This window comes from Siniperca chuatsi, linkage group LG14 (assembly GCF_020085105.1).
Source record: "Siniperca chuatsi isolate FFG_IHB_CAS linkage group LG14, ASM2008510v1, whole genome shotgun sequence".
NCBI lineage: Eukaryota > Metazoa > Chordata > Actinopteri > Centrarchiformes > Sinipercidae > Siniperca > Siniperca chuatsi.
The window spans coordinates 22,155,840-22,208,193 of NC_058055.1; the positions used below are offsets into that span (position 1 = coordinate 22,155,840).

At 39.3% G+C, this 52,354-nt stretch overlaps 1 protein-coding gene across 3 annotated transcripts; it reads left to right on the plus strand.

Moving 5' to 3' along the window:
- Positions 1 to 1,471: 1,471 nt before the first annotated feature.
- On the plus strand, positions 1,472 to 51,449 carry mcama (melanoma cell adhesion molecule a). Of its 3 annotated transcripts, none has more exons than XM_044221738.1 (16): positions 1,474 to 1,648; positions 31,411 to 31,544; positions 33,085 to 33,313; positions 33,465 to 33,535; positions 33,717 to 33,804; positions 34,055 to 34,234; positions 35,571 to 35,698; positions 37,343 to 37,487; positions 37,814 to 37,929; positions 39,119 to 39,260; positions 40,271 to 40,401; positions 41,373 to 41,514; positions 42,498 to 42,533; positions 45,800 to 45,929; positions 46,711 to 46,831; positions 48,319 to 51,449. In XM_044221738.1, the coding sequence occupies exons 1-16, from the start codon at positions 1,585 to 1,587 to the stop codon at positions 48,319 to 48,321; spliced, it is 1,860 nt and encodes a 619-aa protein (XP_044077673.1). In that variant the 5' UTR covers positions 1,474 to 1,584; the 3' UTR covers positions 48,322 to 51,449. The 3 variants fall into 3 exon arrangements, with proteins under 3 accessions (XP_044077675.1, XP_044077673.1, XP_044077674.1); XM_044221739.1 differs by having other exon boundaries at positions 1,476 to 1,648; positions 46,714 to 46,831; XM_044221740.1 differs by lacking the exon at positions 42,498 to 42,533 and having other exon boundaries at positions 1,472 to 1,648.
- The last annotated feature ends 905 nt before the right edge of the window (positions 51,450 to 52,354 follow it).

A 52,354-nucleotide genomic window follows, 5' to 3' on the forward strand; every position in this document is an offset into this window, starting at 1 on the left:
ATGGGTTCAGTTTTAACATGCATTTAAAACATGTAACTGTATTAGCTTGTAGTCTGGTTAGCAGTGATCTAATCTATATCAGTTTCTATCACAAAAGAATCAAGTGTGCAAACAAGGCATGCAAAGAAGCTTGAAAGGGCTGAGTGACATCACTGCAACTTGCTCCTGACTGGAGGCAATTGAGGCAATGCAAACTTACCTGTTTTACCACTGATGTGTTCTCCCATGCTACTGAATCTGGCAGGTGGAGGTGCCATTTGTAGTGATTCAAAGAAGTAATAACAGTGGTAGTAGTGGGATTTGTACCAGTAAGATTCATAGTGAAAATATGGTATTAATGGCAGCAGGAGGGGTGATCTTCTTTATTGTAGTAGTATTAGTTGTTGCATTAGTATCTGTAAATCTATGACAAAAGTGGTGTAGACTTCTTAAACTAGTTGCTATCTCAGCAATCAACCTAACAAGCAAAGAAACACTAGGTTGCCGTCTCTGCAACCACAGTCAAGTTTCAACACTTTAATCCACAAAAGTGAGAACATGGTAGCTCACAGCTTGTCAATGAGCTTTAGAGGTGCTGGTAGGCAGATTTTGTTACCTTTGGACAGAGCCAGGCTAGCTGTTTCCCCCTGTTTTCAGTCTTTATGCTAAGCTATGCTAACTGCCTGCTGGCTGTAGATATGACAGTGGTATCAGGCTTTTAACCAGGACCAAGAGGTGCGATCACATTACTTCCTGAGTCCAGGATGAAAACTAAGGGGGACAGAGCTTTTGCCATCAGGGCTCTGAGGCTCTGGAACAACTTGCCAAAAGAAATTAGGTTGTCTGAGTCAGTGTCTGCGTTTAAGTCTCTTCTCAAAACACATTTTTATCGGAAAGCACATCTTGATTTTATCTGAGCTGTCTGTTTATTTTATTGTTTTTATGTATTTTATATTTTATCATTCGCTGTGGAATTTTATTTCTCTTTGTGAAGCACTTCGTACTTTGTTTAGATAAGTGCTTTATAACTAAAGTTTTATTATTATTATTATTGTTATTATCAATCTCATCTAAAAAGCAAATAAGCATGTTTCCCAAGATATCAAACTACTCCTTTAAGTGCAGTACTTGAGTAAATACTTGAGTAGATACTTTTCTACCACTGCAAAATGGAAATTCTCAAGTTCCAGTACGAAATTTCAGTCCCATGTGTAAGTGGATTTATTACCTTCAACCACAATGGAAATGCAAATAAAGTGTCCCAGTTAAGCTGAATTCAGCCAACAGGCCATGAGATTTAGGCTAAAAAGTGTGCACTCGTGATAAGGTAGGCTTATTATTGTGACCTTGAGGACTTTCTACCGAGAAGGAAACGCTGTGTGAATTGGGAGAAGCAGTTTGTAGCAGGAAGAAAACACTGATAAGCTGCTTCTTCCAACCACGCACATAAAGCCCCACAATGGGAGGACCCCGCCAGACTTTAATTGAGCTCCCTCCCCTCTCCTCCTCCTCCACCTCCACCTCCTCCTCTTCAGTCTCCTCCTGGCTAACTTCTCGTCGACACACCACCACTTCAGATTATTTTGGGACTGGATACGAGAAGACATGGCTTTCCTACACAGAACATTTCTACCGCTTTGTCTCCATATCTGCCTCCTCAACTGGAGCGGTGAGTTAAACAAAATTAAATCAGCTCCTTTTTGTGCTCCCCCCCCCCAACAGTCAAGTTTAGTGAAGGAGGAATACGTTGATACGAGTTTGAATGACAACGTGTGTGTGTGTGCTTTTCTTGGATGCTCCAACCAAATGTTTCTGACATTTCCAATGGTTTTTTATTTTATTTTTTTGCTTAACTCGGAAATAAGTGTTGTTTTTGGTCGTGTGTGCTTATATTAGTTGCTCTTCGCTTCGGTAGTGAATTTGAAAGCTAATTAACATATAGGCTAGTGAAATAAGCGCATGGTGAATTGGTGTGGGCTTTCCACAAAGTGTGAAACACTTTTTTCATTATCTCAGCCCCTATTTTTGGTTGTTTTCAGTCGAGAGTCGTTAGTAAAATATTTAAAGGTGTAATTAATTACTGCGTAATTGACGCTGTTAACGCACCAATTAACCTACCAACACGTAGCTGTACAGTATGTTTGAGCTTCAGCATACATGTGGCATGTGAGTGGTGTTTTTGTGTCATAAACTGTTGTAGGACAGAGTCTGGATAAGTTATTAAAGGTTTAATAAGACTGCTGTAAACATCTAAAGAACTACCGCGGTTAGACCGCAGGACTAAACTCAGCAAAGAGTCCAAAAGCAGGACATGGTTAGTTTTGAGTCTCAGTCATGTTTTTAAACCAGACAATAACAGCAATGTGATGGAAGAGGCAGGTTTTTACACGCAGTACAGAGGAGTGGGATACGGGCAAATGTGTGTGTGCCTGTGTCTGCTCTGCTCCTGTGATGTTTACCTTTAGATTGTGGCTATGTTTTCCTCAAGGAGTTTTAAGGGTCAGGAGTTGTATATATATTCATTTAGTTAAGGATGCAACTAACAATTGTTTCCATTCTTGACTAATCTGAAGATTCATTTCTCTATTAATAGTGAAAACTGTCCATCATAGTTTCCCAGAGTCCAAGGTCACGTCCTCAAATGTCTTGTTTTGTCAGACCTAGAGTCCAAAATCCAAATATATTCAGTTTACAATAATGTAAAACAGAGAAAAGCAGTAAATGTTTGCAGTTGAGGAGCTGCTAATTGATTTTATGTCCTAAAGCTAATTGATTAATCGACTAATCGTGTCAACTCTAAATTTAGTTTATGACTAAGTAATGGCAGGTAAGGGAACATATGGTTAAAGATTAAGGCTACCCATGTAATACAGCTAATTAGAGCTGAAATAATGAGTCAAATAACAGATTAGTCGATTGATTGACAATTATTCAGCAACCATTTTGATATTAATAATGGTATTAATTGTTTAGGCCATTTTTCAAGCGTAAATGTGATGAATTGCTGATTTTCTCTGTTTTGTATCATTTTAAACTGAATATCTTTGGGTTTTGGACTGTTAATTGGACAAAAAAGACACTTGACTTGACTTGGACTTGTTAACCCTTTTTCCCTTACCTCATGTGTTACCAAGTCATAAACTAAATTAGAGTTGAAACGATTAGTCATTTAATCGATTAGTCGATCAGCAGAAAATTAATCGACAACTATTTTGATAATCACTTACTCATGTTGGTCATTTTTCAAGCAAAAATGGCAAACATTCACTGGTTCCAGCTAGTCAAATCTGATGATTTGCTGCTTTTCTCTGTTTCATATCAATGTCAACTGAATATCTTTTGGACTGTTGGTCGGACAACAAAAGACATTTGAGGACGTCACCTTAGACTTTGGGAACTTGTGATGGGATGATTTCAATATATTCTGACATTTTTTTGGAGAAAACAATTCATAGATTAATTGAGGAAATGTTAACAGTTTATTTAGCCCCACGGTTAATTGTTGATGGGGTGAGAAAGTGTGTAAGTGCTTCCTTTCATACAGTTTTGACCTTTTCTCAGCCTCCTTACAACAGTTTAAAGGAATTAATTAACCAAAATCAGAAGAAGAGTCCAACCGATACATGGTCATGGCCAATATTAACAGCCTATTTTAGCTATTTGCAGCTATATCGACTATACAGCTGTGTACAGTCTCTCTGCTGCAACGCTAAGTACCAAGGAAATACATTGTTATCCACAATTCTGTGCAGCCACACATCTTTTGAAATGAAACAAACTATGGACCAAATTATTTTCTTTGCCCAATCAGGATTAGCTGAGGTTTTGTCAAGTTGTGCAGTGTGTGGACGTACAAAAATTGATTTCTGAAATCTTTTAATCGATTAAGAATAGTAAAAGATAAGAATCGCAACCTACTCTTAAGAGTCCAGTGTGTAGGATTTAGTAGCATCTAGTGTTGAAATTGCAGTTCGCAACCATTTGAATACTGCTCGGATCATCCACCAAGCAGTGGCCGCGAAACTCGCGAAAAACGTGAATGGCCCTATCTATAACCAGTGTTTGGTTTGTCCGTTCTGGGCTACTGTAGAAACTTGGCGGTGCAATATGGGGGCCTCTGTAGAAGGGGATCCCTCCCTCTGTAGATAAAAACGGTTTATTCTAAGGTAATAGAAACACAATGATTCTTATTTTCAAGTGATTATACACTAATGAAAACATACTTATACATATTATATTCCATTTCTGCCAATAGCTCCTCCTAAATGTTACATACTGCTCCTTTAAAGGCAGACATCATGTTCGCTGATGGATTACCTAACTCAAGCAAGCTCTACTGTACAGAATTAAATGTAAACCTTCCTTCTTCTCCATGTAGCATCTAACAACCGGACAACACTCACTCTGTCCTGACCTTAAACCTCTTTTTCTCTTAAATCCCTGTTTTTTTACTCCATCAGCCTTGTCTTAATTGGGTTACCTCTATTTAATCCTCATCTCCCCTCTACCTCCTCTGGAGACAGAGTAAATCTGTCTGTTTTTGGATTAGGTCGTTGGTTAGTGGATGGTTAGAGACCCCGTCCCTCTAAAGAGCTTCTAAACAAGGTTCTGTCAAAACTGACCTCCTCCCTAATGGGCCTTGAAGGGCACTTACTCAGATACAATTTGTAGCTAAAAGCATTTCTCCTGCATGGAAATGTACCCATCCTGAGTATGAGAAGAAACCCAAACATGTAGCTCTGTTGATGCATTGTACACCAACCTCTATTGATTTCACAGACCAGTGTTCATCAGTATGATGGTCATGTTGTGTTACAGGAATGAGCAAGTGGTCCGAGCAGTGTGGTTGTTCAGTAAAGCAGTGGCAAAGCTTTTATGATGACATTTACAGAACAGAAAGTAGACGAAGAACATGGTTAGTTCATGCCGTTATGAAATATTTTTAACCAAACAAGGTTTTATCCTTCAGTGCATTTCAAGGCTCTGAGGGATCCTTAAAGTCAGTTTTTTAAAATATCTTTTGCAATTAAAATTGCAAGACAGGCACCCTTTATTAACTAGATGTAAGTCCCAAATGATAAAATGACAGTTGTGAAAATGAGGGATATGTATCTATCTCACCCAAACGATTCAATAAATATCTAAACACAAGATTCATAATCAGATACAAGAATGATACAGATACATTTGTAATGACATGAAACACTACAATTTAAACCTGCAATTCTGCTGCGATTTATGATTGATTCAGTAGGATTTTATTGGGTTTTCGGAACTAAATTAAGAAAAATAAACATTACCTCATTTCTTATTTCAATTACTCAATCAGAAACAACCCCAGAAAACTATGTCTACTGCCATGCCAACAATAGCTACCATGAGCTGTGATACTTTCATAACTTTTCAGCCCAAAACATTTTGTCCAAAAACTATTAAAAACACATCAATGAGCCACACTGCTGCACTGGTGGCATTTTCTTTCATTACCATGAAACACAGCCACTGAAGCTTATTTTGAGTCAATCCATCATACACCGTCCTGCTGCTGTAAATACTTGATAGAGCACCAAATGTGTATAAATCTGCAGCTGAAAATAGTCCCCAACAAATGCACTATTTACTCCTGTTTGAGTTAACGTTTGTTAAAAACTACAGTGCTCAGCGAGCCTGGCCAGACTAATTCTCAGTGTATTAGTCTGGAACCTCTCAGTTCATTTTCGATTTCCAAGCAGCGTTATCAACGGGCACAGACCAAAAGGCCTCTGGACGCAATTGGAAAGACCTACAACCAATCAGAGCAACGAAACGTGCTGAGTGACACATGCAAGTTGGGGTGGTGCTTGGTCAACTTTATCAAATTACAGCTAAACAGTACACTAAAATGTGTTTCTGAAAACATTTTAGGTGGGAAATAGGCAATGCTGTAACATAATCTTGATTCATATTTGATCAGCACTGCCTAGTCTGACAGTTTGAACTGAGTTTTGTGAGCCTGGTGGACGGACCTGCAGACTGGACGCAGGTCCAGACCTATAACCAATCAGAGAATGGGAGAGGGGCCAGACATATCTGCCAGAGCAAATAAAACAAGAGCTCGGCAGATTTGTCTGGTTCCCAGGCTAGTGCCATAACATAGCAAAGCCCTATAAACGCGAAAGTCTGTCCCTGACTGAGTGATGAAGTACACCATTGGTCGATCGAGTGTTAGAGTTTCCCCATTGGCCGTTGCTCTTTCAAAATGAATAGGCGCTAACAGTCCTCAGTCACGTCCTCAGAAGCACATTGACCATACACAGTCCAGCCTTATACTAGGTTTTGACCTAGTCTTGTTAAAAATGAAAGGTACTTACATAATACTTTTATGAGCCATGAGCCCAGTGGCTTGGGGCTGAGAGCCACAGACAGGTTAGTCTGTCAGAAAGTACTGAGAGAAGCTCTAAGACATGGTTGGTTTGGGTGTTTTCTTGGTATTTTTATTTTCTTACGATAAGAACTGGGAAGAGTTCGATGCCAGGGTGCTTCAGAAGTAGCGTTAAAAGTGGGGTATGCAATTCTGGAGAAATCCAATACCATGACAAATACCATGATATAGAACGAACAACGACACAGCAAGTAATGTAACTAACGTTAACTAGGTTGTGGGTTAGCAAACTGTCGCTACAGTTGCTGCTGCGATGCTAACAGCCGGAGAGGACAAGACGGTTTCCCAGAGCCAGCAAACCAGCTCCAGACAGCGATACTCACAACTCTCCTGCTACTATAGCTAACATCACAACAACAGCGCACACAGCTAGCGGACTTTGAGGAGATAGTCGCTGAAAACACGTATATTGGATTGGAATCGCATGCTATGACTGTTTAGTGCTCTTCAACATAAATGTTTTGGGAAGCAATTCAGTTTATTATTCATTGTGATTTGTATGGATTTATTGATATTCTACAATGAAATAAAGTAGCAAAAATGTGATTTAATTAAATTACTAAAACAGCCAATCTCATAATTGAGATATTTAAATTGTTTTTGACCACAAGGTCAGACTGCATACTGTAAATAAGAAACTACATTTATTTCAATACGAAAATAAATTTGTAGAGCTGTAACTGTGCTGTAAATAGTGCTGGGTATGGAACTGCAATACCTTTAGAGTTGCAACCAAATTGTTAACATAGACTGTCCAAGACTGTCAAGCCATCAATGTTTGATACGATTCTTATTCCCGTTTATCATTCTTTGACCAGATTATATTTATATTTGCATTATATTTAGGAAAAGTGCTTGTTTGCCTGTGAGTGTTAAGACATCATTAATCATTCGGTATTAGTCAGATAAGAAAATGTGTTTTTGTAGCAAGTAGAAGTAAAGTAGTGAAGTATCCAAAAATGAGTCATAAGGTATCCCAGTGAGTCAATCTTCTCATGTAAATAATGGCTGGTCTCCGTGACCTTTTCTTCATCCGTCTTTGTCGCTGAATGCTTGAGAATGCCTTCACTCTGCTGCTGGGTCTGTCTGGATGTAGCAGGAAGTGTGCAGCTGTTGGCTGCAGTTGTTCATGTGGGATTAGTGCATTTGCCTGAGTGATAGCCAGGCATGACAGCCATATAATCTAATGTATTGGCTCATTGTTTTCATTAAAGAGAGTGTGCTGTTTGATCCCTGTGGTATTATAATGGTGCCTCACTATATAGCATTAGGCATATGTAAGCTAATTCAACTAACATGTATGTCAGCATGGTGAACAATCAAATACCGTACATCCTATTGAATTAGCCCTTTTCATTACTTGAACAGAATATTCAAGCTTGTGAGCTTTTGTCAACATGCATTCAACAGTGTCTGCTGGACTTAAACAAGACAGGACAGCACTCGACTTAAAAACCAGAGACCAGAGTTTGCATCCTTTGTCCCATGTTTAGTTTAGACTATTAAGACACTTGGTTAAGGTTAAGGAAAGATGCTGTTTTTTGTTAAATACTGAAAAAGTCAATGCTTCAAGGTAGTGTGATATTGTTCAGTACCTAACCAAGACCACCACCTTCCTCTGACCTTAACCAAGTGCTTTTATTTACCTTAACATATATAAAAACGTTCCTCATGCTTTTGTTGCCAAGAGTGGATATTGAAAACAAATGAAGCATTTTGCAGATCTGTTCAGTATAAATGTTTCTCTGTGTTGTTGATAAAAATTGTAAATAGATCTGCATTGTATTTCCTCTGTACTGAAGCCAGTTAATTGTATATTGTTAAATGGGTAGATTGAAGGGTGCACCAACACAACAGGCTTATTACTTTTGTTATAAAACAGTGACAGGATTCAAAACAGACATTGATTTCTAAGAGAAAAGGTCTGCTGGAATCTATCTATCTAAAGGAACAGTGTTTTGGTGTTGTGTCTAACAGCCTGTGCATGCTCTGAAGATCCAAGACATGTTTTAGAAAATCAAAGCCGTAGCTGTTTAACTGGCAGGAGCAGAGCTGACATTTACCCTTAAGCGTAAACTGAAGGGTTTTCAAGAGCCTTGTCTTGCATGTCTGGTGAATCTCTGCAGTCAGTGGATGGTTGATGTTTGAGTGGGATTTTATATCCAACAGCTGCCTCTGTAGTTTGATCCCTGGCCTTCTGGGAGGGAATTTCTCTTGTATTGACTACCTTTCTGGTGCTGAAGAACTGTCCAAAACATCCTTGAGTTGTGTGTTATTCAAAGCCCATCATTCAACACAGTGAAAAATCTATACAGTGAAAAATCTGCCCAAGAGAAGATGGGACCTGTTTTAGAAGCTTGAGGTGGTTGTTTAAGCAAACTCAATCAAAAATGAGGAATGTAGGAATTATTCATGAGAGGGAGGAACATCCATGTGCATTCAAGGGGTGAAGAACTCTTCATGGAGTAGTGCCAGAGCGCTACACTTTTATCACACACTGTGTCAGAAACGTGAACAATGTCTCCAGAGTTTTTTTTGGTATCTATTTTTTTTCAAGTGTTGAAAGTACTGCAGGGTTCCACATCAGAGTTTATTCTCACCATGCTGGGAGAGTGCTGAGAGGGTTGTTTCTTAAAAGCCCCTTTGAATCCCAAATATTGGTTTTGGCTGCACTGCTTGCACTGGATTGATTATTTGTATACAGTATTGTAAGAGCAGTGTGATGAATGTAGAGGTATGTTTTTGCCCGGATGGATAGTAAATTTTTGCTACACATCCATGTCAACACAGTCATCTTGTTTAACTCAAGAGTTAATAATAATATCTGTCTATATTTAAAGGAACATCTGTAATGTGTACAACCAGTCTGTCCTGGTGGCCTAATCTGTCCCTTTTCCTACTCAGGATTACCCCGATGTTCAAAGGAGAACAGGCAGTGATGGAAGAAGTATTCAGATCTTTTACTTCAGTAAAAGTAGCAATGCCACAATTTGAAAATACTTCATTACAATTAAAAGTCTAACATTCTACATTTTACTTAAAGCTAGGGCAGGTAATGTATTTCAGAAGCATTTTTTTGTCATATTTGTTGAAATTCTTGTTACTTCCTGACAGCAATCAATGAATCAAATGCTCTGAAAAAATCTATATTCTATATTCAAATCTATATTATCTCTCATTATTTAGACTAAACATACTGCATTAACATGCACGCATATGTGAGACCATGCATATATTTAGTTATGTGTACGTGTATATGAAATAAGACAGTCCTGTTTTCTTTGTTTTAAAATAAGTCATTAGTCGTATTTCAGTCTTTGGCAGATTTGGCCATTTGTCCCTAAACTCTGCACAGGCAAAATTGGCCATCTGTACATGACATCCCTTCATATTTAGAAGGCCCATCTGTGGGACACATGGCACTCTCTCGGACCACAATCCAAGTCTTGGCAGCGGTCCCATCAGTGCCAGAGGGAGAGACAAAAAACCTCCAGTATCGCCTTCATTGAGAAACCTTTCCTTCCTCCTTTTCCCACTTCTCTCCCTCTTTGGTCTGCAAACAGAGCTTAACCAGCAGCTGCACACACCTGACGCCCAATCCATTGGCCAGGGCACATTCTGCTGGGGGGCAACAAGCAGGGGCTCACGTTACAGAGAAATTGTACACCACAATGGTCTTTGCCTCCTTCCCGCCTTTTCTGAGCCGTGTCTCCCATCCCGGGTCTCCTCACACACCTCTCTCATGCCCCCTCCTTTGCCTTTTTTGTATTTTTTTCTTTTTGAGTGCAGTGGATGGAGCCTGGGAATATTTACTTTGCTCTTGTTGTTGTCAACAGTTCTGACTGACACAGTAGGAGCACACAGGAAAGAGTTGTATGCAAATAAAGGGTGGGATTAACTTAATAAATGTGTGATATGGTGCTGGAGCAAAAGAGCTCACCATCCTTAGTTTAATATTCAACCTCTATGATCTTTGTGTAAAATTTAAGTTAATGTCTTGTCAGCTTTCTTAGTTGATCAAGCTTTGAAGCTTTGGACATTTTGCTGGCACTACATAACATACCGCCCACGTGGAATACAGCTTATTCTAAGGTAATTAAAACACAACAATTCTTATTTTCAAGTGATTATACACTAATGAAAACATAATTATTATATTCCATTTCTGCCAATAGCTCCTCCTAAATGTTACACACTGGACCTTTAAGATACTGGAATTTGGAGGCTCATATTGATATTAAGATTTCTCTTATGACAAGCACAGGGGCAGGTCCAAATGGAGCTGGATTATACAGAAATTGAAATAATTGTCAAACTCTCTGGAAATATATTTATATTGTTTGTCAAACAAACAATATAAATCAAAAATTTTAATTTCCTGTAATATCATGACCCCAAGGCTGAATAATTCAGCCTGGAGTACAGTGTCGTCAGAACAAAGTTACCCATTAATCAGAGAGGCTGTCCATAATAAAAAGGGTCCATAATGAACTCTTATTACTCCTGGTGGGTGGAAAGAGTCCCCTTTAAATCCCAAGGGGTTTAGGTGTGTATGAAATGTGACCACTGCACTACGTCATTGGTTAGAGGTTTCACTTGTATCTTTAAGTCTGTTCTCTTGTAATAGATATGAGATATGTTTCCTCTTGGAACAATGCAGTTGCCACCAACTTGTCTTCAGTATTTGCTCAAAGCGTCCCCCTAAGACCATGTCATTGTCCTGAGGAATGCCAAGTCCTCTGATTTCTTTTGCTCTTAAGGTTTATGTCAAACTGCCAAACCAATGTGTCAGTGTCAGCTGGAGCCTGCAACAATATATTTAGTGTAGCATTCAGCTCATCACCAGGATTAGGTTGCAAAGTGATATCATGAGTACATATGACGAAAGTGACACAATAGTAAATACAACAGGTAAAGTCTGTATTTTTCCGGACATTTATGGGTCAAAGAGCACAGAAGCTACGTTAATGCCTGGCGGTGAAAGTGATTTATTATGACAGCCACAAAAAGAACTTCTTTATGTTTCAGAGGCCATATTTTTTTCTACCAAAGACACTTGAGGCAGGATTCCAATGTTTCAGTTCAGAGCCAAAGAAATGTGTGGATAGGTCATTTTTTAAATCTTTTGACTAATTCAGAAGGCTTTGAATATGATCAGTTTGCAGTTTAATTTAGCATTATTTTATTGTGGATGGACATTTACACAAACATACAGATGCAGTGATGCATTTGTCTGACATGACCAACCAACATACATGTAAAGATATATTAATCAATAAATTATTAGCCACCATTAAAAGCTGGCAATATTCTGTACTTTCCTTATTGTCCACAAAATCCCGTGAAAGACCAAAAAACAACAATGACCTGATCCTACTAACAGGTATTGTCTGTGTATCCAAAGCCTGATATATCTTATTCCTTTGTGCCATAGAGCTCCATGGTTTTGGTCTTTTTATGGGATTTCTGGACAATAATGAAATATAGATATATAGAATAACACCAGCCTTATCATTTAACAATTTGAAGAATAAAGAATATTTTAACTGACAGTGTACGCATAGCAAGATTCTGTAGCCATGCTAGCAGCTCTGTGAGGCTGTACTTAGGCACAGCCATGCTTTGAGCTAAATGCTAACGTCAGCATGTTAACATGCACACAATGACAATGCTAACTTGTTGATGTTTACCATATTAGTTTAGCATTTTAGCATGCTAACATTTGCTAATTAGCACGAAACACAAAGTACAGCTTAGGCTGATGGGAATGATATTTGTTTTGCTGGTAGCAAGAAAGCCAGTGAAACAGAGAAATGAAATGTTATTCTCTGATTGTTTCACAGCGGTTACATTCTAAAGCACAAATAAACACGCCCACACACCGCCGCACAACCCTGCCGCTAATCTGGTCTGGCCTGATTTGGTCTGAATACAGCCGTAGAGCCACACTGCTAGCATGGCTACGAAAAATAAACTTTGTTAAATGTTTTGGAATACATTTACCATCCAATCACATTATTAGACAATATATCTTTTTTCTTCTTCTTTTAAATATGTCCATCCAGTTTAAATTATAAAGCTCATGGTGTCTGGCACTGTGCCAGTCAGTTGCCTGTCACTTGAACTTGCATTTACATCTGTTTTCAAATTAAAATGAAGTTGGTTTAAATCCAGGCTGACTTTGATGGTGAAAAGACATCTCTGTGTTCAGCGTATACATGTGCATATGAATATTCATGACGACCTCAGGGCTAACCAGACCGTCTTTCATGGTGTTTGCCTCTTGTGCTAATGGGCTGTGCCATGCCATGGATATGGCATACATCTGGCATTGTTTTTGTCTGAACAATCTGTTCATTACTATAAACTAAGCAAACAGCTATAGATTTAGAAGTTAGCTGTCCTTAATCTCAAATAGGCTGGTTATGACTGCTTTTTGAAACTTTTCGTATTTTCAGGTTTTCTTAATGACTTCAGCATGAAATCTGCACACCACAAGTCCTCAATACCCAGTTCCTTTAGTTAACATAACATCCTCAACATTATGTGCTTTTTAAAAATAACTTTGTATGAAGGAGTGGAGGGGATGATGATATTATGCATAGAGCAGGATTACAGAGTCTTGTGTCAGTGCTGTCTGTAAATGTTATCCCAACCCCTGAGGCCCAACAATCAGTGCAATGGTAGAGGGCCAGATTTAACTCACATTTCATGCTTTGTGTGGGACTCTCCCCCTCAGCTGATTCATAGTGCAGGCCTAATTATTTTTGTCTTTTTATGTTGTTCAGTTAACAGTTGCAGGGCATTTGTTTGGCAGATTCCCCAGAGGACTCATCTCTTTGTTTAAGTGTCCCTCAGGAAAACCAAGAGAGGCAGAAAATGAGCTGGTGGAGGAAAACCAGTAGCAACTGTTGATCGGACAGTGGAATTTGTCTATTTGTCTGTTTCTCTGCATCATTGTAACACAGACAGGACTAAAAAATATTGAAATTTTCACTATCAATTAATTTGTAGGTTTTTTTCTGGATTGATTGAATAAACTTTTGGTCTATAAAATGTCAGAAAACAGCGGGAAATACCCATCATAATTTTATAGAGCCAAAATTGACAGTTCAAAACCCAAAGATGTTGAGTTTAATATCATAGAAGACTAAGAAAACCAGCAAATATTCACATTTCAGAAGTTAAAACCTAGTGATTGTTTTTGCATTTTTGCTTAAAAATGACTTAGAAGATTAATCAATTATCTAATTTGTTGCTGATTAAGTTTCTGTCACTCAACTAATAATTAATTGACTTATCGTTTCAGCACTAAACACATACACAACACGTATACATCGGTTTAAATCTGTAGTGTGTGATGTGCTTATTACTAGGGCTGGGTATCATTTACATTTTTTCTAAACGAATATCAATATGATATCCAAAATTTGACAAAAATTCTTAAGACCACTTACTAGCTTTATCCAAAGTTTCCACCTCATCGCAGGCCATTTGATCTCAAAATGTTTCGAACGTCAAGAATGAATTTGCACTGTCATTCTTTTTTTCATTTAAGATGCCAAAGTTCTCAAATGTTTAAACACAAGCAGCATACAAGAACTTTTACTAAATAAAACAGTGTATAACTGGCAAGATTTTGACTTGAATATGAATCTATCAAATCAAAGAATAAGTAAACAAGATCACAGATCTGACCAGCTTTTTCAGTACTTCACAGTTTTTTATACTCAGTGCTATTGACACTGTACCAAAAAAGGCCCGATTCCCAGCCCTAAGTATTACTGTGTTTGGTATCAAAATTGTGACAGATCGACCGGGGTTTGGGCAAATTAAACATTTATTGAGTTTGATTTTCTAAAGAAGAATGAGAACCTTGTATTTTAAGAATCTGTAGGCATTTTCTCACTCTCCATCCAGCTACCAGAAGTCATAGAGTAGATGTGTGGGAGGAATTTTAGACAGATGCCAGGCAGTTTGAAGTAAGATGAGCTGAATTTGAATTAGAAAAGATCAAACAAATGTGTCCTTTTCTAACTGTGAAAGTCTTTAATATGGATTCCACAGTATGCAGATGGAGTAACATGAGCTTTTTTAGAGTAGATTATTTGGTTATAACAGAGTTTGCATGGTGACTTGTTGTGGGCTTTGTTGAGAAATGTCACAGATCTTGACATGGGACGTGATAACAGGCTTTGTTCACAGATAAGAATCAGACACTGAGGGGCGATGTCCAAAACACAGACAGGATTTACTAACGAGCCTCAGTGCAGAGTTGACTTTTGAGGCAATTTAGTGGCTACCAGACACTGCCAGCGCCTTTTGAAGACGTGTCTGATGAAAGCTGTAATGTGATCTACCTCTGCAGCTCAAATTTAGGGTCTGGAATCTGCCCTGTGGGGCTTCTTCTACAACTGCAATTTTAGAATAAAGACGTGCCAAGGCTCCAGACTAACACTATCCCATGCACTGTAAAAACTGGTTTGAAGACTATCTGAATTACTAATAATACCCTAAAGGCTGTGGTTAGCTGTTGGCAAGCACCTTCCTGGTTGAAGTGAGATGCAGAGTTAAGTATCAAAGTCATCAGTCATTTAAATAGATGATTTGATGACACACTCAGTGTTTGAGTGTTTTCCTTTACTATATTTCCTGCATGTAATTAGATTTTTTTTAGCTGAACTTCTTTTCTGTAATTATTTACAATACAAAAAATAGTGTCAAACCTTCCTGGGAGTTCTCTGCTAACAATATAAAAACGAGAGTGTGATAAAGCTGAACCATGAATTATTTTGTAGCTGGAAAACACTCAACATAATAAAAAACTTGAACCAAAACCAAATGAAGGCATCATGCTTACCGTGATGGATTATCTAGCTTTGTGGCAGCCAGAATTATGCGCCAAACAAATGAAATTTGGTGTGTGTTATTACAGGCAAAATGGTATATGCGACCAAAATAAACCCTCAACTCATTTGGGTTTTATTGGTGCAGTCTGTGCAGGTTGGCTGGAAGATTTTGTTGAAATTTCTGCAGTGACTAAGAAGTATCACCTGTCATGCTTTTAGTCTGTCCATTTGTCTGTCCATGCATGCAACAGTTTTCCCCAGTGCAAAATATGTGATCATTTCTAATGATTTTGATATTCCTCAATGACTTTCACTCTCTGACTCCATAATAGTCTTCGTGTTCTGGGAAGTGATTTTTGGCAGACCTGAATGCACTTCTCAGCTGTGACAGCAGAACAGCAGAAAAACCTGTTAGCGTCCCTCGAGGTGGAGACGAGAACATGAATCTTATCTTAGCTAAAGTCTCCCTGTAGTTTTTCTGACATCATCAGAAGGTGACAGAAGCAGACCCCGGTGCCAGACGGCAGCCTCTCCACATTGAGAGGAGTCATTTGAGGTGGTTTGAGCATCTGACAGGGAAACCCCCCGTGGAGACCGGAGGAGCTGGATGAGGTTGCCGGGGAAACAGACGTCTGGGCTGTTCTGCTGGCCCTGTTGTGAAAGTGACCCTGACCTGGATAAGTGACTGAAAATGGATGGAATAGACAGAATTAACTATTGTAAGGCTAAGAAACCACACCATGTTTTCATGAATCTGACTTTTGAATGTCAGCTTTCATTTGGTGTGTAATTGTTAGTTTTCTGGTCTGAAAATGTGAGTGTGGTTTAACCAAATTACTTTTTTTTAATACTAAGCCTACATTTAAGGTTTATTATACCGTGCTGTAGCAGAAAATATCAGACTATTTTAGGACCATATTTTGTTGCCTTTTTATGTTATAAGTTTTAGGGGCAGCAAAAAGTACCTATTAAAGTTAGATTGGCCATATTATGATTTAGCAGTCATTGCCATATTCATTTACTCTTCCTGGAAGTACGTACAAGCTGTGCCAAAGATGCCAGTAACTGCTACATAAAGTGTGTTTGTACAGCTTTAAGAGGAGGTATTAGCCCCATGTTTAAGTTGCAGCATATGTCATACCTATCTAATATGCAGTCATATCGATGTAACAGACCCCATCCAGAGTCCCATTTAATAAGTTATGGCTCCTGAAGTGCTGCACAATCTTCAGATACTTGATTTAGTTTCTTAATATCCCTTACTGTATACAATATGTCAGCTGGCTACATATGTTAAGTCGAAAAAGCAAAGTAAATGAAACTAGCTTTTTGGAAACCGCGTCCAAAAATACCCAAGTAAGGTTGACGAGCAGCAAACCTGCTGAAGAAATCTGTGACTCTGCAAAGCCCCTTGCAGGGCTGGAGGAGTCATGACGCCATGGGCTTCCTCCACCTCCAGCCAGCTTGGCATCTGCTGCCCAGCAGAGACCAGGAACACTGATATCGACAGGCCTGAAAAAACACACTTGTGCTTGTTAAAGGGTAAATAACACATAGCAAATAATAGTGGTGGAGTAAGAAATGCTTCAGACATGTAATACTGGAAGATGGCTGTAAATGATTCATTTAGATTGTGATCTTCTTGTCACATTCTTGAGTGGAGTTTAAAGCCAACTCTGACCATCAGTTCTTTATATCTCACCACCTACTGGGATTGTCATTTAGATCAGTGATTCTTAACCACTGGGCCACAACCATGCAGTTCTTGTTACCCAGCGGCAAAGATATTATGTGATAACAACATATATCTCCTACCTCACCTCCCCACCCTCTTTTGCTAGCAGTCTGCGCATTGCCAGATGATGTATGGCGTAAGTGAATTTTGACAGAGTTTGAGTGCTACATCGGATAGGTTTCCATCACTAATTCTAACCTGGAGAAGAGTGAGTGACAAAGGGTGAGAGAGATTAGCCGTCAGCTAAAAGAATTTGCCAAGAGAGATACATTAATCCTACAGATTAGTTGCTAAGACACTGGCTCAAATTTCTCAGGACCTGTGAACTCAAAGGTTAAGGCTGGCAATGCTCTGTATTTTTGTTATTGTCTGTAAATCTCATGAAAAGACTTCCCTCCCCTAACACGTAATTATTAAGAAATGTAGAAATGTATAGTTTCATTTTTAAATAAAGGTTCAGCAATTTCTTAAAACAGCTGGGCACTGTAGTTTTAGCAAATATCACTCAAACAGGAGTAAATAGTGCATTTTTGCCATGAATTTAAATTGTGAAATAAACCGCAGTGATGAAGGAACTTTCATCGGTGTGGCTCACTGATGTGTTTTTAGACAACAATTGAGGTCTATGGGACAGCGGAGAAGCTATATCAGGCTTTGGCTTTGAAAAATATTGAATATCACCAGACTCTCTTATATTTGGTCTTGAATGGTTATGGCAGGTGCTGAACTTCCATAAAGTTTGGGAACTTGCAAGAAACAGATTTAAAAAAAAAAAGTATGGTCAAAACCAAAGCAGCAGACACCCCCAACCCAGGATGGTCTTTTAGTCTCCAAGCTCAAGCTTAGATAACCCCAGTGACATTGTCTGGGTTTTCTCAGCTCCTCCAGAGCCACAGAAGACATTTAAAAAATCTGTTTCCACTGACTCAGTAGTGCTTTCCACCATGAGAAAATTGACCCAAATGTGTAAAATCAGTGGAGAGTCCCTTTAATAAGAGGCAGTCATGCTGTCAAAGGTGCTGACGTGGTTGTAGTGATAGATGTAGCCTCACCTCAGAAAACTCTGAGGTGACCAAAAAATGAGCCGATACTTTGGAACTTGATTTAACTAAACTTTGGCCTACTTTATAACTTTTCAAACTTCACTGAATAAACTTAATTTTTCAACTTTATTCTGCTCTGATTCAGCATTTTCAGAGTTATATTGCCTCCATGTTCTCTTGTTCATCCCCTTGTGTTTTCCTAAGTAGGCAACTACCATCATTCAGTGGACTCAATCTGCCATAATCATTTGCTGTAAGCATTTGATCACCTTATCCAAATGTCAGCTGATTGGTCCTGTACGTGTCTAACTGAGCTGAATTGATTCCCAAGTGATTTACAGACTGAAATCTGTATCTGACTGAAAATGTTTTGAATCAACTCGGGAAAAAAGAGTGAACACGACTATTGTGACTGTTAAACCATTCCCTTCTTTATTCTGTTAAGTATAACAGATCACATACAAAATAAATGACATAACAACTTCAGTAACACTTTACTAAACACTATATAAACATTTATAACATATCATAAATGGTGTATAACACACTACAATGTAGTTGTAAGCAGATTTTTAAGTGTTTATTAATGTACAGTAAATGTCAACAATTACAACTTATCCTGTGAAGACATATTTTATATTATTACAACTTAGTTTTACTATATTGTCATTCATTATCTGTTTATCCAATCTCCACTTGTGATGGGTTTCTAAGGTGAAAAATATAATATTGGCTCTGCTCTATCTTTGGCACATTAGTGTTATTTTCAGTGCATTGCCTGGCTTGGCTCCCGTTCAGCAGGACATCAGGCTCTGTTTGGCTCTAAATGAACTGGCAGTACTTCATTCACTGACACTGGCAGTCTACTCAAAATTGTGAAGCAGCATATTCATCACTTCTCTTCATTATAGACTTCAAAACCTTTTCATATTTGTCTTTAAAAAGTACACAAACTGATAGGATTTAACGCACTGTAACATCAGAGAGAGTACTTGGGAAAGTGTACTAATTGAAAAGGTTCTATTCAGTTAGAAAAGTCCTAAACGCACAATGAGCATTTCAATACTGCTTTGATTTGATTAAGCAGGTCTGATTGGAGCACGAGGAACAAACATCAAAAGCCTGTTTACAGACTATAATACAATCAGAGTTAATAACACTCCATGTGTACCGTCTTGCGTCTTGTGGATAATTCTCTAGGTCGTCTTAGCTCACAGATCAAGGCCGCTGGTCTGGATCTTTGAACTTGACATTTCAAAAGGGAGAGGATAAAGAGATGCTTAAATATCAAATCCTCCCCCACTCCCTCAGCCCTGATATTGGACACTGTTAAAAGATCAACCGCCTAATCAAAGAGGAGTGTTCTGAGTAGAGGATTTTCCCAGTGTGCCTGTCTGTGGAAGTTAATTTATACATGTTTTAGCATAAAATTGGGTTATCTAACTTTTGTCTCATGAGCGCTTGTGTGTATGGATTCTTGTTATATATAAAGCTGCGCTCGTTGCCACGTGTTGACTAATATTGTGCCTTTTGTTCTGTTTGGTAGATGTGATGATGAAGTGTAGTATTGTTAAAAGGACTCCACCAGGGACATCAAGTCCCTCTAAACAGTAGTTTCCAACTCCATGATGGTCACATTGTGTTCTTAGTTTTGTAGTGTTGTATCATTCCTCTCAGTAGTGGTATTGCACTCAACAAGTTCATTTCTAAGATCTGACTTTGGTGAGTACAGTGTTATCATCAGAGATAAAAACCATGAAAATTAGAGTAGCATTAATTTAATTTATTTTTTGCCTATTTACACATCCAACAGACACCGAGCAACATTAGCATTCATTTGGAGTCGTGTTTCAATGACCTAATGAATGTAAGTCCAGTATTCACTCTCTTATTAGCTTTACTTTTGGTCTCCACCAATTCTTGAGAGACATATGTGGCTCTTCAGCTGCTAAATGCTGCACTGTGTTCACCAACTAGTTGCTAACTTTGTCTGTCTGCTGTATGCTGCTGGGCAGGTAGCATACAGTGAATTTTTAGGGCTTTTTGACTGAAAACAGCTGTCCCCTGCTGCTGCAAATTAGGTTGGTGAGAAGGATGACAGCGAACCAAAACAGTAAATTTGCAGGCCGTAAAAACCAAACAAATGAGCTGAAAGATGCTAAAATGCTCTGTAGAGCAAAGGAGAAAGGCAGAGTCAGGTGATAAATCTCTGTGGGTTCATCTCTATGACTGACCCCTTTTACATTACACATAGTCATTTGGTCCACTGTTAATAAAAAAATATTGATTAGTGCAGCTTTAAGACCCAAGTTGTGATTACCAGAATTTTCCATTAAACTCAGGTTGAACTATGAGAACCATTTACTCTGACTGAGTGGTGAAACAGATCTCAGAATTGAACTTTGAGCACATTGAATAACAGTTGAATGCTATACATTATTGTGTATGTATTTGTGTATTTACGTACAGGAACATATAGTGTAGGTAGAATAATTCATTTGATTTACAGCCTCTGTAGTGGTCTCTGCTTGGAAGCACAAATTGTTGGCAGAAGTTTCCTTTGGGTGGCTTTTAAGCATGATGGATCAGTTTTGAGCGTGAAAGATCATTTTGTTGACCAATACACCGAAAAAATACAGGAATGTCTTACTTTTTGACAGTACTTGAACATAGCATGAGTTGGGAGAGGGTTAAAGGAAGTGCAAGGTTTTTTATAGATGCACAGGTGTGTGTGTGAGAGGGAAATCAACAGGCATTTCATTGTGTGTGGTCCTGTGATAATACTCTTCTAAGTTACCCCCCACCCCCATCCCTCCACACACACACACACACACACACACCCCTATTTGCCCTCCTTCCTCTCTTCTCACTGCTCCTACACTCCTTCCCACAAATCACTTGACAAATGGGCTGCCCACAGGTGTTGCTGGGGCACTCCCCTCCCCAGCTGCCCCTGTCCTCCACAGCATGGGAATGGGGGCGACATTACTATTGTTCACAGCTGCTTGTGTCAACTTGAACCCCACCTCCTCCATCCTCCCCAGCCCAGCAGGACACCCGACGACTGGGAATCCAGTCATAACCACAGCCCTGGCTCAAGGTCTTGGCACACTGTGGCCAAGTGAATAAAACAAGTGGTGGATATTGTCTGCTGAGCCCTGAGAACTGGAGTCTCCCAGTCTAGAGATCAAGATAAAGTAGGCATTGAGCTGCTCACTGCTCTCATATCAAACAATGCAACTGGTTATGAGTTCTGAACACAGATGCATCATTGTGTTTGACATTGTGTCTGACCGACTGCAGGCATGTGACTCCCGTTAGAGTAAAAGGAGAAAGTGTTTATTACATCCTGGAGGCGTGCACTGTGTTTTGATGTGAAATACACGGCAAGTTTGTTGTGAAAATACACAAGTTTTAGATCTGTGAGATGTGTCAATAAGGCTGTTGTGAAGGTGAACATGTTTTGAAACTTTGACTCTCACAGACTGTGTTTACATGCACACAACAGCCCAGGTTATTGGGGGAAATCGGAAAGCATGTTCATATGCACTGTACATATTGTCCTTTCTTAATAAGAACAGTAATGTAATTAATAGAGCTGAAAGAATTAGTCGATTAATTGCTTAGATGACCGAGTCCAGCTTTCCGTCTGTGGGGTTAGGCCATTTTCAGACTGACAGTGTGTAAAAAAAAATCTGCAGCCTTCTCATTTCACCACATTGATACCAGCAGGGGTAATACAACGCAAAGTCGTCTGGCAATGGCCAATTATATACGAGCTCATATTTGTAGAGTTTACCTGGCCTATCATGGAGATGGAAGATAAAATGCTGCCGTGATCATTTTCCAGAGTTGTAACATCTTTTCAAGCCAGAACCCATATGTGCTTTGTTTGCTTCCCGTTGCCGCCCTCCTCCACAAGTTTCCCTCCCCCACCCTGCGATGCCTGACACTGTTTGGGCTGCACGCTCCTTAACACAGCCATAGAACATCTACAAAGCTCTCCAAACAAAAGATTTACTGATTAACTAGACAAAACATTGACATAAGTCTAATCTGATCTTAAAATCTTTTTTTGTTTTCTGTGATTCTGCTGCCCTGCTGCAGTCTAGCAGCTGAAGAGAGCCTGGGAGAGCTCAATTTTAGTGATTGGTTGATAAAATTCCAGTACAGGAATACATTCACCGACCCACACATACATATGCAGACCTTCCTATCAGTGAGATTTTCATCTTTCTCTTCTCTCAGAACAGCTGCATGCATGTCCACTCAAACATTGCTTCAAAATTGAAAAAGCAATCGTGACAGAAAACACTGATAGGCCCTTGGAAGTAAAACATGGTCTTTTTAGACAGGTCTTTGGCATTAATGTATTCAAGTAACCAAATTACTGTTGGCTTTCTGGTTTCTTAAATCTAGTTTCCTTAATTAGGCTTAGGGTTTAGGAGAAACCGAGTTACATAGTTTTTACCACAAATGTAATAAATCCTAGAAATAATGTCCAAATTCATTGTGAGGTTCTAGAGCTGAAATGAGTAGCCAATTAATCAATTAGTCGACAGAAAATTAATCGGCAACTGTATAGATTATCGATAAATCATAGTTTTAGCTTTTCAAATGTGTGCATTTGCAGCCTTTCTCTGTCTTATGTAGTACTAAATCGAATATCTTGGAATATCTTGGTAAGGGGTTAACCCAGGGATTTCTGCCATACATGGTTATGCATATATGGCCATCTCTTGGCCATCCCACTGGACAGTAGATGACCTTGTGTGAAAGCGCCATTTGAAAGGTAACCCATCTACTCAGAGTTTTATAAAAGAAAGCCTCATGTTAAACTCATAATGCAGTGTTTCCTGTAGTTGGGTAGCATCACAGTCAAATCTTGTGACAAATTAAAGGAAAAACCAAAATAAAATGTCTTAGTAAGGTGTTGTTCCCCCACGTGGCAACAGCTTCAGTGTTCTTTGACATGAATTCTCATGTCTCTGAACTCGACTGGAGGGATGAACACCATTCTTCTATCTGAATATTTGTCACGTCCAGCTGTATCTGATCCACGTGTCTGTCACACTCTTCTCTTCTGAAAGCACATCGTCTCTTATCACTGCCCAACACACTGGGGATCATTGTAGTTCAGCTGTGAATGTGGTCAGTTGTAGAAATAGGAATGTGAGGCAACGGTTTGTGAGGTGATTGGAGCTCTGCCCATTTTCACACCTGGCCAGTCATGGTGGAAAGCAGGCGTGGTCATTGGACTATGGGTTTCAGATGGATTTTGATGGGGGGGTCTGTCAACGAAATTGAGATTATTATTTAATACAGTCCAAACAACATTGCTTTTGACTCATGTAGAGAGCGTGTGTGTGTGTGTTGGGGGGGGGTTAGTAGGACTGGCCTGGGCACAGGGAGTAGCCTCTCCTCCTCATTAACACAGCAGTGCACCTGTGATCACTCTGATATTCTCTTTGAGAGCATTAAGCTTCTCAGCGGGGGATTTGGGGGGGGGGGTTCGCCATTTTGATCCCGGTGAATTAGGTGTGGCACACTCGCCCGACAGCTCGCCTCATGTCTGGTAGATGGGATAAAAGGAGAGGGAAGGCACAAATAGGCCTTTGTTGTAGGGCAGGCGCAGCTTGAATGCTAATACAGTCAGATACAAACAGACCCACAAAACAATGTAAAAAAAGTTCAAACAAACGGACAGACACACGTTCACAGCAATGGAAGAGTTTGTGATTTCTCTGAGGGAGTGTACATCAATTGCTCAATTACAAAAATTGATACAGTATTTATTCAGGTTAGAAACAAAGAACTTTGGCAATTAGAATCCATCGATGTGAAGCATATTTATTAAGCGTAGGCCTACATATAAAGATAGAAGATAGGACAGGATCCCCCAGAGTGACCAAAGCCAGCAGCTAGATGATGGAAAGTTAAATGTTCTGGAACATGAGGGCAATGGTGGTGATGAGGAGATGGTGGATTGGTACAGTACTAGGTCTGAAAGACCAAATCACAGAATTGCAATGATATTTAAAGGACAGCATCCAAGGACTGATTGGCTCAAGGTACGCAGGCAGAAAGATGATTGGTCAAATATGGTGACATCAGAATTGTATATTTAAGAACTTTGACAGTTTGGGCAGGTGGAAGTGACTGAAAAGATTGGAATGGAAAGAAATAAATGAAATTCACCCATAGAGGAATAACGGCCAAACATGAGAGAAAAGAACTTTCACCAAAGCTTCATGACATTCAGTTCACACTCTGCCGTGCTGGGAAAAAGTAATAAGAGATGTAGTTTTTTCAATGCTACTTTCTTGAAATTACCCGCTGACACACCAGAAACATGTTTCACTTTTAAATAAGACAGACGAAAGAAACCCTTAGTGAGAGATAGTGTTAAGTTGCAGAAGTTAATGGAATAGCGGCGAACCCAGATGTGACGTCAGGCACTCGGCTGTCTATAAATCATGAATCTTTACGTGTATTAATACATTTTCATGTCACGTCATAACCCTCACTTTCTGCATATTTCCTGTTTTATTCAAAGTTAGCAGAATTCTTGGTTTCTGGATATTGATATGGAAGTCATTACCTCAGGCTGGCCCTCTCTGCTGGATGGTTGAGGGAAAGCTGATTTAGTTGGCACCTAGTTTGTAGCTTTCAAGGATATTCAGCACTGTGATGATGACCACAGGGGCTGGGATAAGAAAGCCTTTGTTGGAGTACAGCAGCAAGTCAGCGTGCTGTCGTCAGAGGTTTGATTAGAAAAAAGGTCTCCTATTTATAGTGTTAGAATAACAGCTGAGGCCTCATACCTGGCCCCTCTTACCTTAATGTCTCGTCTTTCACACACTTTAATATGAGACGAAGAAGAATCACTGCTCTTTCCAGATTTTGGCTACCTCGAAATCTCATTTTGTCCAGCTTCAGTGAAGTGGCATCACTCGACATGTTGAATGTTAGATTAATCAATGGAAATGGTTCAAAAGCTTCATATATTTGGTTGTTTTAATGCCTGCATTTCATGATAGTACTCCATACTTGTGGTTTGTATTTTGTCCAAACATACCAATCCATTTAGGGGAAGGAAATCCAATCATGTAACCTTGAATTGATATTTATGTTTGAAATGGAAACCAAACAGAATTATACTCAGTGTTTCCTCCAGAACTGCAGCATTGTGGTCAGGGGTATTTCTGGATTGTGGAACTGCAGTTGCTGTTGTTCCCAGTCTCAACATTAGCTTGAGCGATACTGTTACTGTATTCAGGCACTATCCAGGTGCGAGCATTCAGATACTAGATAATGGTTAATCCCTGGTTGTTATGGTTGGATCGGTTATGTTCTTGGCAAGCAGAATGACTATATAATAAATTTATGTTGTACTTCCATGTTTATAGCTGTGGGGTTTCTAGCAATGAGGTACGCATAACTGCTAAATTCGTTTTTAGGAAAATATGTTACCATAGGCTAATTCTCCAAATTTGTTTTTGTTCTGCTGATAGCTAAAGAAACCCCCCACCGATGTAGATACAGTGTTTAGCCTGTTGACCTTTAATTAGCCATCCTGTGGCTGCGGAGCAACCTGCATGCCAGAGCCCAGCAGCTCTATAGGGAGTCTACTGATGGGTAGTGGATGCAGAGGAACAAGCCACACTCTCTGCTGAACATCAGATACAAGCATAAATAAAACATTCATGTTACTCCTTTAATGAAGTCTCACCCATCGGGTGTGATGATGAAAAATTAATGCAGCTGCTGAAGAAGTTGCTAACCAGCGGGAATGATTAGCAATTCTTTAAAAGCCAGTGTTGGCGGACTGTTTATTGGAGGTTGGAAGATGTAGTGAAACCCATATATCATATTGAGAAACATTCGAAGCATAGCAACATGTTTTTTAAGTCATGTATGCAGGCAGAAAAAATAACTGTCAAGGTAAAAAAGAGAGCTGAGGTGTGTGTAACCAAACCAAGTCCAGCAAATTCAAAGAAGCGTCTGCACAAAAATGTTGGGCTTGTATTTGCAAAAAGAGATGGTCTGTGCATGCAGAATACTCACATATAATCATGCCAAAGTACCAAAATTGCACTGTGCTGCCTGATCTGCATACACTTCAGTTGTGCCACTCCACCACGTCGGTGCATGTGGGATAGTTTGGAGTCAGGAAATTAGAAAACAGATGCAAGTGCAAAAGAAATTGACTACTGCCCCGTGAAAATTGCATTGCAACTAAGTTTGCACAATGCAAAGTCTTCTGAATGAAAGGTCGGTATCAGCCCCATACGTTTCCAGTAGTCTTAACCTGAGTGAGTCCACCTGGAACTGGAACTGTGATATGCTCTGCTGCATGAAAGGGGGGATCAGTGATGCATAAAGAGGTGCCTTTGAGGAGATTTGCAGCACTTCCTTATCTCTCTATGTGAAAGAATAAAGCCTGGACCCATCACTGCCACTGACTGTCACCCAGGGAACAGGCTGCTGGGAGATTTGTGCCAGATGCTGCTTCTGAAAGCACAGACGCATCAGTAGGACAAGGAGCTCTCATCTCCACTGTAGGACTGTATGCTTTCACTGTGTGTGAGTGTGTGTGTCTGTGCTCTTTGATGTCAGGCAGTACACAGTGTCCCCCAGGTGTTCGACACCACACCAGGGTTGCGTATTGAGAAATCCTCCTCCCTGTCATCCACACTTACATGCTAGCTTTTTACACCCTACACTCTCTGAGGGACTCACAGTGTCCACACACAACTTTTTTTCAGGCAATCTCCAGGTCTTGAAAAAGTCTGAAACATTGATCTGCTATTACATTTCCTCATAAGTAGTTTCAAAAAAGCTTCCAAAATATGTATGTGGAATAAAATGTATGACATTACATATGCAGACTATGATGTATCTGCTTTTTTTTTAACCTATATGATCCTCGTTTTTTAATTTTCAAACCCCAGACACCATGTAAATGAAAATATTTGAGATCTTTCTATTATTTTCTGCTCACATCCCCAAGAAACAGCCTGACATATCCAGTGGACATGAGGGTTTATAGATAATTAATTACAGAACGTCTTTATGTTCTCAGAAGCATTCAGTCTTATTTCATGGCTCACCAGGCATGTGAGGGATTAGGTTGAGTAAATGAGGCTGGTTTGTTGTGTCAGAGGTGATTTGGACTCTTATCAGTGGTGGAGCTGCAGATCTACTGGAGACCTAAGCTGACAGCCTTAATCAAATGGGAAAGCCAATAATGGTGACCACTTTAGTCTGCGTCTGAGGGTATTGTCTGTGTGTTAGGTGCATAATGAGCGACTGAATGCAAAGGCTGTGTCCCCCTCATGTCTGTTATTGTCTAGTATTCGCTTATATCGTGTGAGTATTGTGTGAGTCTGTCTCTATTTGTCGTCTCTGTTTATTCTCTTAATTCTGTCTGTATCCCCTCTAACATGCTCTGCCTTCTCTATAAATGTTTTAGAGGGGTTAAAAGTGCTTTGTAACAGCCTAGATCATTATCAAATTAATTTTAATACTTTACAGTAATCACTCTAAACAAATGAGATCATTCCTGAGAATTAATTAGTGGCACCAAGTGAAATATGTCATGCATTCAGCTGAATTACTTTATAACATGAAGAGAGATTATTTTATTTTACAGAAAGAAAACACTGGTATTTATGGGAAATGTGGTCTTAATTTTGAGGAAGGTTGTGTTCCATCAGTCTTTCCTCATGCTCCTTTACCCAGAACCCCAAGGATGTGTATGAGAGAAGGAGACAGAAGTGAACAGAAATGGGGCAGTTTTTTGTTTTGTGAGAAAAAAGTCGGCATCTATTACATGAGAAGCGGCCTGATCACAATTTCAACACCCAAGCACAGAAGTTTATAAAGAAATAACTAATTGGAATGAATGGGGTACCATTTCGGAAATCATGGTATCCATTTCTCTTAATTCATCCATAGTTTCTTCGGAGAGATCTTCCCAGAGATCTTCCTGGTTCATTGATCTTTCAATGACAATACTAACATGCTGATGTTTAGCAGGTAATGTTCACCATCTTAGTTTGGCATGTTAACATGCTAACATTTCCTAATTACGAACATTAAATGCGTAGAATATCATTAGTTTGGCCTGCAGGCACTTGGTAAAATAAACCAAAGTATTCTGCAAATAAATCATTGACCTGATGATGGTGCTAGATGAGAAGTTAAAGTATCACCAAATTTCTTACAATTCATCATGAGGGAGACATTAATGTGTATACCAACTTTCATAGCATTCCATTTTTGTAGTTGTCAAGACATTTCACTCAAAACCACAAATGTCAAGAGATCACCAAAGTCATTGGGATACATCGTCTCAGAACCACAAATGTCTGTACACAATTTTGTGCCAATCCAACCAATAGACACTGAGATGTTTCACAGGATAAGTGAAAACTTTGACCTGCTGATGATGCTAAAGTAAAAGTCAGGGGATCACTATAATCAGTATGATTCATCCTCTGGGGAACATGAATGTCTGTACAAAAATTCCTGGCAATCCATCCAGTGGTTTTTGAGAAATCTCAGTCTGGGCCAAAGTGGCGGACTGACTGACCGACTGACATTGCCATCCCTAGAGCCACGCCGCTAGCATGGCTAAAAATGTCAAGTACTGAAAGCTGACATTGAATGTCCTGTCAGATTTTTAATTATGTTTACCTAGTCTTTAATCAGTTTAGTGATTTAAATCATAATTTTGCCAGTTTTAGAGTTTTAGGCAAAGTTCTTGTACAGCTGCTTGTGTTCAGACATCAGTAAGTTTTGCTTCAAATGAACAAAGGGGTTTTGCAGAAAATTGATCTGTGTTCTTCGATGTAAGGTATCGAAAACATTTTGGTATTGGCACCAAAATGTGTTATATTGGCACTAGTATGGAAAATGTTCAAACGATACCCAGCCCTGCTGTGATGACTGGCAAGATCACAAAGAAGAGAAGGGTGTGGGGAAAGAAAAGACAAATAAATGACTGCATTCAAACTCATTAACTATATCATGGAAGTGATATCCAATATGGTCTTATTTAATCGCCGTTATACTATTACTTTAACAATTACATAATAATGATAAAACAATAGATAATATCGCAGCAGCCTTGTGTGAACAAATCTACCTTTAATGGAGAAGTTAATCTGCCACTTGAAATGTAATTGTGTTTGTTGTTTAACTGGGAAAGTCTCTCTCCCTGCCCCCTTGTGTTGATCATCCTTCTAACAGGCCAGTCATTTGGGGTCTTGTTGTCCAGTCACAGGCCTGATCCTGTCAACACATCCAAATATTCTGGAGTGGTGTGCTGTTTTTCAGAATGAATTAGCTCTGTATCATCCAGACCCAGACAGCAGACAGCCACAAATGTATGCACACACACACCCACAGGCAGCAGTTTTGGTTGTCAGGGTCCATAGATCATGGGTCATGTGTGTTTGTGCTTTAGTCCATGCAGCATAAAGTCACAACAGGAACAGATAAGACTGGTCCCAGGTTGGCTTTGGAAGCCAAATCCCCAGCAACCCCCCACTGCTAATCGGATTAGCTGAAAAGTTAGCAGCACGGCCCCAAAGAGGCACAACATTTTTTACACTGACGTCTGTGACATATTTTTCTCTCCAGCCTGCTTCTTGTCTCAAAGCCTTCTCACATCATCTTTGTCACAGTAAACAACAACTTCAGTACACAATGAACTGTTTTTAACCTTTGGTTTAGGGATGGAAAAGCATCTTCTGGCTGACTGGTGGGTGGGGTGTATGTATGTGTGTGAGGGGGGAATTGGTCCACCCAGGTGGGGGAACAATGGTGCGCCCGTTGTCTTGAAAGGAATGGTTGGCTGCGCATAGGCTCAGGCAGAGGAGGGAGGGACAGAAAAAAAAAAATTGTTGTGAAAATGATTGGTGCTGAGGTGGGGACAGGGTAGTGATGGGGGAGCAGCCGGCTGAATGGGGGCAGCAGGGTGGCAACTGGACTCTTAAAGCTCTTTTCATGCTTGGTCTGTTTCAACCAACGCTGAAAACACATAAGAGGACACTGAGGTCTAGCCCTTGCTAATTGTTTTTTCTTTCTTTTTGAAAACCATTAAATAGTCAAGAACAAAAACTGGGATGTCTCCAGGTTTTTTGTTTTTGTTTTTGTTTTTTTTGCCCCTCGGTATATGGTAAGGCGAAAAGTATGTTTTCCTAATATGTTTTCCCATAATACAGCCGCCCAGTGCACCTAAAATTTGGCCTACTATAATATCAATAAACACAATACAGTTGAAAAAAATCATAGGAATAGTTCTGCCTTAAGACAATAAAGCTTGCTTCACAGTTTTCTTTTTATGTTTTCCTATAGTGTTTTGTATGTTTGTGTGTATGTGTATTCTGTAGTGTTCAGTGGTGGAAGTACATTTACCTAAGTACTGTGGAGGGAAATATTGTACTTTTTACTCCACTACATTTATCTGACAACTGGACTGTAGTTACCAAAATAATTAGAAATCACCTTTTCAGAACCAAAGATATCTTGAGTGATAGTTCCGAATCAAAGGACACTGACCTTGAACTGGTGTGCGGAGATATTCAACGATCATACTGGGAGAAGTCAATGATAGAAGAGGCAACGGTCTCTGTTCTGTACCGTTCTCTACTTGTGAGAATCAAAAGCCGAAGCAGGCGAGTTAAGGAAAAGAGGCTACACTAAAATGGTCAATGACAACACATGACAGTAAATCCACTGAACGTAACACAGGGACACCTGACAGTGTAAGGGGGAATGGAGGTGAGGGGAAGTATCCTTTACCATCTTGTATAACAACCAGATTAAACAGAGAAAATAGACTTTTTACGCCATCTTGTTTTTCTTTGTCAGTGTGTGAGCTGGCCCCTCTGTAACCTCAGCCAAGTCCAACATGGCTGAAAAAGCCCTTGGCTCTCTGAATCAACAGCCCAGTGTCAAACTGGCTTGCCTTCCCATGCCTGCATTCCCACAATGATGCCTAGGGAACTGATTTTCTGGCCAAGATGTGGTTTTGTGGTTACAGTCAGCCAGGCAGAAGGGAGATGAAAATTATGCCATGTGGACAAGAAGCCTTTTCTTCTTTGTTCTGCTAACATGGCAGACAGGCTCAAGGTTGGCCTGGGAAGGTTGGTCAGTCATCTGCCAAACACAATGCAGTTTAGAATTAAATAAGGTTGAGGGTCAAATTTAGAATTAGATGTAGGTAAGGAAGAACACAGTCACAGTAAAATGCCATTTTTATGTTGAGTTTAGCGCTGTTTTATGGCTTTGAATGGTTCATGAATGGGACCATGGCATAGTACCTTTAGAAAGCATGAAGTTGATTTATGTGCATGTCTGTGTGTTTTTCAGCATGGGCCAAGGTGGAGCTGACTATGCATGAGAGTGTTGAGGTGTACCTGGGTGACTCGGCTCAGATCCCCTGCCAGTACAGCTTCACTGACGCCAACAACGAGCCCAGCTTTGTCATGATCCAGTGGTTTGTGGTGAGTACTGTTGGACCCACTACGAAAACTGACACTGCCTGTCTGAAACCATCAAACCGCACACGTATGGAGTGGGGCTGCCCCCTTAAAGTCAGTAATTTGAATCATGGTCTGGGAGTCCAGAGCTTAGATTCTAGTTGTAGCATCAGACAAAATGAATAAACAAATAAATAAGAATTGTCGAAATAGGTAAAATAAGAGGATACAAGGACTTACAAACTCTTATTATTATATATTAATGTGTATATAGATAGCTTACAATAACAGATAGTAGGTGATGTCACATCCCTTCTGTTAATTTCTTAGAGATGATTTTCCCTGAGGGAAAGAGATGAGTCCCCTGCTATTGTCAAATTACTTCTACAACTATTATTATAATTTATATAGCATGTTACAAACAGTCAAAACAAATTAAACACTAAAAAAAATTTGATTAAACAGTAATAATTAACAGTAGTTTTAGTGTGGTCCATATACAGTATAATCCATATATACAGTATGCATAACGTCAGTGTTTCTGCATAGTATGGTAGAGGGGTGACGCCTCTTCTGAAATAAACAGTTCTTCCACTGAGGTCAGAAGAAATTATTAAATTTTTATGAAATATAATATTAAGAGTCTGGGAAAATGAGCAGTGGTGCTCAGCAAATGCCACATATTTAATGAGTGAGGCACTTGTTTCAACCATCATCTAGTAACTACTGTAATGGCTCAGCAAAACAAGATTTGGACCCAAAAGCACGACTCTTTGACTCAGGAGACAGAGTAAAAACAAAGTTTACTGAAACAATGAGGCAACAGGTAAGCAGTCAAAACTGGCAAACAAGTCGAAAGGGGTATAAATTAGCAGGCAAAAATCCAAAAAGACAGGCAAGGGTCAAAACCAGGGCAGGCGGAAAACAGGGAACAGGCTAGAAAGCTATGGCTCGGATGGCTGAATAGACGAGTAGGTGGAAATGAGCAGGTGCACGTTTGGATGTGGGAATCAGGTAAGTGGAACTGGCACTGAACACAGTGTGGGTAACTGCTGGTATGACTGGAAATGACAGGATCTGGAATGACAAGTGAGTTAGTGAGTGGCAAGCAAAATGGACAGAAAAAAATTGCAAAAATGAATAACTGGCTAACACCATGACAACTACACTGATAACGAGACGAAACGTGTAAGTATCTGTCTGATTCAGCTCAGCAGATGACAGTGATTGATTGATGAGTGGATCACATTGCAGAAGTTAATCAGAGCAGCACGCCAGAATGTAAAATTTTACAAGTTGGGAAAAGTAGAGACAAATGGCTCGATCAGTCACAGTCATGTGGGGATGCGAGAGGAAAAACTCATCGCTGCTCTGCCTGTCAGACATAAAGCTGAAGTTAGTTTGATAATTACCAGCTGGACACACGTTTTAACCCATTATACCTGTAAGCAAAACTGGCCAATATTAACCAAATACCAAACGTTTAACCCTAAAATAGTGTATATTCAAAATGTCAGAGTTGAGTGAAAGGTGAAGTGTTTCCTGACTGTGTGTCCTCCTACAGAGAGGTGTAGGTCTCAGCTCCCGGATGCGGATCTTTTACGGTGACGACAGTCAGCAGATGGTGGACAATAACACAGACTACAGCAGCCGCATCAAGGTGACTTCAGACCAGCAGGGAACTCAACTCACCATCCAAGATGTCCAGCTCTCTGACGAGAGGGAATTCTTCTGCCAGGTTAATGGGCTGGCTGCCGGGAACGCTGAGGGCAAGACCCACCTCAGAGTTTTTGGTATGGAAGCTCACACAACACTTTCTCTGTGGCAGACAAATCATTGTTTAAAGGAAAATTATAAGTCTTAAGAATGCCTTGAAGATTTATCTTTGTTTCATGTTTTAGTTATTTATTATAAATTACTAAAGTGATTATTTTCCTGATTCAGCTCCTCCAGAGGCTCCAGTGATCGAGGGTGTCCTTACTGGAATATCTGTGACCAATGAGGTGCCATCTAAGGTGGGTCCACTTAACCTTAGACACTGAGATTAACCAATACAATAATCTCTGTGATTACCATGTTGAGTACTCAGATAGTTACTGAAATCTCTGTTTGTCTACAGTGTTTGTGTATCCCATTTACTGTTGAAACGGCCAAGTTCAAGATAATAAAGATTTGTCAATGTGACTCTCCATCCAGGTTGCATCATGTGAGGCTCGCAACGGCTTTCCTAAACCCAACATCACCTGGTACAGGAACAGCATGCCACTGATGTCTGTACCAGGACGTAAGTGCAAACAGTAGTTGGGCCATTGTGTCTCAGAGGGTCTGCCATGTAACAAAGTGTTTCCTTTTGTTTAAATCCAGGCCATGACTTTACCCCATTTAATTTCAGATCTCAGCACTGGTGATCCCCTCGTCAAAATTTGAATTTGTCCAATACCTGCAAAATGTGTAAAAATTAATTTTCATCTGGTATCAGTGTTGGCTGTGATCCATTGTTACATATTGTCTATATTGTCTTGTCCATACTCCAGATGTAAACGTGTTGATCCTGGTGACCCGAGAGACCAGTGGCTTCTCCTCCGTCCAGAGCACACTGGAGTACAAGGTGGTTAAGGAGGACAAGGATGCCCATTTCTCCTGTGAGGTCAGCTTCTTCGTTCCGGGAGCCATCAGGACAGTCGAGTCCAACAGCGTCAACATAACTGTTCACTGTGAGTTAACGCTGAGCCTTTTTATACTTCTGTCATGTAGGCCTGGCTGAAAGAGCGATCTAATCTTACTAATAGTTGATGTTTGTATCACATCCGTGGTTGACAGCAATTGTCTCATAATGTAGATAAAATAATTGCTGCAAAGCTCTTCCATCTTTGGGACATCCTACCGCAACTTGTTCAGTTCAGTGTTTCCTCTGCTGTGCGGCCAGCTTTTTAAAATTTGTAACAGCATTGCAATATTTTAAAATAATCCTGTTGTAACACATGTGTCTGCCTCTCAATATAAGATCATTTATAGTGACTATTTAACTGTTTTTATCTTAATTACATCTATTGTGCCCTACTTTCTGTTGTCAGTGAGTTTTGTATTTATTTTTCTCTATATGGTATCATTATAAGATTAGTGTAGAGACTGTTGATTTGTATTGAATCCTATCCTCCTGTTTTTTATTGCATTTTATTTGGCCTACTCACTGGGTGAATCCTTGATGGAAGATATTGTGTGTTTCAGTTGGTTAACAGATGCCAATGCATTATTCAAACTTGCACACTGTTAGCAGAAGATTATTAAGACACCAACATCAGGAATGACAACCAGCGCATCCATGGGAGTGCTGGTGATAACTTGTTTGCGTCTGTAAAAAAACAATTAAATTTTATTTATATAGCTCCAATTCATAACAGAAGTTATCTCATTGCACTTTTCCTATAGAGCATGTCTAGCCTGTACTCTTTATAATATTAAATCATCTCCATTCATATACATGTCTTTGCAGCTCTGATAATATGTCACTCCGTTTCTCCTTAACCTATCAGGCTAACAACAGCTCGTTATTTAAAGGGGCATTCCACACATTTACACATGAAGTTCAGTTAAGTTGTCATGAGGAGTGCTGCTTAGCCTGTAAAAAAAGATGTATAAAGTCATCTTTAACTTGGGAGGGAAGTTTCCAAAGTTTGAAAAAATAAACCTGATGATGTAATTTGTAGGATCCAGCATTTATAGAGCTTGACTCACACCAGGGACTAAAAGTTGGAATATTTCAGCCTCAGCTGCTTTGATTTTGACCATAGTTTTTTAATCTCTCGATATTAAATTGCTGGAATACCCCTTTAAACCTTGTTATTGTCAATTATGCTATATTATTTCAAATTTAACAGATACATTATTGGTCTGTTGGTCCATTGTTTGAAACAGTTTAGTAGCGATACTGTGGCAGGCAGAGCCAAACACAGTCTGTGCTGTCAGCATTATGGAAATGGCCTTGTAAAGTGACTTTAGCTGAATAAGCCTGCTTAATTTGATTCTGTGTGTTTGTGTGTGTGTGTCCAGACCCCACCACCATGGTGGAGCTTTGGAAGGAGTCGCCCCAGGGCTTGGTCAAAGAGGGGGATACTGTGGAGCTGCGTTGCCAGGGTGATGGCAACCCCCCGCCACCCTTCATTTTCAACAGAGAACAAGTAAGAATGGGAGGCATTTTCTCACCCCAAGTCCCCAAGTGAGAATGGGTGACATGCAGGAGACATGTAGGGAATGTTTTTGATATGCAGAGCTCACAAGGCCCCATGCAGACATGAGTGTGCAAGGTCTGTGAAGGCTCTGTCAGCTCTGACCCTGCAGATCCAGACTGGGGTCTGAGACCGGAGGCCACACTGACAGGGCTCATTCCCATGTCAGACACACATGCATTGTATGTGTGGACAATACAAAAACTCAGCTGACTGCAATTTTAACTTCCTAACTAGGCAGTCAGGGACATTTGGTTAGTAGTTGTTGTAACAACTGACTTAGGAGGTAAAAGCGTAATTTTTGCGTCTAAAGATAATGAAAGAAAATTGTGGGTTTAGTTATTTTTTCAATCTAGGTCTTATTTGAATACTTCTGGCCATCATCCTATGTTATGATACAATATTTTACTCACTCACAAAATGTATTGCTGAGATCTTGAGACACGATGACTCCGCTAGACACTGCTTTAACCAGTCAAAATGTCTATGAAGACTGTGAGTGTGTAAGGCTCATTACACACCAGAAAACAGAATTGTTGGACGAATAAAAAACGGAGAGATGTTTTTTTCTGTTACAAGATCCTTAGCGCCCCTTCATTATGGCCTGGTCATCAATTCATTCCAATTATTCGCTAGCGGGGGATAAAGTAAATCTGCGCAAGCTGTTTTAACTGTGCTGACCTTTGAGGGAATGGAGAGCCAAAGAGTCCAAAATGGAGGAGCCTGTGTTGCACCATCCACTTTTATTTAGCCTCTTCTGCTGGAGTATAAAATGCTCCACAGAAAGGGTATGGTTTGCAGGTTATGATACACATGACGATAAACATACTCACCATAGTGCGCACACTCACAGTTTTGCAATGCAATGAACAATATAACAGGCATTTTGTGTGCTTTCATTTTTACTTTCAAGTAAGTGGGCTTGGATATTAGAGTTAAACATTTAGGATTTGTTTAAATTCTGTCTGCGTCTCACCACTTATGTTTCTCACCCTAATGGACTCCAAAGTAAATTGTGGCTGCCTTTGTAGCTCAGATCACAGGAGTAAAACTGGTTAGTAAAATGTTACCATGGGGGCTGAAACTATGAAAAGAAAAAAGTAAAAAAATATATATATATTTTCTGTAACCTACATCATCCTCTGACAATAAGCTTCAGATGTCATCAGCTTTTTATCAGTAAAGTTGAAAGTAATGAATTTATGTATGTTTGGGGAAAGTATTTTAAACTGGCAACCAAAGCAGGATTTTCAGCCTGTGTTTGATCACTCTCTAAGAGGTCTCCAAAAATTACATGATTCTGAAGGTTTGTTTTATTACCTGTTTTCTACCCACAAATTCGCTTTCTGCCAAATAAAGTTCAAGGAACTCAGTCATCTTTTCAAGGTAATGCTAAAGTCTGCAAGTGTCCACCATAGTAACCTATGTGACAAATCAGACGCTATTTCCATTTCTCTTGGAAATACAGTATGTCTTAGAACATTCACCCTAAAAGCACATCTGAGCCAACAAACGAAGAACATACTGTAGTTTTTGTCTTTACTTTCACATAATCACAACATGGATTTACATTACAAATGAGAGTATTTGTTACAGGAGCTGGATGTGGACTTGGAGAGCAGAGGTGATGACTTGATCCTGTCTCCAGTGTCCCGGAAAGACAGCGGCATCTACCAGTGTCGCCCTCTTGACACTGACGACTACACCGAGGTCAAAGGAGAAATGCAGCTCACTGTGCACTGTGAGGAACGATCACACACACACACACGCACACAGAAAAACATATATATAAAAACACACATACATATAACATATCATATATTTGAAACAGGCTTAGAGAGAGAAACAACAAGGAAGATGCAATAGTAAGCTGTAGTTACGTTGGTTGGCACATTTTTTCACTTTGGACAGAGCCAGGCTAGCTGTTTCCTTCACTCTTTATGTTAAGCTATGCTAACCTTGTCCTGACTCCAGCTCTATACAGACATAAGATTGATATTGGTCATTGGTCAGCCTTGTGACACTGTGTTTCCTGTGTCTTGTTCTGTCGGTGTTTGTTGTGTTTAGACTTGGACCCAGCTGTGGTGGTACCTAAAGACTCAGAAGTCATGCTCAAAGGAGAAGATCTGACTGCAACCTGCAACGCTCTGTCCTCCCTGAAAACTTCCACTGTCTGGTACAAGGTATGTACACATTAGTCATTGTACAGAAAAGGACATTTTTAGGCTAGCTGAAAGCTCATAAATTGTTGCATCATTCAGTTATAATATACATACTGTGAGTACAGACTCTGCACTTTTTTCAACCGACACATTTCAGTACAGTGCCCTGGCTTTTAAGTGGTCTTTTTTCAATATAGAGGAGAGTACAAAATACTAAATTAAGCATCTGTAACTCAGAATCAATTCGGGCCTTTAAACACTGTTGTCAGCGAACCCTAATATGAATATACAGTATTACAATTAAAAATGACAATGTATGAGTGAAGTTTTGAAGCGACTGTTTTGTTTATACTCGCGTGAGACACTGTGGAGCAAGCCTCCGCAGAACGTTTTGTCTGTTGCAATATTCTACGACGCGCCATGGGGCATACAAACAAAATATCGTGAATAAGCAGAAAGTCAACGAGCGTTACCGGAAGAATGGCGATGGCGATCCCTCATACTTTTCCACACTTTTCTACAAAATGACTTATCTTTTGCCAGTGTGGTGGTGGCGATCTCTCTCCATGAACTGAGAGTCATTTGGCTGTCCCTGTGGTCTCGCAAAAAAGGGTGGCAGAGGTGTTCGTAGAGGCGAACATGCCCGGCCAGTCTACCTTTGGCGTCCATGTTGAAATGAAATCGCACCTAGTTAAAAAAATTCGAGGTGCGCGACCAAATGCAGCAACAGCTTGCGGCTCTACGTGAAAGGCACAATGACATCATTTTTCTTTGTTCTTTGAGCTAAATGCTAACATCAGCATGCTAACATGCTCACAATGACAATGCTAATATGCTGATGTTTAGCGGTTGTAGTGTTTACCATGTTCACCATGTTAGTTTAGCATGTTAGTATGCTAACATGTGCTAATTAGCACTGAACAAAAAGTGCAGCTGAGGCTGATGGGAATGTCATTAGTTTTGCAGCTATTTGGACCTAAACCATTGTATTGTACACATTTAAATTTTGACCTGAAAAATCAGGCAATCACCAAAGTTATAACAATTCATCATCTGGGGACCACGAATGTCTGCACAAAATTTCATGGAAATCCATCCAATAGAAAATGCATCATGCAATTGATAACTGTTGCTAACTGATACAGGTCCACTGACCATTCTCAATTGCCAACATCACCTGTTTTCATTCACTGATTGTATGTATGTGTAGGATGGGCAGCAGGTGGGTAAGGGGAACACATTGCACCTGAAGGACGCCACCTATGAAACAACAGGAGAGTATGTATGTGAAGTGACCGTTCCCTCCCTGCCCGCCTTGCACACCAGCGGCTCCGTACACATCATCGTCCAAGGTCAGTCATCCCGTACACCACTTCATCAACTTCACTTTACTTGCAATGCCAAGAGAAGTTTCCAAATGATAGACCTTTTCTAGAGTCTTCTGCATTAATTATGTAGCTGAAGCCAATAAGTTGCCATCCACCTTTTTTTTTTTGCCCTTTTCCACTTTCTACACAAAAAGAAAAACTGAGTGAAAACAACAAAAATTCAGGGAAAAGAAAAAGCCTATGTATCTAACCCTTACGTTTGGCTGAGGTGGAAAAGTAGGCATATCGAAAAAATGATTGCAATAATGGCCTAAGGAAACAAATCGATCTTGTTATGGCACCTGCTTCTACTTCTATTCTGCAGATGTTTCACATGCCAAAGTTGAATATAAGCACTCAGATGTCTTTCTATATTGATTTTTATTCTGTATTGCTGTAGTTTGTTCTTGCTGGTTCTTAGATATGTGGCCATGTTTTTGGTGCAGGCATTTTCTTGGTTATGAATGGCCTCTCTAGTGACTATTTCTTTGTCCTCCAATTTGATTAGCCTGAGAGCTCTGATTTGAAACACCTGCCTCAGTTACTACAAGTGACAGTCAGGTGAAGTTTGGATTTTATCCTATAGAAGCTAGTGTGCCCAAACGTAGATCTTTAGAACTTGAAATAAAGAATTGCATCAGAGTTACGAGTGTGCAGATTTCAAACCACTGGAGGGCTTTTAATGTGAAACATCTGTACAGGAAGTGTCAAGATCAACTGACAGTAGCTTAACATCGAATGAAAAGTAGAACTGGAATTTATTTGTGAATGAAAACAGTATTTCTGCTAAAAAAACAACAACCTCAGAGCAGCAGAGTGGTGAGTATGACATGACTGTTGTTGTACTGTACTGATAGATTAGTGATGGAGGAAATGTTGAAATTGCATTTACAGCAAGCAAAATAAAACAGGAGCAGATCAGAAAACTGCCTTGTTACTGAACAATGACGAACTATACTTATAAACGTAATTTGAGAATGTGTGTGTGTGTCTAGGTGGTCCCCAGCTGGTGGGAGTGGAGCAGGAGGTGCAGCTGGAGGAGGCAACAGGCAGGATGGTGAACCTGAGCTGTGAGGCTCAGGGCCATCCACTGCCCAGCATCTCCTGGACCATCATCGGCAGCCAGGTATCCAGTCTGACTCGCAGCACTAACTTAATTCACGATAGAATTAGATGCAATTCATCATGCAATATTCATGTACAGTAGACCCTAGTTTTGTTTGTAGTGATGCTAACGTTTACATGTGAAGATGAAAATCATGAAAGTGGTGGAGTCAAACCAAACGCGTTACGCTGACAGAGAAAGCAAGGTTGTCTGGGTAGATTATAATTATTATAGTTTTATTTCTTACATTTTTCTGCTGTATAAATAGTGAAACAATATTTTTTATATATTATAAAAAATATTATATTAGAATATTTTGAGTGATTACCATTAAAGATTTGTAAATTTTTATAGGTACCTGTGTCATTGTTCTTGTATTTTGGGTTCCTGGCAGCTTTATGCTTTGTTAAATTGAAAAAAATGATAAGTCAGACTTATAGCTGAGTTTGTGCTGGGAAAAAGATTCCACACATGTGGTGCTAAAGACAAATATGAATTCATAGAAAATCTGCAAAAACAACCAAAATGAACCCGGACTCCTGAGGCTTATTATTATTAATGAACAAACGTGCATGATCTTTTGCATTGTAGTCAAATAAAATACAGCAGTTTGTAAAAATTTGAAACGTGAAATGATAAAAGTGGTATTTCAGCCAGGAAACATACTATTTTCAACAGGTAACAGGTTCGACAGGGTCTCCTGGACATATTTCTTGGCAAAAATTGTTAAAAAGTAAAATCCTTTACATACATTACTGTATAGTGTTATTTTGCAGCTTTACAAGTGAGGTGCCACTGCAGTAATGGCGGCTTGTTTACTTATACCTACTACATCTGAGTTTAAAGTTTTGGTAGTTGTGAGCACCAGCAGTATTTTGGTAGCATGCTTTGTCCCATGAGCTTTATTTTGCAAATAGTTAATGCTCACTGATGTAGAGATAGAAATGTGCGCGGTGTTATCATTAAGAAGGTGTTTGTGTGTGTCTCCACAGAACTGGCATGAGGTGGTGAACAAAGCAAACGAGCACATGACTCACAGCGTGGTGTCAGTCAAAGTCACCTCGGACATCAGCGCTCTGTGCAACGCTTCCAATGACATGGGCACTGAAGTCAAGGCTTTCAGCATCAAAGCCAGTAAGAGCCTCTCTCTCACTTAGCACTGGCAAATCTGTATGATTGGATCATGCTGTATATTCATGGGACGGAGAGGGAACCACAACATTTACATTTAAACAGTGCTAGTTTTGAAAATTCCTCCATTATGTTAAAGAGCCACAACAATCTCTCTCTCCCCCCCTTTTAGCCCATTTAATTCCAATCTTTATTCCAACGTGACAAGACTGTTACAGAAATTGGCTTCTCGTTCATTGAGGGAGCTGTGATGAGTTGAAAAGTAATGATATGAAGGAAGAAGAGTGCTCTCTGCTCTCTCATGGACTTTATCAGTGATGGAGTTTAAAACTTAGTTTGCTTTTGAAGCTTTCATTAATGACCATCTTGAGCATGTGGGTTGCTTGCCTCAAATTCATAATTTATTAGAGAATTTTGCTGCCTGTTTTATAATGTCAGACTGTGTACAAGAATAGAATGAAAAGATGTGAAGTTGACACTATGTATCAATTCTGTAATAAATTATAAAATTGAACGTTTACATGACAAAAAGCCATTATCTTAATGCAGCGATTCCCAACCTTTTTGGCTCATGACCCCATAAAATGAAGCAATGTTTACCTGTGACCCCTCATCACAGGTTATGACTGCAGTGCAGGCATTAATTGTGAGCAGTTTAGCCAGAGTGATTTTCATTTGAAGGATAACACATACATATTTTGTTTTCTTTTTTATCTCTTTAATCATCTTGTGACTCCTCTGGGGTCCCGACCCCCAGTTTGGGAACCACTGCTTTAGCAGATAGATAAAGCCAGTATTGTTACGTATTCTGTCTGAAAAGGGCTTTACATTCTTCAAAACCCTCTAGTCAGCTCGGTTCCCCTCACACCTGCAGAAGAATATGGGATTGTTTGAGATTACTAAAGCAGCTGTGATAAAATTAAATATGAGAAGTGTCTGTGTGTGTATTGGGGGCCCACTCTAAGTGTTGTTCTACTTGTTCACAGTTCCCAGGGTCACCTCAACTGCACCCTTCTCTCCTGGTAAGATTGTTGCTCTACAGTCACTTCTTGTTAAAGACGCCTCTTTCCCTTTCGCTTTCTTCTGTCTCAATGTTCACGCTTTAGTCATTGTCTGTGACAATGAAGGACTATATACAATATTTATGATTTTTCATACAGGGACTCTATACCAGGACTGTCTTTGGTTTGCTGGCAGATCTTTGGGATGGCCTGTGGGCATATTAAATATTCTGTTTGATACAGAGAGAAAAGTCATAACACCAGCAAATTCAAGCACGGCAACAGTTATAATGATAGTCGGACCAAGCGCTCTGCCGTGGTAAAAACATTATTTATATAGCCCAGAATTTTTTAAGCAAACAAAAATAATAGTGTTTCGCTTTTACTGACTTTTCCAGACAGTCTTTTGTTTTATAGTGCATTTTTACATACCAGGTGAAATTGCAGTGAAGTATGGAGAGGAGCATTATTATGGGGCAATTTTCTGACTTTATCTGAGCAGTCACTTACATACCATTAAAATCTTTACTAGCCTGTGGGGAATACAATTAGCAAATAAAGAGCATTTCAGAGTCCCTCCTCACCCACAACCATTAAGAACAACAATAACAAAAAAGAAACAATGTGATGTCAATGTCTAGAGTAGAGTGCTGTGTTGCTCTCAGGAAATAAATATTTGGTCGCATGTTGTTTACTGAGATCATTAGGGGTCCTATTTAAACACTCGTACAGTCCCTCTACACACACTTAACAAGGAGTGGAAGATCTACTTTAAGAATGAATTGCATCACTTTTTTATGACACTCAGAACCATAAAATGAATGACGCCGTCTTAGTCTGTTTCTCCGTTTTTGTGGATTCAGCACATTCAAAAGGCTGATCTGGGTAATTCAATGCAGGAAAAGTGAATAAAATCCAGAAAATAGCATAATAGCAAATAAGAAAAAAAATAGCACTTGTAGTGTCTCACACATGAAAAAGGCTAATAATAATTTTGTCCCAAACGGTTATGGTAAATGTGATAAATATGGGGCCATGGGGTCATTAATGTTATTAGTAACACTTGTGCTTTTCCTACTATGTCAAGTTAAAATGTCTGCTGTGAACACTAGGTTTAAATTTTTGCAGTATAAATACATATTACTCTCTCTCTTTTGTACCAGTTAAATAATAATCATTCAGTATAATGATAATAATATCCTCAGCTACAAACTGTAGTTCAGAGTAGGGAACATGTATACTTCTTCTTTTCCTTTCGGCTGTTCCCTTTCAGGGGTCGCCACAGCGAATCATGTGCCTCCATCTAAGCCTGTCCTCTGCATCCTCTTCACTCACACCAGTTAACTTCATATTAGGGAACATGTATACATTGTTAGTATAGTTAAGGAGAGAAAGTTAACTTCAGGTGTTGGACAGTGGGTGAGGTGGGGGGTCTGGGGACTCTACTATAGCTGCACCATCGCACCACGGAGGGGATGGAACAGTTGGGGAAACTTTTATTGAGCCAATATATATAACCCTGATGCAATAAACATCAATTTGGGATTAAAGCGGACAATGACAATGAAAGGGCTGAGATACTATGACTGTGGAATTAAAGCAATGTGTTTGATGATTTTTATTGTGTTAGTAATAGTACACTGATTTGCTACAAATTCTGTCTATCATCATCATCACTGACAAACTTTGTTGTTTAGAAACACAGGCTGCTAGTTTGATGGCAGTAAACTGGCAAAAGCGGGAGTTGGCAAAATGAACTGTAATTAAAACGAAGAGAATACACCACTGCACAAATATGACGTTGTGACTATATGATACGATTCATTTAACAATAAGACAAAGTTGGATATTTGCAAGGTATGAACCCCCCAAAAATATGATGAGTTACTACAGGAATATTTTAAAATATTTTAGTGATGTTAGAAATTAGAATAAAAAGATGAATTAGGGGTGCCCTGGTAGCTCACCTGGTAAAGCGTGTGCCTCATGTACAAGGCTGAGTCCTTTGAATGAGATTCAAATGCAGCCCGCAGCCCTTAGCTGCATGTCATCCTCTCTCTCTCTCTCTCTCCCCCACATTTCCAGTCTCTCTTCAGCTATTCCTATCAAATAAAGGCAAAAAGCCCAAAAAATAATCTTTAAAAAATGAGTTGATACCAGATACATTCTCAGTCCTTATAAGAATGTTACACAGGGCTTAAAATTAAAAATTGAGTTAACATACTGTAGTAGTTTGGGGAAAGTGTACCCTCTTTGTTTATGGAAAAGAAGAAAAGAAAAGCCTTCTTTTCATTCTAAATGGATAATGAAATCTAAATAAAATCAGTTATTAAGGATATGGGTCACAGAATAAGTGAAATTTCTTTAGTCCTGCCACTTTAATGACACTGAAATATAATAGACATGATTTCACACTTGGCTAGTTATTTGTTATGCATGAGGAAATGGACTTTGTTAAATAAGCCACATAAGAAACAAAATTATTCAAATAATGCAGTTTGTAGGTATAGAACAGATGTTTCCTCATCCTTATTTTTAAAAGGCTACTCCAGTCATTTAGCATTGCACTTCCATAAAGTTGGGGTCTTGCGAGAGACAGATTAAAAAAGAAGAATGGTTGAAAACGAAGCAGCAGAGGCCGAGATATTCTGACTTAGCTCCAAGCTCCAAAAACACTGGATCCTACACTTCCCATAATGCAACCAATAGCATCTTTTTGTTAGACTTTTCCTGCCTTGTGAACGCCCCTAAACATCCCAGGTCTTTCAAACTTCACACCCCCAGTTTGTAACGCAGGCTTTCTGTTATAAATTTGTATACTCTAAGTCCAAACTGAGATTACTTTGGTCATTTTTCCAAGACTTGACAAAGCTCCTCCAGAGATCACAGACGGCATTATACAACTGTTGCACCTGTTTTCACAGACTGAGTAGTTCTCCACAAGACCGGAGAACTGACCTTTTATGTGTAAAATTGGTGAAGTGCCGCTTTAAAAATATACAGAATGCAGCGTTTCCCCTCAGCTGTAAGCTCAGGCAAATGTGATTTGTTTTGTGTAGAAGCTGATGGAGTTTACCTGTAAACACAAACTGTATTGATCTACAGTGAACTTAGTTAAATTGCGATAAGGTTCGTGATCTCAGTAGTTTATATGGCCAAGACTTTGCCCACACCTTCACTGTAATTTGTGGCCAATATGGTTGAATGCCACTGCCGTCAAAGTAGCAGATGAGTAGTATTGCTAGATGGACTGACACTAAAATGTCTGTCTGTGTGTGTTTGTGCAGCTGAGGGCAGTGGGGTGATCATAGTGGTGATCATACTGTGTCTGCTGCTGCTGGCCATCCTCGGCAGTGTTCTCTACTTCCTGCATAAGAAGGGAAAGATCCCCTGCGGACGCTCAGGGAAACAAGAGATGTGAGTACTTTACTGATAAGTCTGGTGATATTATATTTTTTTCTTATCATCAACAAATCCCATGAAAAGACCAACAATAAATTGATCCTACTAACTAAGTATTATCTGTGTATCCAAAGCCTGATATATCTTATTCCTCTCTGCCATAGAGCTCCATTATTAAAAACACATCAGTGAGCCACACTGTTGCACTGGGTAAGATGTTCCTTCATTACCATGAACACACACCGTAGTTTATTTTGAGTCAATCCCACATACACCATCCTGCTGCTGGAAATACTCACTTGAACACCAAAGGTATATTAATCCGCAGCAGAAAATAGTCCCCAACACACTATTTTCCCCTGAGTAATGTTTGCTTGAAACAACAGTATGCAGATGAATTAGGAAATTACTAAGCTTTTTTAAAAATGAAAGTATATATTTGCGACCTGTTTTGAATGATTGCAGTGGCGTTGAGTGAAGTTGGTGAATATTGATAGATGGACTAATACATTTGAGGTTTTGGTCTTTTTATGGGATTTATTGACTATTAAAAAATATAGAATATCGCCAGCCTTTAATGAAGATGGGAATGTGACTTTTGGTGTTCCTAGATGCATCCAAACCATCAAAATAATGAGGAAGTAACATTTCAATGTTTAAAATGAAAAGCTTAAACCTAACACAACAGACCAATGTTAAACTTGAACTTGGATGTCATTTGTAATGATAACCAATCCCACTGCAGTTACCTGGGTTTTTGTCAAATTCCACACTTGCCAACCCTTCTTTCTGTCAGCAGCACCAAAGAGAAGATCACCAAAGATGACATTGTCGTGGAGATGAAGACCAACGCAAAGAATGAGGATGCTGTCCTCCTTAAGGTTGTCAACGGAGACAAAAAGGGCCCTAATGACCAGGTAACTATTGTGGTGGATGAATATGATGTCATTATTTCACAATATAAAAAAGGACTCAAAGCCTTAAGACCTGCAGTGTTCACTACACCCCACAACAGACAGCTTTCATACAAGTTTGTTCTTCTCAGGTTTACCAGCTGTGGAGCTTAAATGTAAAGTTTGTCCTGACGGAGGTGCTAGAGAAAAGCTTATGACAGGAAATGCAGAGTTGGCTCACTTACACGGTCAACATCCCCACAGAAGCTGTTTTAAATTTGGATATGCAATGTATTATGGGGTATTAACAGTGGCTTTTGCATCAATTATTTAATGGTTATAAATAAACCTGCACCAGCTGTTAGCATACAGAAAACAAATTCTGATATGAGGATGTCTGTATGTGTTTGTGACTTAAAGGGATACTGCCATGTTTTTCAGTATTATCTCCACTGCTTTAATGCTGTTTGCTTGGCTGTTAAATGTGGCTAAAATGGCTGCTATTAGTAGGGGGTTAGCAGAATTAATAAGAGATTTTTTATGGTTTTAAATGAGGCATGAAACTAGCCATTGTTTGGTTGTTGTGCATCATAACAATACATGCTGTACTGTGTTTCATGTTGCTTCTATAAAACAGGCAACATTCAACACAAAAGACATTTTTTGTAGGTTGCAGGCTAGCTGTTTCCAGTCTTCATACTTAAGCTAAGCTAACTGGCTGCTGGCTGTAGCTTCATATGTAATGGACAAGAGGGGGGTTAGAGTAACTTAAACAGTAACATGTGTTTTCACTTTTACTGTTGTCTTTTATTTTTACATTAGGGAGGTTGTGTTTAGTATATGGATGCACACTCAAAGTAAAGGATGCTACATACAAACAGTTGTAAACAGAACATCAGTATTGACGTTTCTGCAAAAGCTTGGATTATGCTCAGTGACGTGAATATTATCGGTAAGACTCAGCCATTAATCTAACCCATAACAGACTCTACAGAGCCTTAACCACATCAAAACATGTATTTTGATTGACATTTCACTCTGTAACAGTTATGAAATTGTAAAGCAAAGTGAGAGAGGCAAAACTCAACATACATGAAAGGTGTTTTGGAGAACTCTGTGTGTGCACATCCACCAACTACAGCCACGCAAATTGTGTCTTTTGCACTCCCTGTAATGTTAAAGGACCAATTTTGGTTCTTAAATGCGGAGATAAGCCATACTCTTACACCACAAGCGTGATCTGATCGTCAGACTGCTCGCGTTTCCTGCCCCATTAGACTTCTTTAGACCGATTTTGCTGCGTTTCCAGATCTCAGCAATTGACTACAACGTTATTATTTCTGATACAAATGACGGCCAAAACTACAAAAATAAGACCCAAATGGTAATAAACAGGAATTTCCCCTTAATTGCTAAAATCTTGAGTTGTTCATGATGAGCGTTTGTGTCCAGGCAGTGTGTATATGTAGGTAAGCTGGTGTTTATACTGATGTCCTCCTCTGTCCCTCCAGTAAAGTCCCTGATGGTTCAGCAGTGACGTAGTGCAGCAGGAGGCAGGACACATGAAGCCAGCAGTCAGTGTGTGTTGGAGCAGAGGAGGCAGTAGACGCTCCCACTGATCTGAGACCTGCAGGGTAACACCACCTCACATTTTGGACATTCCCCCATCATGCTTTGTTCTCAGCAGTATTTAGTAGATTTAAACACACACACACACACACACACACACACACACAAACACACAAGTATGTATGTACAGATGTGTATTTTCTTTTGAATGAATGTTTGCTTCCTGGACATTCAGTTTCTCCATATGTTTTGTTCTATTTCCTCAAACTGTGTTCAGCTCTTGGCTGTTGTTCAGTGTGTGTATGATGGAGTCTCATGTGCATCATCAACTTTTTATTTTTTTTTATTTTTATGAAAGTGTATATATTATATATATTTTGTTATTTAAGATATTTTGGCACTCAGATTTTCATTTCATGGTAGCGTCTGGGTCATGTGCATGTTAATCCGTGTTCATGGGTCCAGGTGAGTTTCAGGACAGGATATGATGTCAGAGACCAAACGCTTGCTGCTCCTCTGTGGCAGCTCTTTACTGTTGGTTCACAGTCACACTGAGAGAAGGCTTGTCAGTGTGTTTGCTTCAATTTGATTTTTGATTGATACCAGTATTTGTAGAAATTGACATTGAAATTTACCCCAAAAAATGACAAATACTAAAGCGTTTCCTCCAGAATCGATGTCTTGTTTGGGTGGAAAAACCTCTGATCTACAGTTAAATCATCGGGAGACACTAAAGCTTGAAATGCAGGATCATAACAGTAATAATATCTATAAAACTTGTCAATCAGACACACTGGCAGCCTTCTTTTGCAAACTGCTGTCAAGCCCTTGTACTGTTTGTAAATACATGTAGTGTACAGACCTGCTAGTGGTGGCCTTGGACTGTTACTGAAGGTGAAAAGGTCAAAGGTTAGTGATCGGCTGTGCCTGTTTTGAAAATGCATCATACACTGAATTAGTTTTTTTGCTTCTTTGGTTTGCTCTGTGTGTTTTCTTTGTGTTTCCACTGAGAGCTAGTTAGGCCTGAAGAAGTGTTCCAGTGTTTGTGCATGTTTGACATGTTTACTACAGATAACACATACAGTACTGCTGACCATTCCGCTTAAGTTTCTGTTTGTTTCTGCACAGTTTGAGAATCAAAGTTGCAGATGCATAAAACTTGCAGTTCGCAGTTTAGTTTTCTGTTCAAAGTTACAATATTATTCCATGGTAATGCAGTTTTTACTGCAGATTGATTTGAAAAGTCTGCTCTGCGTTACCATGAAACTAGTATGAATCTTTAACAACAGTAAAAGCAGACATGGACGTTCTTCTCTGTGATGGATTACTGAACTCCACCAAGTTTCAAGGTGTTTTTTTTATATGTGAAATGAATGTAAAGCAAAGGCTGTGGAAGGTAGAAATACATTGAATGTCTATCTACAGCTCTCCCCAGTTTGTCATGTATCATCACTACATTCGAGTCACAGAGCTAAGCATCAGAGGTTTTTTTGGAAAAAGAGAAATCTCTGACAATCTTTGAACAACCCAGAAAGCTGTTTACCAACACTTCCTGTTGTTTTCCAGAATCCTGAAAGACTCTTTGACCATGTGGATCAACCAAATATTCCATCTGCTATAATATTCATCCCATATTCTAAGACGCAACTGTAATTCCTAAAATGATAGCCGGAAATGACAAATCACCTTGCTCTCTTTATTGTGTATGAAAATATTGGTTGATCAAAAAAATTAAAAATGAATCCCAAATTTAATCCAAAATTGTGATATTCCCTAATCCAAATAGACTGTAGCCGGCAGTGACATACTGCATCTCCTTGCCGGATTTGTAGGATGTGAACCAAAATTTAAATTTTTTTTTTATTTTTTTTTTATTGTTTATTTGGATCTCTGTTAGCTTCCTCAAAGTGGTTTCTACTCAACAAAAACAACAACAATATAAAGACAAACACCAATTTAAAAAAAGATCAGAAAATGTTGAAATAACTCGACATATGAAAAAGTAGACTATAGAAACTTAAAAAAATAGCAGTAAAAAGAAAATATAAACAATCAAAAAAGATTCCAAAACAGCAGAACTGAAAGTAACATCTATGTAAGATTCATGTCAGTTTCCATTTTTTTATATTTTCATACACAATACACAAGTTCTTCTTTTTTTTCTCTTGTGTTGTACAAAACAAGCAAGGTTATATGTCATTTCCGTACACCATCTTAGGAAAAATGGGCTAAAAATCTTTTATATTCTGTAGTGGATGACATTTTTTAATGGGTGGGTGATGATGGGTAAGAATCTTTGAGGATTCTTCAAATACCTTCAGAAGATTTGTAAATGTTTTGTAAATGATCTTCTGGGTTTTTAAAAGACTGTCAGGTATTCATTTTTTTCAGCAATATGGATATTTGAATGTAATAATAGATAATAGATAATGAGAGGCGCAAACTGGAGCTAATCAGGATGCTTAGATGGTCAGTGTACCGGATTTATAGTAAACCAGCTAAAACTTGCAACAACACTGGTATGCTCCTTTAAGGGCCCGAGTTGTTTATATGATGTACTGCTTGCTCACTGTGTAGGTTATTGTGAAAAGATAACATTTTGTTGCTGCGAGCGCTACATTGCCCAGATGACTTGCAACATTAACAAAATAGTGATATGTTTTCTGTTTTCTTGTTTTCCACTGAGTTGAGGTGTTAAAGTTGTAGAAATATCCAGGTACAGGACGTCCTCAGGCAAGAAGTGTCCTCATGCGCAGCGTTATGCTATTATTATGGTTTAGAGAAGCTGCACAAAGCCATAACACCGACCATCTCTGGTGTGCAGTCAAACTTTTCTGATTTGCACCTCGTCTTTTCAGTTTAATACAACTTTAAATACGGCATTTTTTGTTTATTGTTCTGGATTTTTCACCAGTGGGAAAACAAGTTTGAAACTGAACATTGCAGTTATGTTCTGTTTTTCTAAATGTGTGTATATTAAGTACTGTACATGTGATTCTTTGATGCTTGCGGTTTTTTTTAAATATTTTTTGCAAGAAAATAATGCCAAATAAAAATGTTTCATTTAAAGAGAGACAGTTTTTTTCTATCATTATTTTTGCAGGGGTATGAAAGAATAGTTAGTGTTGGAAGGCTTTTCTTTTGCCCGAGGGCTCAGTATGACGCAGAACAGCAGCGAGTTCAGTGTGCTCTCTGTTAGCGCTGCACAGTCCCACAGTGAGGAGACAGGAAGGAGCGCGGCCTCCAAACCGCTGTCAGCACGAGCTGGAAATGACTCCAACAATAGCTCAGATTTCCATCTGGAGTCTGGAAGGACAGAAAACACAGCTCACATCTGCAACGAATTCAAGCACCGTATAGCTGCCCTTCTCCCTGCAAAACAAATCAGCTACTCTCTGTTCATTTAGCGTGAAGCGTACAACTCCAGGTGACGACAACATGTTTATCTCTGAGATGACAGAGTTTAGAAAGTTTCAAAAGATACTACGAAGCCAAAGTGACAACAGCATGTTTCTTATTTTATTTTATCTTGCATTTGCTCAAATGCATTGCTGCCTGTCACAATGTGTGTCTTTTTTTGATAGAACCACTGGGGGCGCTGAAGACAGAAATTTCCAAAATGGACTTTAACTACTTTAATTAAATTTGGCTTTAGCTAACCAAAAGACATTTTCTCTTATGCGGTTAGTAAACAGGACCTTTTTCTTCCCATACAGACTGTTAACAGTGTGTTCTGTGGATTATCCAGAGTAACTAGGACAGTTTCTGGAAAGAGATATTGCTGTTGAGACTCCTCCACCTCTGGGTGGAGGCAGAAATCTCCATGACATATCTGAAAACCTGGACAAATTAAACCAAAACTATCTGCATGCATTGATACCACTTGTGAACAAACGGTATGTATGATCTTAACACTAAGAGATCAGATTTAGCAGCAAACATACATGTTTTTTTTTTGTACAGCCTCTACTTTCATGT

What these genes read in the sequence shown, in the direction of transcription:
- mcama (XM_044221738.1), top strand. Translation starts at nt 1,585, where the DNA reads ATGGCTTTCCTACACAGAACATTTCTACCGCTTTGTCTCCATATCTGC. An exon ending in CCAATGAGGTGCCATCTAAG is followed by an intron (nt 33,536 to 33,716) that starts GTGGGTCCACTT and finishes CTCTCCATCCAG; the next exon opens with GTTGCATCATGTGAGGCTCG. An exon ending in TCATTTTCAACAGAGAACAA is followed by an intron (nt 35,699 to 37,342) that starts GTAAGAATGGGA and finishes TATTTGTTACAG; the next exon opens with GAGCTGGATGTGGACTTGGA.